At 29.9% G+C, this 72,089-nt stretch overlaps 2 protein-coding genes across 4 annotated transcripts; one reads left to right on the top strand and one right to left on the bottom strand.

Annotated features, from left to right (window-relative positions):
- The first annotated feature begins 37,631 nt into the window (after positions 1-37,631).
- On the top strand, positions 37,632-44,864 carry LOC129321415 (cell division control protein 48 homolog B-like). The gene is made up of 12 exons (XM_054967175.1): positions 37,632-38,158; positions 38,335-38,379; positions 38,892-38,947; positions 39,050-39,199; positions 40,035-40,139; positions 40,546-40,645; positions 40,804-41,088; positions 41,164-41,333; positions 42,075-42,203; positions 42,800-42,887; positions 43,102-43,179; positions 44,263-44,864. The coding sequence occupies exons 1-12, from the start codon at positions 38,015-38,017 to the stop codon at positions 44,725-44,727; spliced, it is 1,815 nt and encodes a 604-aa protein (XP_054823150.1). The 5' UTR covers positions 37,632-38,014; the 3' UTR covers positions 44,728-44,864.
- Positions 44,865-50,362: 5,498 nt separating this feature from the next.
- On the bottom strand, positions 50,363-57,649 carry LOC129322245 (uncharacterized). 3 transcript variants are annotated; one of them, XM_054968424.1, is made up of 5 exons: positions 55,242-55,848; positions 54,432-54,658; positions 53,278-54,091; positions 52,201-52,859; positions 50,363-52,128 (listed from the first exon to the last, which is right to left on the bottom strand). In XM_054968424.1, exons 1-5 carry the CDS (start codon positions 55,276-55,278, stop codon positions 50,620-50,622), a joined length of 3,246 nt encoding a protein of 1,081 aa, XP_054824399.1. In that variant the 5' UTR covers positions 55,279-55,848; the 3' UTR covers positions 50,363-50,619. The 3 variants fall into 3 exon arrangements, with proteins under 3 accessions (XP_054824399.1, XP_054824398.1, XP_054824397.1); XM_054968423.1 differs by lacking the exon at positions 55,242-55,848 and adding an exon at positions 57,226-57,649 and having other exon boundaries at positions 50,363-52,859; XM_054968422.1 differs by having other exon boundaries at positions 50,363-52,859; positions 55,242-55,845.
- Between the last annotated feature and the right edge of the window lie 14,440 nt (positions 57,650-72,089).

Below are 72,089 nucleotides of genomic sequence, written 5' to 3'. Positions count from 1 at the left end.
CATTGAATTTGATAAAGGAAATGGTTTTCCCCCTTATATGGATGTGGTGGTACTAGGAAGATGTATGTTTGGTAGACACTTTATGCTTTATTAAGATCTAGAGGTAAAATAGTTTTCAATATAGCATCAAGCAGTATAGCTTCTCTAATACTCCTAAGAGGACATACGACTCACTCAAATGTTCTATTCCTCTTTCTGTAATTGAAGACACTATATGTAGCATGAAACAAGGGAGTAACTTGGCTAAATTATTGGTTCATAAGTCATTAATTAGATGGGATAAGGCTCCAATGGCACACAAGTTTTGTATTGAAGCTATTGACAAATGCTTAAAGGATATTCTAAATTTAAGCAACCTACTAGCTAGTGATCCTCCTTTTGAAGGAAAAGTTGCTGTGTTTGGTAGAGATTTCAAGCAAATCTGGCCTTCCTGTTATTTTAAGTAGTCAAGAGAAGATATTATTTTTGCAAACATTAACTCATTATTCTAGAACAGTTGTCAACTTCTTATACTAACAATAAAGATGAGACTTCTAGCAACAAATAAGCATTTACTAGTACTCTTATGGATTTTTCTTATTGGATTATGTCAATTGGTAGTGGGACTATTGTTGAAGCTAATGAAGGATTTATGAATATTAAAATCCTAACTAATTTGTTGCGTGATGGTTCAGATAATCCAAGAAAGTCCATTATTGATTCAACTTTCCTGAATTTTCTTACTAATATCTATAATTCTTCATATTTTAAAGATAAGCTATATTAGCTCCTATATTGATTCTGGTTGAAAAAGTAAACAGCTACATGTTGTCCCTATTCCTTGAAGAGAAAATTGTATGCTTCCAATATGATAGTGTTATTAAAGATGATGGAGATGTAAATTTAATCAATGACTTGCACTATATAGATTTTGTAAATTAAATTACAATGGCAAGCCTCTTGAATTATGAAATAAGCTTAAAGTGGGTGTCCCAATTATTTTAATGTGAATCAAAATATTGATCAATTTATGGGGTTATGTAATGGTGGACGTCTTATAGTTACATGAGCTGAAAAACATGTTATTAAAGCCCAAGAAATATCTAAATCAATTACAAGGACAAAAGTATGTATACCACGTATTGCTATATATCCATCTGATTCAAAGTTGTCATTTACTATAAAAAGGAGATAGTTTTCCACTATGTTGGCATTTGCAATGCCCATTAATAAGAGCTAGGACTAGATTCCTATTTCATATTAGTTTTTACATATCTCATCCTATTTTTACTAATGACCAATTATATGTTGTTTCTCATGTTCGAAGCATGGAGAGTCTAAAAATATTAGTTCTTGATGAGAATGATCACTCTAGAGACATAACTTTTAATGTCATTTATAGAAAATGTCTTGGATAATTTGATCTAAATAATTATGAATTTTTGTTAGTCTACTTATCATCGCATCTGTTTACATAATATACATTTAGTTTTTATCATTTGCTTTACTGTAATATGTATATTTAATATTAATGATTATAATAACACAACCTCATTACAATAAGATGATATATATGGATAAAGTGTCTGTTACAAATTATTTTTTTGGATCTATTTATAAAACTGTAATATAAAACATGTGCATGGTACAGATACTTTACGAGTTTTAATTTAAATTGCATATGGGGTATACATACACATAAAATAAGAACTTGTAAGTGCGCAGATGATGCCATGTATGTTGCACTTGTAAAGACGAGTGGTGGGCATATTTAATTTGCAGCAAGCTTATTATTTTCATAAACCACGTATACAGTCAAATCGTTTTTATTTGTTGTTGATCAATAAGATATTGCTAAATAGATGTTCATGCAATTTTTTATATTCAAATTAAAATTTAGACTTATTTGAACTCATCTGAATATTATTACTTATTAAAATTTTAATGTTAATATTATTTGTACTTTTTTATTGCTCATAAGTATCTTTCTATTAAAGGTAATCATATTAAATATATAGTCAAACACTAAATATAAGTACCATTATAGTGGGGATTATATTATTTGTATATTAATTGTGCTCTAACCCAACATAGTGATTTATAGGCTTTGAAATATCACTACAAAAAAAAATGAATTAGCGACAAAATTTAATGACGAAATAAATTTTCTTCATTAATCCGTTGCTAAATTAACAATAGAATTTAGTGGTGGAATGTTCCATCATTAAAATTCTGTCATTATCCAGTCACGAATCTGTTAGAAATAATTTAATGATGGAATCCACTGACGGAATATTCCATTGCTAATGTTTAGGATATCTTATTTGAATTTAGTGACAAAAAATTTTGTCACAAAGCTTTTTGTCATAATTCTATCACAAATTATTTTAATTTAATTTTTTATTTATAATATATATTTATATATAATTTATTTAATATTTTATTATTATGCTATAATTAAATAATTTAAATAATTTATTATTTTAAATTATAATAATAATAATAATTTAAATTGAGTACTTATTTATTATTATTTAAAAATAAAATAGCATAAAAGATATTAATAAAGGAAATTTTAAAAATTTAAAATATTATATATTATATAGATACAAATTATAATATAATGTATAATGATAATGAAATATTTTCAATTTAATATTAAATTTATTATCAAAAATAATTTTTAATACAAAATATAATATAAATATTTATTGTACATAAACTAATTTTACCATATTAATAAATAAATATAATGTTAAGCAAATAAGTAAATTCAATAATATATTTATTAATATATGTTCGTGTGTGTGGGGTTAAATATTATGTATTTAATTTATCAATTAAAACTAAATATTTCTTTTAGCTCAACTGGCAATAAAGTGGATGCAAAAACATTAGAAGGTGTGAGGCTGTGAGTTCAAATTTGGCCAAAACACAATTGAAGATAATAATATTTGACATGACAATGATAAATGAGGTGGCAATGAAGTGCTGTCGCTAATCAACTTTTTTTTTGGTAGTGTATATCTAAGAAAACTGGAAGAAGTCACTCCTTCCATTGGAAAATATATAGGGATGTGCAAAAAAAATGGTAACAGAATATAAATAAAAGTAATAGTTTTAAATTTTTTTTATATTAAGTTTATTGACTTTCTGTTATAACTTTCCTTTTTTATAATTTACTTTTTTCAAGAAACAAAAGACAATAAATTAAATACACCCTTTCGTCTTCAAACAAAATGTACAAGTAAATAATTAAAATTCAAAATTCAAGGACCAACAGGGTTAGGACTAATGAAGGGATTAGTCTCTTACAATATGATGAATTAAAGTTTGAATTTCCATCAAGATGGATGCCCATATTTAATACTCGACCATGCCTGCCTCAAATATGATTGCTTCCAATGGGAGGATACCTTTAACCAAGTCAAAAAAATAAAAATTCAAGGTAATGCTTCTCCATCATAGACTACACATATCATAACTTTCTTATTAGAATAAGCTAAGCTTATTAGGCTCTAGTAAACCTAGAGAATGTAATGTAAATAGCATCATCTTTCTGTGTATCAATAAAAAATGAAACCTCACAAGAAACTTGTTGGTCCTTCTTTGTGAGATTTGCTGAGAAGTTAATTCACAGGCATACTACCTAGAAAGTAGAAATTCCATATTGAATTGATGGAGCTGCTTGTCTTACTATTTGCTGGAAAGTGAGTGATGATGAACTGCTTGAAAAAATGCTTCGCCTAAGTCCAAAAGAAGAAGAAGGTGAATCAAACAAGCCTTTTTTATGATCCAAAAATAGAAGGTGATAATGTTGCTGATGCTAATCTACCAAATTAAGGATCATGAACTGAAGGAACGAGGAGGGATAAAGGGCTTGTTTAGTTTTGTTTTCATTTTTTGTTTTTAAAAACTATTTGTAAATCAATTTTTAATTTTTTTTTTCAAAACAAAACAAAAGAAAAAAGAAAATACGTTTGATTATACAATTTTAGAATTAAAAAGTTAGTAGTAGTCGCTTAGGGGCAATAATAATGATGACTTATGATAGTGGTTGATAATAACTCAAAATAATTTATAATAGTCAAATATAGAGTATGTTTTGAAAATAAAAAGAACAAAAACACTCTCTAAGATGTTTTTAAAAAAATGAGAATAATTTTGGAAATATTAAATTCAAAACACTTACCCAATTATAGATTTTTATTTTTAAAAATAGATTTTGAAAACATAAATTAAACAAGCCCCGAAGTTTCAAGTACTCTATGTTTCTCTGAGTGTTGGTTGAACTAAAACCAACCAAGCAAGTGAATTAAGTAGAACTGAGTGGCATGGTTGACATGGACTCTAATTTAGTAGTTTGTAGTTTGTACAAAGGTATATCAATGTGTGTTTCCAACCATGGGGCATAATTAGCAACATTACTAGACTACCCAATACCAGTAATTTCAGATGGACTTATATACCAAATAAATTGAAGTTCATTTCTGTGGATCTAATACTAAAGTAATCTGTACTAGAAACACCAAAAGCACGTGCTATAATGGACAAATGTTAATTCAATTAATAAGGATTTGGTGCATAACTTATAAGGTCATAAAATCAAATTTCATTGCCAATATAAAAGCTTTATTGATGAGCAATCTATAAATACATCTACAAGCGCTTACTGTCACTAATCTTAAAGGCATGTCATGGCCTTATTGAGGCCTAGGGACCCAACTCACTTAAACTTTTCATTATAAAAAAAAATAGGTACACTAGTACAAACTCTTAAAGTTGCATTGCAAACTTTCCATTGATCTGCAATTGAGCTTCATGAATCTTCAATAATGCAACATTAGACACCCCAAATGTTATAGTGTTTGAAGTGCCAAAATGCTGAAGTACCTCAAGAACTAAATAAAGTTGGACGAAATATGAATATATGAATATATAACAAAACGTTATTATCATTGATTGAGAAAATTATATAGACATTTTTAATTTATGATTTAAATTATGACTACAAGTATATATAGCTTATCCGAACAAAAAAGTAAGATTATATATGAGATGAAGATTACACACACACATATTTGTGAGCAATAAGTTAAGAATAGGAAGAGCAGGTCCTTTTTTTAAGTCAATCTTTTAAGCAAATCTAAAATAGAATATGAAGAAGAATAGAGTAGAAAAAGATGAAGAGCATTAGGAAAGAAAGGAAAAACATAGGGGGGAAAAGGAGCATGGGGAAATAAGGAAAAGTCTAGTTTGTTTAATGCAAAGGTTCTTCGTAAGGTTTATAGATAATGCAAGGCAATAGTTCTCTTAACCAAAAAGGATTGTAACACCCCAAAATTTAATCTAAGAGTTAAATTAAGATAGCTAGAGGCTAATTAAAGTAATTAGATGGCAATTTGAGTCGATAAGATCCTATTTAGGGTTTAGAATAGAGTTTAAAAAGCATTGGACCATCTTGGGCTTAAATCATTAAACTTAAGTAAGGCTTCTTGTATTGGGCCATCTATTGTAGGAAACATGATGGGATTTTAAATCCTAAGTCAATTATTTAAAAAACATAAATATAAAGAGATTTGAGAGAGAGGCTGAGAGAAGGAGAAAGGCTCTGCTAGAGTTGTATATTGGATGCTTTTGGGAGTGGTTTGAAGCTTCTAAATCATCAAGTGAGCCTCTTTTTCTTCTTCTACCCCTCCACACATCTCTTTTCTAGTTGTTATGTTAGAGGAGTTAATGCTTAAAGCTAGGGGTATTATTCGAACACTTTAATGACTTCAATGAAGTCTAATGACAGTTATTTAGGTTTCTTACCTCTAGTTTGAGTTGTTGGTAATATTAAATGCCATTAATGAGGGGTTTAAGATTAATACTAATGCTAAGTAATTGAGTTTAAGCTAATAAGGTTACTTGGCAATGTTTATTAAGCTTAATGGAAGTTAAATAATATAATAGAAGTAAGTTTTGGGGTTAGTTTTACTTAATCATGCTTTACAAGGGATTAAGGCCAAAATTGTGATTAAGGATAATTAATGACAATTAATCATTAATGCTAATTATTGGTCATTAATTGTAGAGTGTTTATTTTCAAGGCTTGCATTAGTGGGAAGCTCTTTTAGAAATTCAAATTATACTTTTAAGATGGTAGCCCAAAAGTGGAGGTAACCAAGAATTTAATCTTAATATATAATTGTGTTTACAAATTGTGATTTTATATATATGTCTTGATGGCATGATATATGTGATAGAAGCATAAGTATGAGTAATTTGCCTTGATGGATTGAAATCTTAAGTTGTAAGACTTGTCATATTGTGTTGAAATTATTGTTGGTGGGATTATGAGTGATATGATTATATGAAAATAGGTTGATGAGTTTGAATTGAATATGAGTTGAATGTGTGATCATTGATATATTGATGGACCCCATGGCACGGATGACATGGCATTAATAGCAACAAAGCTTGAGTATGGTAATCATGAGCATGGTGACATAGAAGTTGCCCAAGGCAAGGAGCAAGGAGCCCACCAATACTTCCAATCCAATGTGCCTAAAGACCCATTACAATATATTGGAGGTCTAATGACAAGAGCCCAAATTAAAGTCATGAAGTAATCCTTATTCAGTCTTATGCAAGAAGTTTAAGAGTTTGGAGAGCATTGGGGCACTCCTCTCAAGCCTAAAGGAGAGCATCTATACGTGTATAATGTACTTAATTTCCAAATTCATGAAGAGTCAAGCCCAAGAGATGCAAATCTTAGCCCAATGTAAGGAAGACTATAAGTTGATCCTCTTGCAAGCAAGGAGGCAAGAAACCCTAGTGAAGAAGTCAAGGGTAGTGTGATTTTAAATCCTTTATGATCCCTTGATTGTCTCCTAAATTATTTTCTATTTTAATTGTCCTTTGATTTGACTCCCTTTCTTAAGGAGCAAGATTAGTCTTAGTTTTTTATTTTAAGTTTAGTCAAAGATTAGAATGAATTATATTATTCATTTTTAAGTTTTGTAATCCCATAATTTTAAGATCACATCTCCTAAATTATGTGGCTGAATATTTATTATTATTTTATATTATTTCTTCTTTTTAGTATTAGGAAATTAGGGTTTTAATTTTAGGAAATAGTCTTCTCTATGAGCCTATATAAATTAGCATGCTCCCTCTTTTAAAGGAAACAAAGGTTGAATGAAATTATTTATTTTAGATTTTATAACTCTTGTGAGCCTTAGTGCTTTGTGGTGGCATCCCGTATGAGAAACAGATGTGATCAAGAGCATGATCAACTCTTATGGTGTCTTCGAAGGTTGAGATTCCTAGAGGCAGGTGCTCTAAAGGATCTTATCCTTGATCATTATCCCGTTGTTTATTTCCTTTCTTTCTTTATTTTTCATTTTCTTTATTTTTCATCATAAATTTCATCCCTTTCTCTTTGTTCTTGTGTTTTTATTGTGTTTTAGGGTTCTGTCCCTAAACTAGCACAATTATGCTTCTGCATCCCCTATCATATATGCAAGTTCATAGTGTTGTTAAGTAGAATTGGTTATGATTATCTTTATGCCATTACATATGTACATTGAACTTGTATGATCATACGAGAGATAGCAAGAGGGTAATATTGGAAATCCACATGGTACAGCCTCCACTGAGTTTGCACAGTGGTTGGTATAATTATTAAATACATGTTCTTAATATTGTTATTAACCTATGGGTATGACATGGGTTGGGCAGGATGATGAATATCACTAATTCCTATAGGGGAAAATATAGGTCGTGTAACCTCCTCCTATATTCACTTAATACAGGAGAAGATTAACTAAATCACCACGTTAAACACATCAACTAGCAATCAAAGAATTTGTTTGAAAAGCTTTGGCTAAAGACTTGTTTTGCAAAATCACTAAAGTTATACCATGTCAGAGCATCACATAGCGGAAGATATTTATATGCATTTACACTACTAATTGCATGCATCCAAAATCACAATATCAAGTTGGAAAATAAGCCATGTGCCACGGTGTGTAGTATATGTGCCATGGCATATGGCACAGAGCCACACGCCCCACTCTATGCCATACACCGTAGCATGTGACATCATGCGCCACAGCGTGCCTGTCTAAAATTCTACTGTCATTTTGATAGCAAAATGATGAACTGCTAACATGTGCCATTTTCACATATGACATCTCATCAGAGTGATTCAAGCGCCCACACAAAACTTATCTTATAAGCTAGCTAATGAGACAGTTTAGACACGATCTAATGATCTAATTAAAATTTGGACACCTAAATGCAAAAAATTACTTTTTATGAAAATTTCATGCACCCAAGCACTCAAATTGATCCATTTCTCTTATTAGACCACCTAAGGCCTTGAATCAAGTTCAAAAGGATTTATTACACCTGATTGACCATATTATATCACAAACATAAATATATATCAAAATTTGACCCCTTAACAGTCAATTTTCACATTTTATAAACTTTTACAATTTGCCAACACTTAGCACAACTTGGCCCACTTGGTCTTTTTTTCAACATAATCACATATAGTCACATTCATAACATATGTATTACTCAATCTTAGCCTTAAATTATTCATTTCATCATAATTTCTCATATAGGCTTAAGATTCACCAACATTTACCACAATTTCAATATAAATATACTCAAATCATAGCCCCTAATTTATTTAATCACAAATATATATAATCGAGCTAAGATTCCATAAAATCACTACTCAAATCATACATTCAACCCTATGATAACTCTTATACACACATTACCCAAATTCATAGTTCATTACATAATCTCAAAGACTTCCACGATAACGGCACCCTGATGCTGGTCCTATCTCTCTCCTTTTGGCCTGATTATTACCTAGTCCTGTAAAAATGTAACCACAGAGTAAGATAAAAATCTCAGTAATGAAATAACTCACTTCTATTGACTATCACATGCAACTACATGAAATTAAAGCATAATATACCTTTTAATATAACATATCATATATTTCATATCAAATAACACTCATATCAAACATTTCATCACATTTACACTTGTTTCACCACTTTTCTCAACTTATACCACATATAGCAACATATTGCATCACATAGCATGATCACTACAGACTGAAACTCTAAATTACCCCGACATAAAACCATAGGCTTGCAACATCCTAAGTTTCCCAATTTATAAATGTCGGTGTTTTCAAGCGTAAATTGGTCAATTTAGATAAATTATTGATTAATGAGATTTATGGGAAACTAATATAGTTTTCAAATCATTAGACAGTCTTAGAAAAGGGCTAAGGTTATGTTTGAGTGGGCTATAGTATGGAAGGGAGTTTAAAATTTTTTGAGACTTTCTATGCCATGTACTGCAGCGGGCATATCTAGAGCCGAAAAAACAGGTTGGGCCCACGGGCTAGCCTGTTTAACCCACAAAATTTAACAGGTTGGGTTGAACAAATTAGCCCATTTTTTTAAACGAGCTAGCTAGCCCAACTAGTAAAACTAGCGGGTTAAACGGGCTGGCCCGCGGGCTAGCATATTTTTTAAAAAATATTTTTTTTATCTTTTAATAACACTATATCTTTTTATAAATCTATAATAATAACAATATTTCTCAAATATATAATTTATGATTCTCAAATATTTTATTTACATTTAAAATATAGTGTAAATCCTTTTTACAATTTGCAAATAAATTTTTTGTTATATTTTGTAAATTGATGATTTATTAGTTTTTATAACATATTTTGAATATATATAATTCATTAATCTCATAAGATCTATTGATTAAAATAATAAATATGAATTCATTGAAAAAAATAATATAGGTTTATATTCAAATTTTCTTTCTCAGTGAGAAAGATAGCACACTTAAACGAGAAGATAATTAATGGTAAAAATTTAGCAAAATGAATTTGCTTGGTTAAATTCTATATTTATTTTATTTATTTACAATTTCTTTAATTTTTAATTTTCTTTAAAATATAAAATAAATATATATATTTATATTATATAAATTTTAAATTATTAAAAAAATTTGATAATTTTTTTGCAGGCCAGCCTATGGGTTGGCTAACCTAGGTTAGGTTAGGTTTTCTAGCCCATTTTATTTAGCAGGCTGGCCCAACCTAACCCATAAAAATGCCAGCCTGTGTAAGCTAGCTCGCGGGCTGGCCCATAACCTACTTGCCTAGTGCTAGGCATGTCAATGGGCCACAATGTGCATGTAAAATTTACACTTATCAAATCACGAATCAGACTTAAACAAAAGAGAGAAAACAGGAACTCAAGAGTAGTGACGAAGAGAGACTTGTGGTTGCTAGGGTTTACTTCTAATGTGAAGGCCTTTCAAGTTTCATATATATTGGGTAAGCCTTTCTTTCTTCTCCCTCTCCCTCATTATGTGAAAATCTAGACATTTGGGGTAATGGGGGCCTTGATTTTAGTTCCTTTGAGTTTAGACCAAACCCATTGGTTTATTTAAGGTCTTGGGGAGTTAAATCAAACCTCTAATCCTAAGATTATGAGTTTTATGGTGATTAAGAATTTTTGGTAAGGGTTTGGACAAACCCTAGGTATAATTTAAAGATTTTGAGACAATGTGGGATATTGGTTAGTGATTTTGGTGTGTTGAGATATTTAATAGGATGGTTAGAGTGTTTGGGAATGGTTGATGTTGTTAGAAAAAAAATTTAGGTATCTTAGACACTTAGAACTTGGTAAATTTAGAGTTATCCAGAGTGATAATTGATGATTATCACTTGATTGTGCAGATTGAGCATTGCTTGAGCTATATCATGTGTATAGAACGTGTGGAGCTAACGTTAAGCCACAGTAACCCTTTTGTGTGTGACAAAGGGTTGAGGTAATGAAATGATTTACGCTATTTGATTATATTTCTTAACTATTTGTGAGTATATATGTTAAATTTATCACTTAAGATTTGATAACCTTACATATTGCAAAATATGATTTTGTGCATGAAAAATCTATTTGTAAATGATAAGGATGATGAAAGTTATATATGAATGGGTTGAGAAATTTAATGTGTGTGTGTATGTGTGTGAGATAGGACACCTTTGGCCGGGTGATCTTACCATTGAAGGTCAGCTCGAATCATTGTGAATGTGTACTTGGTCTAAGAGCCTATAGTTTTGATCAGGGTGATATGGAGGCTCGGATAGTAGAACGATCGTGCTATTAGTAAAAGATTTGTACTGATGAAAAGAGTATGTGGTGACATGCTAAAAGTCTATTTTGGAGTTTTATAGTTTTACTCTGTTATGGTTGTGCATGTTAATTAATAGCAGTGAATTATTCTATTATTGAGATATTCATCTCATCCCGTGGTTATATTTTATAGGTGAGGGCTCCGGTAGGGGCAAGGAAAAGGAAGGGGCATTTGAAGACTGACGAACATAGTTGTATAACTCTTCCCTTTCCTCTTTTTAGATATCATAATGAATATTGTCAATATATAATGCCAACTTAGAAACATGACATTGATGTGATTATCTCTTGATATGAATTTGTGATAAGGGTGTGTGTTTCTTGGTCCAAGATTGATGTTGTGGATTAAGTGTGTGTGCTTAGCCAAGTTACACTTATATGTGATATGTTTAAAATGATTGATGTACTAAAATGACTAAGTTGATATATGTGTTAGGTTTTATCCACTGCTTATATTATTGTGAATGGGGATTTTAATGGTCATTTTGAGTGTGAATGCTTAATTATGTGTCATGATTGAATTGTCATATTGTGTGTGGTGCAATTGAGGTAGTCAAAGTGTCTCTGAGACTAATGACATTTGGTATTGTGAGTTAGACTCTTTTGAAAGTGTTTTGAAATGGAAACAAACCATTTTGGATTCGAGTGTCTATCTCTTAAATGAATCACTATTTGAGTGTGAGACTGATGCCATTAGCTAGAGGGCTTGAGGAGCTTCGTGTGGATACTTAAACCACCTAAATCGAGTGTTGGATGGTGAAATAGTTCTCTCCGAAAGTTTGAAGAGCTCTTATGATAGCAATCTGCTATCATGACAGTAGGTGCACGCCGCAACGCATAGTAGTTATGTCACAGCAGGCGCGATTTATGCCACGGCAGACAGGCAAGAATTTTTACAAAAAGGCCTGTTTTAGCTTATTTTGAAGTGATTTGATTTTCATGCTTCTATAATTGTTCTTAATTAATTTTTAATTATGGTTTAAGCTCAAATAATATTTTAAAAAGGGTTTTCTTTGGATCCCAATATTTTAAAATAATTCTTTTAAACCCTTAAGTTGTGATAACTTTTTTATGAGATTTTATCTAATCCTAGTTATCGCAACAGCGTGTATAAGTGTTGTCCTGGTAATGTTGAGGCAGACATTACAGGCTCACCTTAGACTAATGTACACTCTCATTGGCCTTGAGCTCACCTTTAGTGATAGAATCACCCAGCCAAAGGTGTTCTATCTTACTTTCAGACTATGGTTTCCCCCAATACACATAATGAGTGTCATTAACTCCAACACCATATCACACAAACATTAAGGAGTCTTATATCTCTAACACCGTACCTCAACAGGCACTAAGATGATCTTTTCCAACACCGTACCTTAAAAGGCACTAAGTATAATTCTCCAATATCGCACCTCATTAGGCACTAAGGAGAATATGCCATATGGTCTTATCACCATCTTTCTACTTGGGTGAACTCTTACCCCTATGATCATGCTTTCCAAACCATTCCAGATTCCTTATCACCACTTTCCTCATACATGTTCATATACGTATTTTTTAGCAAACTATACAGATTTCATCATTCATTTAACCAAAAGTCCTTTTATGCAATAAAAATTCAATACCATAAAACATGCTCAATTCAAAACAATTTCATGCACTATATAACATACTCATACACAGTTACAATAAATAGTCAAATAAAGGAAATTATTCGGTTACTTTAACCCTCCCTTCTGTCACTAGAAATGTTACCTATGGATTTCAACTACCATAACAGTTTATCACAAGCTTTTTTTCTCAACTCACACTTTCAATATGTCAATTTAAACACATTTGACACATTTTAGTCATTTAGTTTGTTTTGCCTGAAAACACAAAGTTACTATTATGGCTATATTCATCTGTAAACTCTTTCATTTATTCATTCTAAATCTATTACTATTCAATTACTACTTTACATCATCTCAATCAATCTTATTTCACTCAAACTAAATTCTTACCCCTTTCTCTCTCTAACCTAAGGCAAAATTGAGCCTACGAGTTCAAAGCTCTATCGTTTAGCTTTAAACCAGTCACAAAACTTTAATTTAACTCCTGAGAACCCTTTTATTACTATTGGATAAGAATCAAACCCCTTAAACTTCACCGATTCAATTTTTCTATAACTAATTTTCAGAGAAATTTGTGTAAAATGGAAGGTAAGGGTTATACATAGCTTACCTATTAAGTTATTGATAACAAGCACCTTTAACTAACCTGAAATGGCTTGCCCTAACAATTCAGCCCTTCTTCTCTCCTCCCTCTCATGTGTTCTTAATTTCTTTCTTTTGAAATTTCTAAAATTTCACAATTTAAAGAGCCATTTTCTAGTCCATACACTGCAGTGCATGTAACACAAGTCGCAATGTGTGACACAGTGAGAAAATTTCTCACCACAAACACTTGCTTCGACCCATAACACAATCCTCTCACCTACATTTATTCATTTAACATTTCAAAGAGTCAAATTATTAAGTAATCATTCAAGTCTCTAATCCTACACTAATTACCACTTTACCCTCAGTTAACAACTAATCACGGGATTAAAAATTTAGAATGTTACATATCATGCAATTATGACACCCTATAATTCACGAAGGAGGAATCTATGGTCCAAGAGTGAGGGTAGAAATCTTTAGCCAAGTCATCCCTTACAATTGAAGAGCTAGGCTAGCCTAGTCACATGAGTTAGACCTATATGAATAATAACCTATAGATTTAGTCAAATAATATAAAGATAGGAATAAGATGGTTGCATTTAATCATGCAAATTATCTCTTAATAATGCATTATTGTTAGTATGAGAATTTCTATGTGTAAAATTATGTATGCTTTACTTGTTGTACATGCCAAAATTTAATCTATTTTAATTAAATTACTTAGTTATTGAGATTGTATAATCTCATTCCTATTTGTTAATACTTTTTTAGTAGACAATAAGGCTAAAGGGAAAGGGGAAGTTGGAGAAGTGAGGAACTAGAACTTGTTATTATAAAGTCTCTAGTTTTATTATTGTGTAATTGAATACAAGTTTTGCCAATAATAGGGATTATTATTATTATTATTATTATTATTATTATTATTATTATTATTATTATTATTATTATTATTGTCATTTGCATATAGTCCTTATTGTTTGACTTAGGCATTTTGAATGTGTAACATTCTGAATTTCAATCCGAGGAATTAGTTGCTAATCAGGGATAAATTAGTAATTAGTGGATTGATTGTGGTTTGGGCGTTGACTTGATGTTTTGTATTGTTTGGATGTTATACTGATAGGATTGAAGGGTAGAACGAAAATCGGAGACATAATGCGTGAGCAAGAATGAGATTGAACTTACTGTGCCACGCACCGCGACGAAAGTTGCATGCACGATGATGTATCGTCCAGAGATTACTTAAAGCTGACATGATCAGCTGATGAAATTAGAAGGAGAGGTGTTGGGAAACATAGCTGAAGAGGAGAAGAGGTTCCCATCTATTAGGACAGGCCATATCTGGAGGTTTGGAGTTTGCTTCGATTAATAACTTGCTGGGTAAGTATCGTGCAATCCTAAACTTCAATTCTACCCTATTTTGTTGAATTTCATTAGTTGAGACATTGAATAATGAGGTTTTAAGGTGTTGAAATCTAAAAGAAAGGCATAAAACAGGCTATCGAATACAAAACTAAGATTTTATGACTAGTATGGAGTTGAACGGTTAAGTTTTGAGGATTTAGGCTCAAAATAGCTAAAAAGTTAGGTTAAATGGAAAAATTATGGTTGAATAATGTGTTAGGAGGTTGTTATGGTTGTTTGAGTAGCTTATAAGGCTAATGACTATAAATAATGGATAAGTGAATTTAAAAGGATTCAATTAAACTTTTTTTATGTGTTAAGGGATTCGGTTTAGCTAAATCAATGCTTATGTGAAGTGTTGAGAATTGATTAAAGGGCATTATGTTGTGTAAATTGAGGTGAATAAAGCACGATAAGGCCAGGAAAGGAAATGAGGAAAGAGTAGCTTTATTTAGTAATGGTATGACTACCATTGAATGAAATGAATGTGTAAATTTGTTTATAAAGTTTGAGTTGCCAACTAGGATACATAAATAGATGTGTATATGAATTATGTTGTGAATCTTGTTTGTATATATATATATATGATATTGCATCTCACCGTCGGTGCCCTAGTGAGAGGGTATGTGGGTAGGCTAAGATGTTAGACAAGTAAGCGATATCCTGATACATTTTAGTGGTGTCTGAGTGAATCATGTACTCACTACGATGGGCTTCCTCTAGGATTATCTTCCTTATCTTCTCATCACTGGCACACAAATCCAATCTTTGTAGGTAACATAACTATCATTATTGAATTTAAACTCTATGGTTCTCCTCTCTCTAACATCCTTAAGAATTCCTAGCAAATATTTGTCCTCAAATTGAGCACCTCTTAGTTCTCTCCAAAACTTGTTAGTCAACACTGTACAATGCACATTGCACAAAGTTATCTGAGGTGCTTTCCTCTAAGTGTGCAAGAAAGTCTCTAGCAATTTATGCTCTTGAATCATCATGTAAGTAACATGCATCGTGTTCTGGCTTAACACATTAGCCACCATATTGGCTTTCTTGGATGGTACTTGACCTCAAAATTATAGTCTTTAAGGAATTTCATCCGTCTGCACTACCTCATATTTAGCTCCTTCTGATCCACTAAGTACTTTAAACTCTTATGATCACTGAATACTTTAAACACTGAACCATACAAGTAATTTTGCCAAATCTTCAAAGCAAAAACCATCGCTCCTAGCTCTAAATCATGCGTCGAGTAGTTTTCCTAATGTGGTTTCAACTGTCTCGAGGCATAAGCCACAATCTACTCATCTTGCATTAAAACACACCCTAAGCCTTTTAACGAGGCATTCATATAAACCACATACAGTAGGTGAGGGTCAGGAATGATAAGCACTGGAGTAGACATTAGCTTCTTTTTCAACTCTTGAAACATCATTTCACACTTATCGATCCATATATACGGTTGATCCTTTTGAGTTAACTTAGTCAGTGAGGATGCAATCTATAAAAACCCTTGAATGATGCACCAATAATACCTAACTGAACCTAAAAAACTTTTGATTTTTGTCACTGATGTAGGTGATTCCTATTTTAGCACATCATCTACTTTATGCGAATCTACTACAATCCCATTTGCTAACATAACAAGGCCAAGAAATCTTACTTCTCTTAGCCAAAACTCACATTTGTTGAGCTTGGTGTACAACTTATTATCCTTTAGAAACTACAGGATAGTATAGAGATGCTTCGCATGCTCCTCTTCATCTCTCAAGTAGATCAAAATGTTGTTGATGAACACTACCACAAACTTGTCAAGGTAGGAACGAAATATTTTATTATATAGTCCATAAACATCGTTAGAGCATTAGCCAAACTAAATGGCATCACAAGAACTCAGAATGGCCATATCTAGTGTGAAAAGTAGTCTTCGGCACATCTTCAACTCTAACTCACAACTGATGATAGCTTGATCACAAATCAATCTTAAAAAATAAAGTAGCTCTAACCAATTGATCTAAAAGATCATCAATCCTGGGCAATGGATACTTGTTCTTCATAGTTACTTTGTTTAGTTGTCTATAGTCAATACATAGTCTCATACTACTATCATTCTTCTTCACAAACAATTCCGGTGATTCCTATGGAGACACACTATGTCTTATGAAACCCTTCTCTTCAAGTTGTTTCCTCAATTCTACCAGTTCAAATGGAGACATCCTATAAGGAGCATTTGATATGGGTTGTGTTCTAGGCACAAGTCAATTGAAAATTCTAGCTCTCTCTCAAGCAATAATCCTAACACTTCTTCCTAAAAGACTTTAGGGAACTTGTAAAACCTCCAATTTTTAAATACATAATTAGCACATACTTAACCTTAACGTAAAGCTACCATGATATTTATAATTAATTTAATAATAAAAGATGTCATGGCATAAAAGGATCAACCTTGCCTATTTGAAAATTCATAAGGTTAAGTAAGGAAACCTTGTATAGATGACATCTTATAAATCATTTAATCTTAAAACTAAGTATAGAATGTCCATTAACCATTATAAATCAAAGTAAAAAAATACTTGAAAGCATGGAAAACATTTAGAGTTGAAAACAAATCAAAACAAGGTCAAAAGGGTCATTTTTGCTTAACAAAGGCACTTAGCTGCGGCCGACACTTTGAAAGAAGATTTGGCTACAACTAAATAATCTCAGCCACTCCTTTAGCCACAGCCAACAATCCATATGTAACGGCCAAAGATATGATAGCACCTGTCATAATAGCTACCAACCACTAACTTTTGACGCGCATAACTTTTGATTAGATCTCCAATTGAGGTGATTCAAGCACTCACATGTCAACAATTTCATAATCTAGCTAACAGTTTTAGTTTCATGTCAATCCAATATTAGATGAAGAATTTAGACACTCGAGACCACAATTTTACATTTTTGCCTTTAAACCATCAACCAAGTGTCCAAATCTCAAACCATAAGCCATTAGCCCATACAAAAGCTTGAGCCATACCTAATAAATCCTAATACACTTGTCCAAATAGTCATAAGCATCAAACAATTTCTAATACAAGAATTGACCACCCAACTTCCATGAAGCACATATCAAGAGGGCGAAAATGCAATTATTTGCATTCAAGCTAAACAATCACCCAAAATATGTAAAACTCATTTAACTAGTCAAAATATACTTGTTCAAACTATCTTGGTACACTACCATAATCAGATTAGGGTTTGGACCCTATTATGGCCAAGACAATCAAAAAATGACTAAATTTTAATGTTTAAAGTTACAAATGCAAGTTGACTTCAAATAAACACAAGTCAATATGAAAGACCCCTAGTTGGCAAATATTATATTCAAATTACACATAAAAGAAAAAACTAGATATATTACAATTGATTACTCAGTTTCTAGCATCATAAGCCTCCCTTTTGCCCTTAGCTTAATTGTCGCCTGTAAACATTAAACTATGGAAGTAAGATAAACATCTCAGTAACCAAGTAATTTAATCAAGCATATTAAAGTGTGGCAATCACAACAATTAAGCATTTAAAATCACATAAGACAAACCAATATTATTTACAATGCATCTTTATAATATGGTTTGCATAATCAAATGCAGTTACCTTATACCACTCCTTATATCATCTGACTGAATCATGGGTTATTATCTTATATAGGTCTAGCTCATATGACTGGACTAGCCCCGCTCTTCAATTGCGAAGGGTCACCCGACCAAAGGCTCTCACACTCACTCTCAAATTATGGATTCCCCCTACTCTAATTTTAAGGTGTCATAAGTGCTTGATCCATACCGTCCAATCCAAGACAGGTGATACTGAGCATTATGCCTAACCCATGCCACACCTGTAGGTTTTCGGCAATACTAAGCATATATAGTAATCAAGTGTGCTAACCACTGTGCGCAAACTCAGTAAAGGCTACACCATATGAATTTTCTATCATAATCCCTCTACTATGCTAAGGTAAACTCCCATCCATTATGATCATGCAAGTTTAATCAACATATGCAAATCTAAACTCTTGCATATCATAGTAATTCATCATCCTCATAATTGTCTAGAACTTGCATGCCTATCACTGTCCACACTACATCATAGTTTATAATAGATCATCATATAATCAACTTATAACCAATCCAGGGCCACAATTCATATTTCAAATACCACATAACATCTATATAAACATAATCAACAAGCGTTTCATCATAAATATGTATGTTTTTCACAACTCTTCGAATATTATCAGTTACAATCACTCATCATGCTAACATATTCATCTTATAGGCAATCTAGGCTTAACACCTCATGTTACAGTATCATATAGCATCTATATAAATATAATCACCAAACACTTCATCATAATGAGTCATGTTTCATATTTGGGTAATAGTTTGAAATTAACATATTCTTCCATAAGCTCATTTCAAGTCATCCATAATAATACTTAAAGTGTAAATGCAAACATAATGATATACTATACTTAAATTCTTGGTTACATCAACTCTTGGTTTACTAACCAAGAGTACCCGTGAATATTAAATGGAGCCTCCAATAAGCTTAATAGTATTAATAATAGTCAATCCACAATCAAACACATCAATAGTCATTAATAACTAATTATCTTTAATTAACTCTAATCAAAGCCTAAACCTAAAAATCTCATTATGATCATCTACCCACAATCAAATCCATTTTTAGGTTCCATTTGTTCACTTAGACTCTCATTAGTCTAACCAACATCACTAATAACTCATAACCTGCCTAGCTCAACTAATTAACTCTAGGGTTTACTTTAAACCCCACTTTAAAATCTTAAAACATCAATAGAATCATAACCTAAAGGTTAGACACTTAACTCTTATTAATCCTATTGAAGTCAGAATTTTAGACAAACTCACAACTCATTTTTAGATTCTAAAGAACTACCTAAAAACCATGATGAATATGCACAAAAGAGGAAGAGAAGAGGTTGTAGGAACTTATCCAAGTAATTAGAAGCTCCAAATAGACTTAATTGGATGCCCACAACAAACCATAATAGAGCTCTCCTCGTTCACCTTCAGACTCCTACTTAACTTTCTAATTTTCTGAGCTGAAATGCAGGTCTAGAGGCTAAAAAATCAAGTTTTGGCTATGACAAATAAACCTTTAGCTACAACCAAAGATCAAAATTTTAGATTCAAAACACTGTCCATCTAATTAGGCCCAAATATGGCCTAATACCTTTTAGGGTCTAATTCTGAGCCCTAATTAGGGTCTGATAAACCCATTAGTCTTCTGTATATTATCTTTTAATCTAAGTTAACTCTCAATTATTTAATGTATCCTTAATTAACCCATTAACCTTAAATTAAATTTTCTAGGATGTTACAAAACTCATTTACCACCCCTATCCTCTTAATTCCTCCATTATAGGCAGCATGAACAGAAAAAAAACACCATGTAAGCCTGACAAACCTATTGAACACACTTTTCTACTTGTATCACACATGAGAATCTTGACTGACTAGGTTTTACTATTAGTACAGTGTATGCAAGTAAAGGCATCATCCTCCTTACACAATATAGTCTCACATTGCTTGCTAACTAATCCATACCCATTACTACATCAATCCCAACTATGGGCAAATAGATCAAATCAATCGTAATTGACTTATTTTCAAACTTTAGATCAATACCCAAATAGGCACGATCAGTCTTAATAGAAACACTCACCGACGTAGACACATTAATTACATAAGGTAAAGCATGAGCAAAAAATTTCAACCTTAACACATAATCATTAAAAATGTGGGAATAGGTAACACTAAAGTCAAACAAAGCATCAATATCATAACCATACAAATAGATCTTACCTCTAATCAGATTTAGAGACACACTGGCTTCCTCTTAAGACAACACAAACACCCTCTTAAGAATAATGGATCTTAGCTATGTGGTACCCACTCTGCCCTCTTCATAATATTTAGTTATATGTCCCATCTTGCCATACTTAAAGGAAGTCTAGCACTTTCCCATGTGATATCTCTTATACTTGGTGCATTGTAGGGTCTTGATTGTGCTGAGAGTTGGTATAAGCATAATCAAAGTCTATTGAGATGGTTGTAAACCTCCAACACTATTCTTAGGTCCACTGCTCCTTTAGAATGATCCTCAAAATTGAGATCCCTTCTAAAACTTCTTTTTCTTCTTCCTAAAGCTCTCAAAACTACCGAAACTAAAATTAGATCTCTTGCTCAACCTACTAGTAGGGCCAAGAAACTATGAAAATATGCCCTGACTATCTCTTCTCTTTTTTGTCTCTGCCTCTCTACCCCTTCTTGTTGCTATTCTCAACTTGTTGCACATTTTACCATACGAGGTGATCTAAACAATGCTAACTGTTGGCTATATTTCAGTCTAATCTTCTCAAGTAGTCTCTCTGCCTTCTACTTTGAATCATCATTTTCCATAAGATAAGTGAAGTACTTGGATAATTGGTTAAACTTCGCTATGAAAGCCTTTTCGTCTAAGTTCCCTTACTTGAACTCATGAAACTCAGCCTTCTTTTCTACTCTAAAGGCCACCAGGAAGTAGAAATCGAAGAATCATACCTTGAACTCATCCCAAGTCCACTTAACTCCACCTATTGGTCTCAACTTCCACTAATGCTTGGCCTCTATCACAAATAACATTGAAGTTAAGGTCACCTTTTATTCCTTGAGTGCAACATGACCTTAAATATACTCTCAATTTGTTCAATTCACTCTTCAGCTTGACCTCTTTCATTATCCCATTAAAGGTAGGTGGATGAAATTATGAGAAGCTCTTTTAAGCTCAGTCCATGAAATTTTGTGAACTACTACTACTCAGCTCCAGATTGCTTGGGTGTACTCACTTTATATGCTTCTTATTCTACCCCTCTCCTTTTGTCTCTTTTCCTCTTCTTCTCTCTGGTTTCATAAGTTGACTCATGTATTTAGAGTTAAAATTATATATCATCCGCCATGACACATGCTGTGTATGTCGTGGCAAGTGGCACAATGAGAGATTTCTCACTATATCTCACATGCTTCATACCAAAATGTCATTATTCCACCCAATCCTAGTCTTTCAACATCCTAAAAATCAAAATGTCAATTCACCATTCAAAAATCTGACTATTCATTTAACCCACTAATTTACTAATTTACCATTAATTAGCAATTAGTTTCTAAATTAAAATTCAAGATGTTGATCTAAGAGGGTCTCACCTCCATGCTGTGAAAAGGATTTTCAAGTAATACATGTTAAAAGAGAATTGAGAATGGTAAATTCTAAAAAATTGTAATGTATTTCTAATTATTACTTTTATGTTAAATGTTATATTCTAATATGTTATGCACTATTAACATAAGCACTAAAGTGGCTTTATAATGTTTTTGAAAGTTCTCACCTTGTTCTTAAGTGTTTTAGATTCATCTAAGGTGAAGTTTGGAGAAATAACTAATTCAAGTATGAATCAAAAGTGATCCAAGTGTGCAGTAGTGTGTTAGAAAGATTGGTGCAAGAGTTGAGATGATTCAAGCATGTACAAGAAGGAGCTCAAGCACAAATGGGCATATGGAAAATTGGGGAGTCTTTAGAAGCTGATTCAAGCAAGTGGTATAGGTAAAATACGTTTAATTCACACTTAACTAGAGATTTTCCTTTGAAGTGGTAAATCCAATTCACATAGAGATTAGATCAAGTATAAGCATGAATGGAATCACAGAGACAACCTTGAGAAGCTTGACCAATTCAAGAGTATGTCATGAGAGAGTCAAGCATTAATGGGATGATGGTGTGCAACCTAACACTGTTGGAAATTGTACCCTAGGGCCAATCATTATACTATGCACATTATTATTTAATGAATTTCTCTTTTGTTCAATATGATAATTGTATTCTTAGACAAACTATAGTGATTTTCCTAAATGTTCCTGATCTGTCATCTTTAAGGGATTATAGATAAAATAAGACTAGTATGACTTTGATTAGTTATAGAAATACAAATTATAGTCATAGGTACTAAAAAGAGTATATGTTACTGGACCGACTTGCTATGAGAAAGCTGCATGGTACAAGTCATAAGCTTATCTCATATGTAACTATATCACTAAGTCCTTTGACCTGAGATCATCATGGATTCCTACATGATGACCACTGAACTTTGACTAAGTCAAAAGTTACCTTTGATGGGTGATCATAAAGGCTATGATTAATTTAGTGATATTTATGCAAAGAAATATGAGTGGTCAAGATGAAATTTGTCCCACACATTAAGTGAGAGATATTACTAGGCCCCTCGATGAGTAAGACTAACAAAATGTATGGCCATACTATGATGGAAAGGGTTTTTCCATTGCTACTGCCAGTCTACTCAGAGATCGAGAAAGTAACTGTCAAGTAAAGGAGAATGATAATTCCATGTCTCATAGTTGTTCAAAATATTACGTGACAAAAGGGATGTGATATGATTGTATGATGGTAACATCAGATCATCGATCTCTATGTGAATTGGGTAGTTGCAATGTCTTGCTAGAGGCCACTTGTGACTTGTGGGCTAATAGCATAATTAGCCTACTGCCAATTTTATATAGGTCTACAGGGTCACACACAAAAATAGCCCAACTCGAGCTATAATGTCCAAGTTCATTGAATTTGAAATATGTCTAGATTCAATGAATGTAATTTAGGGTGAATGAATTATATATATATATATATATATATATATTTGAATATTTATTTGATAAATATTTATATATATTTATATAAAATTCAAAATATAATTATATATATATTCATGTGTGTGTGTATCTAATAAATATATATATATATGATATATGTATATGATATATAAAATTAAATATAATAAAGAACTTCAATCATTTTTAGGATTAGCAAATCAAGCCAGAAATTATATTCCAAACTTATCAAAATTAACAACAAAAGTAAGTAAATTAGCTAGAGAAAAGGCAATATGGATATGGGATAAAGAAAAAGAAAAATTAGTGAACCAAATAAAAAATTTATGTCAAAATTTACCCAAGTTAACTATCCCAGTAAATAATAATGTAATATGGATAATATACGCAGATGCTTGTAAAAATTATTAGGAAGCAGCTTTATATCACACTAATGAAAAAGAAGAAGAAGAATTAGCTATATTTTTTTTTAAGATCTCTTCTTCCTATAGTATCTACTTTATTTAATACATTTATTGGACCTCTTCTTATATCATCTATTATTTCTTCTCCTTCTGAATTTATTTGATAAGTATTATAATAATCATCTATTATTGTATCTGATAATAATTTTAGTAATTTCCTATAAAATAAATCTAAATAAAATATTTCTTCTTTTAAGTCTCCTAAATTATATGCTAGTGAAAAATTTAATGATTCTTAGACCAAATATCATTCTAATTGGAAAGAGTAATACATAGCCAATTGTTTCTGTTATGGTATCAAAGCAAATGGTCAAAATAATATTAAGAGAAAGATAATATGAACTTCTTAATCCCTAAAGATTATTGTTGTTTCACTCAGTAACCTGTTTTCTTGCTTTCCTTATCTATTTACTTGCTTTCTTTATCTGTTGCTTTGAATTGTTTGAATATTTTGATAGTCAATTAGTTTGGCTAATAATATTACAACTGGGCGATTAGTTGTTCAAATAATAAGTCAAATAATGTTAACAACTTTCTTTCAAAGATTATATTCCTATCATTATTTATATGATAATTTACAAATTGATAAAACTAGATTACAACAATTAATTGCTGAATCAATTAGATTTGAAACAATAGAATTTCTTAATAAAACAAAAGTAGATAGAAATTATATAGAGTATTGTTATTGTCTATATTTAAGCATTGCAATTATATGAGCATTAGAAAATTTTCCATAATGAATATCATAAAAAAAAATTGAACCAAAAATGTATGAAGTAGAATAAATAAAATTCCAGAAAGTTCTTATATACCAGTAAAAATTTATCATGTATCTTAGTACCCTTCTCATTAGGAGGAGAAGGAGACAGTATAAGTAATCAAGCAAATTGAACAAATATGTTTTTAATAAAACAATTAAGTTGTTATATAAATGAAAATATAAAGGATCTAGAATATTTATTTAATGAAAAGAGATAATAAACATGTTACCAGAAAAAGTACAAATAATGTTTGAAAAAGAAAATCCTAGAGAAAAAATAAAAAGACTTAAAAAATATGCTAAACCTTTAGAGCAAAAAGTATATGAAATAAAGAAAGAATGCAATGAAAAATTAGATGAAATAAAATATGATACAAAAAGACTAAGAACTGAACAAAGTATGCTAAGTCATAATATTTATAGAATAATGGAATATTTAGGAATAAACCCTCACAGTAAAGTAGAAGAAGAATGGTCAGAAATAAATATGATGAGAATAGTTGAAGAAGAACATGTGACTGAAGCAAAAATAAGAAAACAAGATATGAATGAAAATATAAAATAAACTACAATAGAAGAAGAAAAAATAAGAAAAGATCAAGAAATAATAAATAATAATATATGGTTTATACATGCACAAATAGAAAAATTAGAATTACAAATATTTGATTGAGAAAATGGAAATAATTATGTAAATAAGAAGGATAAAGAAATAAAACAAAGATTAGAGGAAGAAATAGAAAGAGAATTAAAAGGAGAAAATAAATTAAGTGAAATAGATGAAGAAGAATGGGAGAGTGCAAATAGAGCTACAGAAATTATGTTAGGAAATTATAATTATAAACCTAGAAAGAAAAATAAACAAAAATCACAACAAAATATAAGGAGTGTAAATATGGCAAAAGCAATAGATGAAATAGAAAGTCAACCTAAAGAACTAGAAATAGAGTTACAAAAATTATTGAAAAATGAAGAAATAAAGAAAAGGACAAATTAGAAAAAATAAAACAAGAATACAAACATTTAATAAATAATAATTATGATGAAACCTTTATATAAATGCAAAATTCACAATTAGTAAATTACGAACAACCTTATGGAGTGCCTCAAGATTTTAGACCACCAAATTTAGATAATCCATCTTATAATAATAGAAATGTAGAATTAAGTAGAATATCAGAAGAACCAAGAGATGAAAGAATGATGAAACCAGATGGAAGAGAAACTTATTATGAAATAGATTTTATAAAATCAAATAAAACAAATTGTAATAATATACCTTTTCAAACTACATTTAATACACCAAAAAAAAATAAATTTATACCAACACCATTAGCACGATATAAAAAAAATAAATATTTAACTTAGGAATATAGTTAGACTTAGACCGCAATTTGGATAATAGTAAGATAATAGAGGAATGGGATAAATCAACATTAATAGCATTAATAGAAAAAAAATGTAGATACACAAACTGCAACTATGTTAATAGAACCAACATTTATAAGAAATGTACAAAAATGATGGAAAAATAAAACTCACAAATTTAGAGAAAATTTTAGAAAACCTGATAAAAGTTATATAAATAGAAGAGAATATTATGCAATGATTATAGAAAAATATCAAAAATCTTTAATAAATAAATTTGTAGGAAGAGCATTAGATATTAATGAAGTAAGTCATCACAAAGAAGCTATAAAAATATTACATGAAATAGAACTATATTCTTTAGAACCAGAATATTTAAATGCTTTTATATGCTAATACAAAAAATACTATTATCAAGCAAGATTAGGAGACTTAAAAGAAGAAAGATTTTATTTATATTAATTTTATAAGAAATTACCAAAATTATTATCAAATACAATAACAGATGATTATTATAATACTTATCAAATAAATTCAGAAGAAGAAGAAATAATAGATGATATAAGAAGAGGTCCAATAAATTGATTAAATAAAGTAGATACTATGAAAAGAAGAGAATTATTCTTAAAAAAATATATAGCTGATAAATGTAGAACTGCATAGAGAAATATGAAATATCATAAGACTAATAAAACTATATTCAGATGTGAAAAAGTAATGAAAAGACATAAATGGGGATGTAAACCAGAAAAATATGAAAGAAAAAGGAAGAAAAGAAAATTAAAAATAAAATTTAAAAAATATCCAAAAGAAAAGTATTATAGAAAATATAAAAAATAAAAACCAAGAAAATTCTTTAAAAGAAAAGGAAAAGGAAGAATAAATTATAATAAAAAACCTAAGAAATGTAAGTGTTATAATTGCGGAGAATTAGGTTATATATCACCAAATTGTCCAAGCAAAAAAGATAAAAAAAATTATAAAAATAATGGAAGAAGTATATAAAAAAATTTAGAACCTATAGGATATGATGAAGAATTATCTGAAATAAAAAATAAATTAAATAATTCAGACACAGAAATTTATAAACTAAAAATAATTAGTGAAATTGAAAATGAAAGTAGTGAATCTGAAGAAAAAGAAATAAGTTATATATATACGATGAATAGATTAGAAGAGGAACCTGAGAGTAGTAATCAAAATGAATATGATGAATATGAAGAAGTTGTAAGTGCAGAAGAAGGAATAGTTCAAAAAAGAATGATTTTTAATCAAAAAAAATATGAGAAAATAAGAGATTCAAAATTAAATTTAAAACTTGAAGAATTAAAAAATGAAAGTTTTTTGAACAAAGTAGGAAAACTTGTGAAGTCTAAGAAACAAAAAAAATATGCATGTGTAATATTAGAAAAGAAACACCCTATAGAATCAATATTAACAAAAGGAGTGTTAAGAATACTATTAATAAGTAAAACCTTAATAGATGCTGAAATTAATAAATTACCATTTAAAGATGAAGTAACATAAATGTATATTGCTAGAGCACAATTATTAATAAAAGCTTATTTTCAAGAAGGAAAAAACTTACCAATAATTGATGAAAGAATAATAAGTAGTATAGAAGACAGTATTTTAGGAATATTCACTGAAAACTTAATATATCAAAAATTAAAATTTACAGTAAATACTAACTTTTATATTTCAAGAGCTAATGAAAATATGAATAAAACTTTGTTAATATATCATAAACTAGAAGGAATAAAATTATTACCAGGATCAAGAACAATAAGTATAACTGCTATGATAGGACTAGTATTTACAAATGAACATAAGATATATATAAGAAACAAAGGAAAATTAACAATTGACAAACACTTTATGCCTGTATTATAAGAAATTGAATTAGATCTAATAAGAATAACAATACTTGAACAATTAAGATTAGAATTAGATAATACTATAGGATATTATGAGAATGAAAACAATTCAAGAAGATTAATAACTAATGATAATATAGGACAAAGAGCATTAAGAATTAGTACACCAACATTGAATATTAATATGAACCAACCTACTAGAAGTTTTAGTTTTGAACCAAGACCCAGTACAAGTAGAGGATTATCTAGACAAGAAAGATTATTGTCAAGATCAAGAAGTGAAAACCCAATAAGTTCAAACTTAGAATCATTAAAACCTAAAACACCAATAGAAAATGATAATTATATATTAATAGAAGTAAAACAAGAAGTAAATTAGATAGAAGTAATGGCCTTAGTAGATCCAAGAAAAGAAAAAAGTACAATACAACTAAATTTGACAAATAATAATTAAGAAGTAACAAATGAAGGAAATAGAACAATTTCATCTATAAGAATAAATAATAGAGATGTTATAACTGTAAAATTTTAGATAATAGATAATAATAATGATCAATGTAAATAATTTTAGGTAATGACTTCTTTGAACAAGTAAAACTGTGGAGAATACAAAAAGAAAGAATTATATAGTAATTCAAAAAATAAAATTGATATGACAAAATTATATTACATATTGATAAAATTTAATTATCAAAAATATAGATCTAGAAAATATCATGCTTTAGTAGATACATGAGCAAATATTTCAGTAGCAAAAGTAAATGTATTACCAGATGAATTGGAAAAAGAAAAATAAAATATTAAGAATGTAAGGAGTAGGATAAGAAATTAATTGTATTGAATTAGAAGCAAGAGACATTATGATACAAATAAGAGAATATGAATTAAAAATAAGAAAATTAAATCAATATAATGATAATTCATGTCATGTAATATTAGGAATAGATTCTCTGATACCATAACTGAAACAACTGGCTATGTATTGCTACAGGTTTAACCAACACTGATCCGGGTCATAGCAGAATATGAAAGGTTCTTAGTCCTCTTTCATATTAAAATTAACAAACCGACAGTCTCTTAAGCCTGGCTATAGACCTTTGAAGAACCACTTCCTTTAGACCAGCACAGCACAGCCTTCCTTTGTTTCCTACTGGGGGCGTGGCCATAGCAATATATAACTAATAATTTCCCTTACAAGATCATTGTGGAAATCCAAAACTTTTTAATTAAGCATTAGATAATAATCCCCCCTTAACCCCTAAAAAAAATTACTCAGCCATACCTGTTAATATTCAATACTTACAAAGAAGAAAATAATTAAAACAAATACTTTTTATTGATAGTAAGAGGGCAAGGTTACAAGGATGGAGGCAGAGAACTCAAGTGCTCAAGAAAGCTCTAAGGTTCTCTCTGAAGTGTGTTGCCTCAAGGATTACATGGCTTTATATAAGTTGGCATTCCAACCCTAGTTACATAACCTTAGTTAATTTAACCTTAATAATTACAAGAAAACAAACTACTTTTGAAAAAGTAAGAAGATAATATAGACTTAGACTTCTTAGGCTTTTTCACAAAATAGAAAGTTAAAGGAATTATTACAAGAGACAATATAGGTTTAGGCTTCTTTTTAGCTCTGTAGACTTTTTGACTTTTTCTTCCATCACTTTTTATGTCTTCTTCCATCTTCTTCAGTCTCCTTCCATCTTTTTCTTTACTTGTCGGCAGGCTATTCTAGAATATTCATATTGATAGAAGGGTCTTCATAGTCTTTGTCAGCTTCTCTTTTCTTATCACAATATTTACATTTATGGATATCATACTCTAACAATACTTGACATCTTTTCTTCTTTGTCCCTTCATCATTATCTATTAAATCATTTCTTAATCTTTGGCCCCAATTAATTTCTGCTATTTTTTCCTACTGAGAAAATACATGTTATAGGACCAATAAAATATGCCCACTGTTCTTCTTCTGCCATAGTTGTCCTGTTGAGTTCCTGGAAAATTATATGTACTTTTTGTGCTCTGATAGTGGAGATTTTATATGAGGTCTTCGTCATTCATAATCTCTTCTTTTTCTTCTTGATCATACTCAAATGGTTTTCTTGTCCCAAACTTAATCAGATTAATTAGAGGATAGAATTTGTCAAGAGTTATTTCAATTGTTATTGAGTAACACCTAATAAAGACTCGATATTGGGTTACTATTCTAAAATAATGTTTGGCAACTTCTTTGATGGACTCTGGAAGTTTTGATATTTCAGACATGTCATTAGAAGGATATATTGAGTAGATAAGGCCATAGCTATAAAGAGTTTTTACAATATTAAGGTTAGTGTTTTGATAAATAATGACTTTATTGAAGGAATAATAAGAAATATATTTAATGTTACTGGTATTAGGGAGAGCAAAATGGTTGGTCTTATTAATCAGGAGTTTAAAATAATCATATTGATCAAGAGTTTTAAAGGATGGTAAAGTTACTGGGCTTGGACTTCTTCTCCTATAAGAGGTAGAAGTAGATGCACTATTTTAAGGTGTTCTTGTCACTATTTAGGCTTTAGACTTTTAGGCTTCTTTTACTATTTCAGTGAAAGGAACTGTTGGGCCCGATTTAGTTGGACTATGAGGCTGGAATAATGACTCAGTAGTTTGAGTCGATGACTCAATTACTTGTTTTACTTATCTTTTAGGAGATTGGGATAATAGTTCCTTAGATTTCTCTAAGGCCTCCACTCTACTTGTCAAAATATTCACCTCATTTTTTAGATGAGCTACTATCTCAGATAATGATTGCATACTGTTATTTAGTTGTCTAACAAGAAGGTTCATATTCATCTTCGTAATATTTACCTTCATAATTACTTGGTCTAGTGGGGTCATTATTGGTCCTGTAGGTGAACCACCACCACTACTACTTGTCATCATATTGGTCTCTTTTCTATTTAGCTCCATCTAGACAAATAATCAGCAACAAGATTATTTTTTCATTTGATATATTCAATTTCATAATCATAATAAGACATATCTGATTGCCACTTAATTAACATATTATGACATAATTGAGTTGTTTTTATTCCTTTATTCAACCAATGCTTTACTTGAGTATTATCAGTTCTCATAATAAATCTAGTATTAATAATAAATAATTTAAACTTTTGTACAGCTTTTATTATTGTTAAAAACTCTTTCCAATTAGAATGATATTTAGTTTGAGAATCATTAAATTTTTCACTAGCATATCTGGTTATTACTTCTTTTTCTTTTCATTAAGGTGATATAAAGCTACTCCCCAATAATTTTCACTAGCATCTGTGTATATTATTCATATTACATTATTATTTACTGGGATAGTTAACTTGGGTAAATTTTGATACAAAGTTTTTATTTGGTTCACTAATTTTTCTTTTTCTTTATCCCATATCCATATTGCCTTTTCTCTAGCTATTTTACTTACTTTTCCTGTTAATTTTGATAAGTTTAGAATATAATTTTTGGCCTGATTTACTAATCCTAAAAATGATTGAAGTTCTTTTTTATTTTTAATTTCATCAAATTTCAATATTTTCTTAATAATATGTTTCTGTAATTCTATTCCATTATTGATTATATATTGGCCTAAAAATCCTATTCTTTCTTTTCTTAATTCAACTTTCTTAGGTGATATATTTAATCATTTTTCTTCTATAAGATCTATAAATTTCCCTAAGTGTTTTTCATGTTCTTGTTTATCTTTTAAGAATATTAAAATATTATCTATATATATTACAGCAAAATCTTTTACTGATAATAATAATTTTGTCACATACTCCTGAAATATACTAGGACTATTATGAAATCCCATAGGTAATACATTTCATTCATAAATTCCTTCAGATGTACTAAAAGCAGTATATTTTTTACTTTCTTCTTCTAATTTTATTTGAAAAATCCTGATTTACAATCAAATTTACTAAATATATTTTTCCTCTTATTAAATTAAACAAAAAATCTATTTTTGGTATTGGATATCTATTTCTTATTGCTAATTAATTTAGTTTTTTATAATTTATAACTAATCTTAATTTTTTTTTCTTCACTATGTTTTATTACGATCATAGCAAGTGATGAATATTCAGATCTATTTTTTCTTATTAAGTCATATTGTTTCATTTTATTGATATGCATTATGAATTCTTTTTAACATTCTCTGTCCATGGATAGGGTTTACAATTTATTTTTTTATTATAATCTTTTAATTCTATTTTTGTTAATAGTTTAGATTTTTCCCAATACACTAAAGGGTTATCACTATAATTTTCTAATAATCTTTGTTTAATTGATTTCATTTCTTTTGCAATATTTAGCATTTTTATTGAATTTATAACTTTATTATTATACAAAGGTTTTTTATTTGGTAGGAATTGTACTTTTTACTCTTCTATTTTCTTTTGAAATTTTTCATCTCTTCTACTATAAGGTTCAGTCACTCTTACTCCCCATGCTTGGTGTTTACAAGGTGTTGTTAGTATTATTGCTTTTTCAAACATATGTAAAGGATAATATTGTTCAATAAAATCTATTCCTAATATTACATCACATGAATTATCATTATATTGATCTAATTTTCTTCTTTTAATTCATATTCTCCTATTTATATCCTAATGTCTCTTGCTTCTAATTAATACAATTAATTTCTTGTCCTACTCCTTGCATTTTTAATATTTTATTTTTCTTTTTTTATAATTCATCTGGTAATACATTTGCTTTTGCTACTGAAATAGTTGCTCTATATCTACTAAAGCATGATATTTTCTAGATCTATATTTTTTATAATTAAAATTTATCAATATGTAATATAATTTTGTCATATCAATTTTATTTTTTGAATTACTATTATTTGATGATTAATATTTATCATAATTCTTTTTTTTTATATTCTCCATGGTTTTACTTGTTCAAAGAAGTCATTACTTAAATTATTTTACATTGATCATTATTATTATCTATTATCCAAATTTTACAGTTATAACATCTCTATTATTTATTCTTATTGATGAAATTGCTCTATTTGCTTCATTTGTTACTTCTAAATTATTATTTGTCAAATTTAGTTGTATTGTACTTTTTTATTTTCTTGAATCTACTAAGGCCATTACTTCTATCCAATTTGCTTCTTGTTTTACTTCTATTAATATATAATTATCATTTTCTATTAGTGTTTCAAGTCTTAATGATTCTAAGTTTGAACTTATTAGGTTTTCACTTCTTGATCTTAACAATAATCTTTATTGTCTAGATAATCCTCTACTTGTACTGGGTCTTGGGTTCAAAACTAAAACTTCTTCTAGTAAGTTGGTTTATATTAATATTTAATGTTGGTGTATTAATTCTTAATGCTCTTTGTCCTATATTATCATTAGTTATTAATCTTCTTGAATTGTTTTCATTCTTATAATATCCTATAGTATTATCTAATTCTAATCTTAATTGTTCAAGTATTGTTATTCTTATTAGATCTAATTCAATTTCTTGTAAACAGGCATAAAGTGTTTGTCAACTGTTAATTTTCCTTTGTTTCTTTTATATATCTTATATTTATTTGTAAATACTAGTCCTATCATAACAGTTATACTTATTGTTCTTGATCCTACTAATAAGTTTATTTCTCCTAGTTTATGATATATTAATAAAGTTTTATTCATATTTTCATCAGCTCTTGAAATACAAAAATTAGTATTTACTGTAAATTTTAATTTTTAATATATTAAGTTTTCAGTTAATATTCCTAAAATACTATCTTCTACACTACTTATTATTCTTCCATCAATTATTAATAATTCTATTAGTGAATTTCTTCCTTCTTGAAAATAAGCTTTTATTAATAATTGTACTCCAGCAATATATATTTATGTTACTTCATCTTTAAATAATAATTTATTAATTTCAGTATCTATTAAGGCCTTACTTATTAATGGTATTCTTAACATTCCTTCTATTAAACCTAAAGTCTAGAAATCATCATACAGTTTTGATTTGGGAAAAAACATTAAAACCCTAGCTTAAAAATTAGCTTAAATGGAAGAGAAATAGTGTTATAACTTACCTTAGGTGATTACTAGTCCAAAAATGCCCCAAAACCACTAAAAATCACTACCCTAACAAAACCCTCTAATGCCATTTTGAATCTCCCTCTCTTCCTCTTTGATTTCTGCTACTTTCGACCTCTTAAAATACATTTATGTAGCTTCGTCTACATGCAGTCATAAGCCTTGTAATTCTATCTACAAGTAGATGAAGTTTAAATTGAAACTCTATATTTTAGAGGTTCATCCACACTCGAACGGAGCATGTGAAACTTCATCCATAGGTGGATGAAGCACATACTCTCTTATTTCTTTCACTTTGGGCCTAAGTGGCTCGACAAGCTTCCAAGCTCAATCCTAAGGCCATAACTGACAATACTTAAATTCAATAATCAATTATAACTGTCCCCAAACTAATAAACTCTCATCTTATTCATAATCACTCATAATCACTCATAATTATTTTCTTAAATTTGAGATTTAAAATTCAGGATATTACATAAAAGCCACCTTACATCTTTTTTATGATGCCAAAGGGGGAGAGAAAGAGAGAGTTCAAGCTTTATTTGTATCAAATAAATGTTATATTTTTTTATGTACAATGCTTGAATGAGTGTATAATGCTAACACCTCTTGCATTTCATTTTTCATTAATGAAATAAGTATTATTCAATATAATTGTGCTTTCATTGCTGTTATTTTATTTTTACTTTAATCATTTTAGTTTATGCACTTATTAACTCCTATCTCTAATTAAAGGGGAGTAAATTATTTTGAATAGATATTAGGTTTTGTCATTGTCAAAAAGGAAAAGAATGTTAAATCATGTGTTTTGATTATTACAAAATCAAGAGAAAGGAGTTTGTTACTTGTACTGATCAATCTTATATTTATTAAGTGATAAAACCTCTAAAAATATAAAGAAGAAAAGACTTAGACTTTATATGTTTAATTATTTGATTCTTCTCTTAGATTATGTTGTGAAAATTATTGAAAGCAAAATAACAATTTGAATGGTAAGAATGCATCTATTAGAACATGTTATAGGCTCATAAAGTCTTAAATCCTCATTATCAAACACTTAAAATGCATCTATGCCTAATTGTTTGATCCATGCTTGTTCTGGTATGAACCCACACATGAATCAACCTCTCCTCATGCATTATACAACTTAGTGGATTCAATTCAAGCTTGTAATAATACTGAAACCCTTTTGAATTAGACTTCAAAAGCTTTGCTCAACACTATAGGTCAATCCACACTTGTCCTAAAGTAGACTCAAGCGTGTTTAAGCCCTTAGTGAACGCAAGGGTTTTGAGCTTGCTTAGATCATGCTTGACTAAGGATTTAGTCTGTATTTGAATAAGCCATTACACTTAAACTTGCTTTTGTGACCTAATTCTTGCTTGATTTAGATGTTGTCCACGCTTGAATTATTCCATAATGTTAGCTTGAAGTGTGCTTTAGAGTAATCCAACCATGACACCCTTGTGATCCACCCTTAAATGGATTCCAACAATTATTTTCTTTCAAACCTGACTTAGAAAGCCTTAAGTTTGAACAAGCCAATTCAAGCTAGTTTGAGAAGTGATTGAAGTGTGTTTTGACTTATAGAGAGGTCAGTTCGAATCCACACTTGATTTAGTTTGAACCCACATGTGTTTGAGTTCACAGTGAAAGCAAAGGGCTTCTAGTCTTTAAAACATGCTCAAATCCTTATAGCCTTCAGAACTAGCTAAAAGTGATTTATGCTTAAAGCCAATCCATGCTTTTGTCCCTTCTAAACACACATGAATCGTACTTTGACAAGCATCTCATGCAATTCGCAAAAAAAAGTGCTTTTTCTAGTAAACTTCATTTTTACGTCTTGAAAAGCTATAATCTTTACCCTAAGCATTCTTAATGTCTTTTTTAGTGCCAAACTATAAATAGAACCTCATTTGAGTTTGTAGGTAATCATCAATCATGTATTGAATGCCATATCATTAAATTGTTACCTAGTTGCATTCATTTCAGTGATGAACTTGTTCTCATTTATTTTAAAAGCATTAAATATATTATCTAGTCTTGAGAGAGTTTTTCTTGAGTGTTCCTAAATTATTCCTATAATCTCTTTGAGAAAGAAATCATTAGAATAAACGCCTTTATCTTATTCTTAAGAGAATTAAGGGTAGTGTTCCTTTGCCTTCATACATAAAGGAGATTTCTCCGTGAAGGTGAAAATTGTAAAGAAGAGAATTTCTTGTTATCAAGAGAGTCTATTTTCTTATGCAAGATACTCACTAGTGTAATGAGAGTTTTGTAAGTGATTCACAAGTACTCGGATCAAACTTGTGGTTTGTACTATGGTAGCAAGCACTCATTTAAACTTGTAGATTTAGTGAAAAAATTTTAGAGGTGTTCTAAGGACTAAACATAGGCCAAGTGATTGTGCTAAATCAGGATAAATTGATTTACGTAGTATCTTTATCCCTACTCTCTTTATATTCAGCTCTTTATATTATTGTAATCTCTTGATTTTTTATTTTAGAAACTCTCATCTATTTATTCCTTGAACTGTGTTTTGATAAATTGGTCATCCTCTATGCTTATTCAATTTTCAAGAAGTTTAAAACTTTTCTATAAGTGATTTTCAAGCACTTTGCAACAAAAGCATTTGAGATTTACATAAACTCATTTTTTAAACTTATAACTACACCTTCATCTTAGTAAAACTTATTTTGAAAAGTTTTATTTAGTTGAAAATTTGTTAAATACCCAATTCACCCTCCTTGGGTGTAGTTGTCTAATCTTACACCAATGATAGTCACATATACAAAAAAACAAGCGCAACCACATAGAAGAAAGGAAGGTTTAGTGAGAAATACTTACAAGGGAGAGGCATTGAGATGAGAGAGCGGCTATTGAGGTTGACTAAGCATGTCAATGGCTAAGCTTCATTGGAGCCAATGAGAGAACCTAGTAGCAAAGAAAAACAAAAGAGGAGGATGTGAGCTCGATAGAGGTAGTAAAGAGAATAGATTAGTGAGAGGAAGGAGGCTAAGATTTCCTTCAAATGAAAGGATAAAGATCTACTTCATTAAGCTCCTTAAGGAAGAACCATATCTTAACTATGTTTGTTAGGAGGGAAGGGGAGGAGAAAAGAAGGATTCAATAGAGTGGAGGGGAGTGGGAGGAATCTCTCCAAATCTTCCAATTTAGAGGGGAAGTTTGAGAGAGAGTTTTTTAAAATTAAAGTGACATATCTAAACATATAAGTCATTCTTATTCATTAAGTCAGAACATGTAAGCCGTTATTGTTCATTGAGCTAACACATTTCCTTTAAACAATAAAATGAGTGAGAAGCCGATGTGAGCCATTTTTCCTTATGTGGCTTCGTCTATTTTGTTATATAAGATATATTTATTTGGCCAAAAAATATATATTTTACTGTATAATATTAATATTTAATATAATATATTACTAATCCAACGGCAACATGTGTCATAACTGGGCGGGGCTGGTTTGCGGGTTGCGAGTTAGGTCCCACAATCCGCCGGCCCGATTCATTGCCCCTTCTTCCCCTCCCTCTCTGTCCCTCTCATCGTGCCCCTCCCTTCCCAAAGTTCATTCGAACTTGGCAGCACCCACCACCGCTCTTGGCGGCTCCACTCCACACTCCATTGTCCCTTGGTGGCTTTCTCATTGATGAGCACGTAAATATCAAATTCTCTTGCTCCACCTTCCCCTCTTCTCGCCCTCTCCCTTTTGATTGCTCTGTTTGATGGTTTGCTGTAACGAGTATCATTCGGTGACAAAACAAACCAATATAAACGAGTCGAATAATCATTCAAAATCTTTAAATTTGGGAAGGAATAATCCTGAGGAACTACCATCTTGTCCGCTGAAATTCATACCCATTTGTCTCTGTTATCTGTGTTCAAATGGAAAGCCATAATAGCAGTATTGAATGCCGGTGGAGAGCTGAAGAAGTCATTGGTGGGAACGCGAAAGCTCTTCAAGCTCTCAGGGAACTCATCATATTCCCGCTTCTCTACTCTCACCAAGCTAAGAAGCTCGGTGTCAAAGTAAGACTTCCTTTTCTGTCTCCATCCCTTTTTTCCCTTTCCCATGATTGGTTCAACCAATGAACACACACACAATATATATTTGCTTAAGAATTCCAGGATTATGTTTGTGAATTCATCCCCTTCTAAACCACTGTGATGTTTTTGGCTGATTTGTTTTCTGGGTTTGCCTTCAGTGGCCGCAAGGTTTGCTTCTGTATGGTCCTCCAGGCACTGGAAAGGTAATTTCTTCAAATATCCATTCAAATTAACTGTTTGCACAAATATACTCTCCTAAAATGGTGAGGTTTTTTTTTTTTTTGTGAATTCAGATCTTGAATTGCACGTATAATCTGTGTTGATACTGAGCAATCTGTTTTTAAATCTCTAATTAATTGTTTCATGTACAAATATTTTGTATATCTCACATGACAAGCTTATTCCACAGAAAGTTCTAGTTCAAGTCGCAAGATACGTTGTTATGTCTGGTTTGGTTTTTGATCAGTATGGTTTTAGAGCCTGCTCAGTGGAAGGTTGCTTTTAGTTGAAAGTGTTTGGTTAGGCTTTTAAATCATGTTCGTTACGCTTATGATTTATGATATCTATCAACGGCAATGAATAACTAAAATTGATAATATCACTGGATGATTATGTGATATATTGTTTTCTTTTCTGTACTTTGCTTTGAAAATGTAACTTTCTTTTGCTAAATCAATTTCATATTTATTGTATTTATGCCTGATTGCTATTCCAGACAAGTCTAGTACGGGCAGTTGTTCAGGAATGTGGAGCACATTTGACAGTTATCAGGTACTTTTTTTTTTTTTAAATATCTATTCCTGTGGATCTTGTGTTCCCGAACACCAGTCTGAGTAAGTGGCCTGTCATTGTTTTGTTTAATTTATCTTGCAGTCCTCATTCTGTCCATAAAGCACATGCTGGGGAAAGTGAGAGAATTCTTCGCGAGGCCTTTTCAGAGGCATCATCTCATTCAAATTGTGGCAAGCCATCGGTTATCTTTATAGATGAAATAGATGTACTCTGTCCTCACCGTAATTCCAGGTAGTGGACAATTGGTGACTGTCCACCTTTATATATTTATATATTTATATTTTAATTTTTCTAAGCATTTGCTTCATTTGTGTCATGATGTGTTTGGCTAAGACTGAATGACATGTGAATAAATTGTCACAATTTTATAGTAGTAGAGAACATGTCATAGCAATGGTAGAGCTCCCCAACCTATACTGAACTTATAATGATTGATAGCACTCCGTCAAATTAACAGAGAAACAAGAAATAGGCTAATTTCTTTGTTGATGCATTCTATAGGAAAGATGACTTCTAAAAGAATGGTTTAAGATACTGTTTAACTGATACAAATTACAGCTTTTGTAGTTCATTGTTTAGGCTTTGTCTGGTTGATAGTGTTTTTGTTAGTTGATAAATTAAACTTTTTAGACTTGGTTACAAGTTATGGTCTTGAAAACTTGTGAATGGATCATGTTTGATGACACCATGACAATTTATGATGGCCTTAATTATGGATAAAGAAATCAATTAGCAACTATTGTTGCAGAATAAAGTATTTCTAACTCAATTTCGTTTTTTTCTTCCACACTACACTCAACTTTTCTATTTCTATTCTATTTGCTTGTCTAAATAGATGATCTAGTGAAATTTTTAGTTCTGAAAGAGTTTTAATTCATTAGTCAAAGCATTTGTTATACAATCTTTAATGGAGGAAGCTACATGGCTCTAGCTGATTTTATTGAATTCAGGAAAAAACATATTTATGCCGTATTCTCTAGAGTAATTTATTTATGCCAATCTTTAATGGAGCATGCTCACTAATTTCATTTTGTGCTTGATTATTACTCGTATTCACTACATGCAGAAGGGAGCAAGATGTTCGAATTGCTTCCCAACTCTTTACATTGATGGATTCGAATAAGCCATCCTCAGCTATGCCAAGAGTTGTTGTGGTTGCATCAACTAACAGGTTTTATATTTAGTTCTAAAAGTTTAATATATACATTAAAAGATTGGGGTTGAATATGTCTTGGTCCTCACCATCTAAAATGATTCATTTGTGTCTGCTGGCTGGGACAGAAATGTTTTTATTTGGCATGCCTTGATGGGTAACCTAGAATTGTGAGCTGTTATATAATATTCTGTTACACTAGAGATGCTTTCTTCTTTGAAGTATTGCTAGAACCTTAAAATTTTCTGTTTGGTGCTTTCCTAATTATATGAAACCTGGGGTTTTTTGCGTAGAATTCAGGTGTCTTTTACAACCGCTCTAGATTTTTCCCCCAAAACTGCTCTAGATTATTTACTGCTGCTTTATTTGTTGTTTTTTCAGTTTTTTCTGCATTAAATTTCAGTAATTGCATTTTTGCATACAGAGTGAATGCAATTGACCCTGCCCTTAGAAGGTATGGACGTTTTGATGCCGAAATTGAAGTTACTGCCCCAAATGAAGAGGAGCGCTTTCAAATTCTCAAGGTTTTCTCTATGGAAATGTTGATGGAATTCTACTGTTAATTACTTGGTGACAAAAGTTATCCTTGAGTTTTTCTACCATATGGCTGTTTTATAGAATTCTTGATTTATGAAGTTTGACCAAATGAGTTGATTTAATATGTTTAACCACTGATTTTCAGCTTTATACAAAGAAGATTCCCTTGGATCCTGGTGTTGACTTAAAAATGATTGCTGCATCTTGCAATGGATATGTTGGGGCTGATTTGGAGGCTTTGTGCCGTGAGGCTACTATATTAGCAGCTAAAAGGTTCAAAAGTGAAAATGAAAATGCTAGTAATTTAAACATAATGATGGAAGATTGGAACAATGCCAGAGCTATGGTTGGTCCCAGCATTACAAGAGGTGTTACAGTGGAAATTCCTAAAGTGACTTGGGAGGATATTGGGGGATTAAAAGAATTGAAGGTATGTAAATACATTTGATTAATATCACTCTGATGACAACAGAAATTAATCGTATATGTTTGTATCCTTGCACAGAAAAAGCTCCAGCAAGCTGTTGAATGGCCTATCAAGCATTCAGAAGCATTTTCAAGATTAGGCATTTCTCCTGTACGTGGGATTCTTTTGCATGGGCCTCCAGGATGTTCCAAAACAACGCTTGCAAAAGCTGTTGCAAATGCTGCCCAAGCTTCTTTCTTTTCCTTGAGGTTTAAATGATTTTCATTTTTTTAGTAAGGTTTATCTTTGCCTCACGTGAGTGTCTTTATATGATTTAGACTTGACCTTACGCTGTATGGAGCAAACCAATAGATGCTACTAGGTGTGACATTTATTCACATATAAGAGTCTTTCAGGTCCAGGAATTGAAAACTATTTCTTTGAAGTCTCATAAAACAATTTTATTTTTTCTGTAGTATGGAGTGACTTGCTCACTGCCACCTTGGAAGCTCTACTGTATCAACTGTTTGCCCTTTTTCATCTTTCTACTCCTTCTGTCAACAATATACACTTTTGATACCTTTTTTAAATCTACCTCGTTGGTCCTTGAAAAGACACTCCTTAAAAGTATTAATCCTGACCTGAACTCATGATTTAATTGATAACACTAAACTTGTACAGGACCAAACTGACGAATTTTTAAAACATTAGAACTAACTAAATGACAATAAACTTCTGGATCAGGTCTTTAATGATTTATTTTTAAAACATTAGGCACAAATTAATGACAATAAACTTTCAAGGACTAAATTGATAGTAGTGGTATCTTTTGAGGATCCTTATGGTAGTTAAATCTACATTTTTAATATCAATGATCCCACACTTTGATTGTTTTCATGCTTTTGATGTATATCATCATATTTGTTTTTACAACACTTTTTTTAATGAAATCCCCATGAAAATTGATTTATTAGAGAAAAAATATTTTAAAATAATAAATGATGGATTAGTGGTGCAGAAATGTATTCGATGTATGTTGGAGAGGGGGAAGCATTGCTCCGTAACACATTTCAGAGAGCACGCCTGGCAGCACCAAGCATAATATTTTTCGATGAGGCTGATGTGGTAGCTGCCAAGCGGTGAGTGAGTTGTTAATATATTTAAAGATTTTTATGCACATGCAATCTTTGCTACACATAATTATGATGTACTTTGGGAATTTCATTGTTGCATAAATTCTTTTGACATAAAATATTGAGAAGTGAAATAGTCAGGGAGACCAATGCAAAGGGTTAATTAGATGGTGACTATGTTAGAGGACAATCTCTGTTTTCAGTAGTTCCTATACAATCCATTCAACTATAAAAATCATTGTTTGCTTTTATCATTATTGCATGACATGTCCATGTAGAGTCAGAATGACACACATGACAAATAGATGGATATGCATTGTGAAAATGCTCTCAAAGTTTCCAGTAGACTTTTTCTTCTACGAATGTTTAGTCAGTGTTCTGGTGAAACATTCCGGGCAATAAAAAAAGTAGAAAAGAAAACCAGCTACAAAAAAGCTAATGGGTACTGAAATTAAGTTCCATTTTGACTTCAATTGATTCTTTTTTGGTGCTTTCACATTGGAGCAGAGTTTCTTCATTATTCTATTTGCTATGCCATAGAAATAATTAAATCTTTTGAGTTTCAAATTAGTGAGATAAGGCTTGTTATTGTCTCTTCACAGGGGTGATTTTTCAAGCAATAGCAGTACAGTTGGAGAAAGGCTTTTGTCGACTCTTCTGACTGAGATGGATGGTTTAGAGGAAGCTACTGTAAGTTTTCTGTGTGTACTGGTTCTTAGGACTTTTTATACTTCCCTTGCCCTTCAGTTGTGTCTTACAAAGTCCAGTATCATAAGAATAAAGCACACATTAAACATAGTAAGTTATAATTTACTTTCAATCAAGTCCATATATTATTTGAGAGAATTAAGGCGTCTCCTGTTTCTTCATTATATATAGTAAGATCCATATTTTTTTCTCTCAGGGAATTCTTGTTTTGGCGGCTACGAATCGCCCTTATGCAATAGATGCTGCCCTTATGCGCCCTGGACGTTTTGATCTGGTGAGAGCTAACATATGCCACCAGACTTTATATTTCCTTTTAAAAAGGAGAACTTTATTCCAATACAGAAGTTTGCACGTAACTAAGATTTATGAATGTGCGGACATATGTTCACAAGAGTGACTATAGTCATATTAAAATTAAATTATGAATTTGTGAGTGCTGAGTGCACATTTTTGCACGGGTGGACATGCATGGTTGTAAAATTCTCTTTGGCTCTTTGCATCTTTGCATGGATGCTACAGCTCGAAATAACCTTCAGCTCCTCTGTGTTTTTGGGATTGTCAAGAAATGGGCATGTTTGATTACCTGTTTTCAGAACAGTTTTTTGTTCAGGAAAACAAAAAAAAAATGAAAAAACTTATTTAAAAATGTGTTTTTCTATCATCTGTTCTGAAAAACAAAAAAGAAGTTAAAGTTGTTCTAAAAAAACTAAATTATTTTTTGTTTTGCAAAACTAGAGAAAAGACAGAAAATATCATGCTTAATAAAATAAATTATTCTTTCACCCTTTATTTCACCCAATTTAGATATATTTTTCAAAATAATGACTCAAACAGGTTTTTTTTTAATTTTTTTTTCAAAATTTGTTCTAAAATACTATTCTTCAGAATTGCTTTAAGAACAAGCCTTTATGATTGAAGAACTCTTGCATTGAAAGTAACTTTCTTCATTGTGGTGTACAATATAATCCATACAGGTGGTTAATTTATAGCTATGATTGTGCTGACTTGTTTTGTGTTTTACAAGAATGATTTTCTGATGATACTTCACTTTTTGCTTCATAAAAATATCCCTTCTGTTGGTTGCAAAACTAACCGGTCTTAAATCACACACAAAGATGTGCTGAATGAATGAGTTCCTTTCCTTTCACTTAACATTCTGAAGAGACTAATAAAAAGGTTGAGAAGCCGATCAAAATGAGACTCCTAAAGAATTATGAGTTTATTATTTCTATCTCGCAACATCATCTTTCATAGTTCCTTGTTTTAGATAATACTTGCTTTTTGATATTATAAACAAATGAAAAAAAAGGCATTCAAATATTCTATCTCACTCTTGTTTATCTTTGTTGAATGATAGGTGCTGTATGTTCCCCCACCTGATTCAGAAGCTCGATATGAAATACTGTGTGTCCATACACGTGGCATGAAACTAGGGAGTGATGTCAATCTCAGAAGACTAGCAGATGATACCGAGTTTTTCACAGGCGCTGAACTTGAGGGTTTATGCAAGGAAGCTGGAATTGTTGCTCTGAGAGAAAATATCTCTGCTACTGCCGTGTGTGATCGCCATTTCCAGGTGGTGAGGAATTCTGTAAATCCAGCATTAACAAAAGAAGAAATTGATTCTTACTCATCTTTCATGAAGACCTCATCATCAGCATTTTCTAGGCATTTCAAATCAAGTTCAAAACTTGATAATAAGAGAAGTAATATCTTAGGTTCCATGGCTAAACTAGGTATTGTCGGCTGTCTGCTACTTGCTGCTACTAAATACTTTTTCATGCATGAAGAACAATCTGTATATGAAGTAGCTATCACCTGAAGAATCTTGTCCCATTTTGTCTCTAGTCTTAACATTGACTCGGTTTAACAAGACAACATTGATTTGTGCAGTTGTCTCTTGGTTTTTCTTAAAAATTAGATATGGGCTCTGCTTTCTGCAGATTTATCTGATGCACATTCCTAATTAGTTCTCCAATTCGATTTTGTTGAATGGAATTTTTTTATTTGGGAATATTTGTGTGTTCTGGCTCTGTTCTTGACAATGATTGCCATTCAGAGTTGGACCAATGATCCTGCTATTAGTGTCTGTTATTATATTTCTTTTTTTTTTTTAAAAGGAGTTTTGATGTAATTGTTTCCCTAATGGACAATGTTAGGTTTTGAATCAATGCTTGGTTCTGTAAATTTGAAGTTTGATGATACCTGCTCCTAAGCAGAGCATAGTCAATAACAGGTGAGGCCATAGTTACCTTGGTGAAATTTTAACTGAATTTTTTAACAAATTCAAATGAATGTGTTGATAAGTTAGTAAATTTTAAAATTAATGTAAACTATAGAAGGATCAAAACGATATTTTCTATTTCTTTTTTTTTCCCCTTTCGGGTGAATAAAGAGATTATTATGACAATTATTTTCAATTAGTTATTTGTTTAATTTTCACCAAACCAAGAGAAAATTTATGTGATTTTTATATAAAGGGGACTATTAAAATTTTGATTAAAACTGATATATTCATAAATGAAAACGAGATCAGATAAACGGGTTTACAAATATTATCAATTATATTCTTTAAGTAATGAATGTATTTGAAAAGGAAATTTGTTTTTGTTTAGTTTAATACTCCTGCTTGAATATTAATTTATTAACATTACTCTTAATACCATTAGTTCAAAAAGTTAATCATGATCACTAAATTATTCTATAAGAATGCTAACCAAATTTTGAAAACTTGAATATTAATACAATTTTCGTATTCATCCTCATTAGAATTTTAAATTTTTTGGTATGTAAGAAAATAAGAAAATAGTTTCATTTCTAAAAATAAAAATTGTTCAAGTCGGTTTTGATAAAATAAATATGTTGATATGCGTAAAAAAATTAGTAATAAAAGTATTATTAACCCATATGGGGTTCATGATCATATACGCAAATAACACAGTCAATTCAATCTTGTCATCCTTCAAACTTAATCAATAATAACTCATAATATTGAGCCTCATTGTCACATATAGATTATAAAACAATATGTTTTCCAACAAAAAACAAACAAAACAAAACACCTTAAATAATCATATAAAATTTTCACTAATTCCCAACGTTGGAAGGAGCTTGGGCCCTCGTATGGAGTTGGGATTCCCTCCGTTTGTTGTACCCCCCATGAAGAACGGCGGATATGAGCGGTTCAAATTTAAAATATTTATTCTTTATATTTATTAAAAAATTAAAAAAAATAATAAACATGTTTCATTACTAATTTGGACAGTCTCAATTTAATATGGGTTGTTCAAATTTAATATTAAAATTTTTTCATCTATATTAGATCTGAATTGTTTAGACTCGTGATTAGATTTAATAGAAAATTTAATTTTTATAAATTTATTATTTGGATATACTTTGAATAATGCATATTTAATATCAAAAGTGTAAATATTTTTAATATTAAATTTGAAACATTCATAATAAATCTAGATTGTCCAAATTATTTTATCAGAATTAATAAAAATATATTTTTTATTTAAATAAATACAAAATTAAAATTAAAATTAAAATATCTAATTTGGACCCTAGACAATTCAGTTTTAATAGGAGGTAGTAGGGGAAAGTGGGAGGAGAGAAACAAGTCCCTGATATAGCCTCGACTTATCTTTTATGGTGGAAGGTTTACTGTGTTCTCTTTTCTTTTTTCTTTTTTTTTTTTTGAACCTTTTTATGGGTGAAAATGCTATTGTTTTGTATGTTTATGTTACACAAACAAATTGAAAAAATAAAGGAAAAATCACTAAGTCCCTCATAAAGATTCTATTCTAATTACTATAAAATTCTACGGAATACAAAAGCTACTCTCAAATCCTAAATCTATTATTTATAAATATATTTTATATATAATTATTAAACTATCCTTATTAAATATAAAAAAAAAACTAAACAAATCAACCACCGGTGGTCATCGGACCTCTACTCGCTTGCCAGCTGAAGGAAGTCCAATTGGCTGCCATCACCGGTCGTCAGGGCACAGGTGAATGGGTGAAGCATTTTTTTAAAAAGTAAAAATAGAACAAGGATATTTTAGTAATTACACAAAAAATTTACAAATAAAGGATTTAGGACTTGTTAATAATTTATGTATTTCATGAGACTTTGTAGTAATTAGAATCCCTATGAGGAACTTTAATTTATAGTGATTTTCCCCAAAAAAATGAAAGAAATAAAAGTAAAGAAATACTCCCTTCTTTTAAAAATGTAAAGCATTTTTTAAAGAATTGAAAGTTCAAAAATATAAAGCATTTTTAATCTTTTAAGGTTTAATTATTATTTTTTTTAAAAAAAATGTCCCTATTGATAATGACTTTATATTTATTGTAGGGTGTTTAATAGAGGTAAATATAAAAAATTAGGATTAATTAAAAAGTAGGTAACTACTTTATTAAGAAGTGAGATTTGGTTAAAAATACTTTACATTTTTAAATGGAATGAATAACAAATGTTCAGCTGTTTGGTTTTTATTTCTATTCTTTTTAACAAAAATGTTTTAAAATATAGTTTTAAGAATTGCTTTTCAAAATAAACAAAATAAAAATATATTTGGTTATATTAATTTTTAATCAGTTTTAGAATTAAACAATAGGATGATAGTGGTGGCAGTAATTTATGATAGAAATTAGTCAACCCAACTATATTTTTTAGTAATCAAATGTAGTCTGTTTTGAAAAGAAGAAAAATAAAATGAAAACAATTTTAATATATTTTCATTTAAAAAAAAATAAAAAATTAAAAAGTTTTAAAAATAATTAAATCCAAAATATTTATTTAAAGGAATTTTTTAATTTTAAAAACAAAAAACAGTTTTTTAAAATCATGCCTGTTGTTTCTCGATGAGGTATTGATTATAAATTGACATTTTATTGGCCCAAAAGGAAAAGGTTCAAAACAATGGTAGGTCTAATGGTGTTAGGCGAAGCATAACAGAACCACATGGATAATAGTTTAGGGCCCGTAAAACTCGCATTGGCCCAAATTGCAATGAGAAATAGATAATAGCTTAGGTCCCATAAAACTCACATTGGCCAAAAGTGCAATAAGATATAATTATATTTATAAAAGCTAAAATATTACAATAACTATTTTTAAAATAAATGAGCAAATTACCCTCTGAACTTCAGGTTTAAGAATATCACAGATCTTAAACTTATTTATTGTGTAAATTATTCTCTCAATTTTTAAAAACAATGCAATATGGCTCTTAATGTTTACATCATTTTTTTTTGTTCATTTTTTAAATTTTTGAGGTCTTTTTTTATTATTTTTTAGTTAATTAACAATCAAAATTAGTTTTTGTTAACAACAGGAGCCAGCTTGTACCATTTTGAAAAGTCGAGAGAATAATTTATACAATAAATAAGTTCATAGTCTATGGTGCTAATAAATCTAAAATTTAAGGAGTAATTTGTTCATTTACCACTATTTTTGTAATGTAACAAGTATTACATTGTATTTTTAATACAGCATTAAGGATAATTTTTGCGCTTAAACTTTACTCGAAAGATCACTAGACACCTTAAATTTAACTGTAGGTTAATTATATCCCTCAACATTAAAAATTCATTCCCTCATCACACTATCATTTTCTTGCCATCTCTTCACTATTAGTAGGTCCTACATTATATTTTTTAATATTTTTTATTATAAAATATTTGAGTTGAGTGAGGCCACTAACCTTTTGGGTAAAAGTTGAGGGAAAAAAATAACTCTTAACCTAATGATAAAAAATATCAAAAATGGCAGAACTCATTGATGACAAATGGAGATTAGGCATTTTTAATGTCAAAGTGATAATAGAAAGAATCTTTGATGTTGATGGATAGAATTAACTCATAATTGAATTTAGAGTGTTCAGTAACCTTTTGGATAAAGTTGAAGAATAAAAACGACTCTTAACCTTTTATTATAAATATATGAAGTTTTTATATTACTTTGTATGGTTATATTTATAATAAAAATTTCATATTATTTTAACCCTAACGAAATGCGTGTATCCTTTTATTATATGAATGCATGCATGCCCTCTAAAATTATGAATATGAAATTATAAAATAAGCATATACAATTTTTATGAAGATGATGGAGAAGTTATAGTTATTGTCTTTTTATTACTATAGTTTTTTATTTTAATTTTCACTTTTATTACTAAGGATGGTTATTTTCTCTTTCTTTAAGCATATATTTAAAATATATTAATTTATTCATGATTAATTTAACCATAGTTCAATTATTGACTCGACATATTCAATAGCAAAATGATAGTTTTATCTTTTTTAGTACCATCATCCAATATCTAACATAATCATATTAGATTTGAGCATTATCAAATTTAATTGAAATATAAACATTTGATTTTACTTAAGAAAAGTTGAATTTCTTTCATCAATCCAATTACTGTTGATTAACTATTTTGCTGCATCAATCAAATTTTATTCCTAACACGTTTAAAGTCATTCAAATTCTTCATCATTTATGCGTATAAAAACACGCATCTTTATAAATGTTAGTTTTACCAAGCCTTGACAATTATCTAGACTCGAATTCTACTTAAAAGTGTAAAACATATACAAAATATATTCTTTTTAGAAAAAAGCAATTATATTAACATAATAAAATGAAAATACAAATTCAAAAGTTCAAAACTAAACAGTAAAAGCCAAGGCAAAAAAAGTAAGTTCATAATTTGTGCAACTAGAGCCACACTTTTTGGAAAATCACATCTGAAAACAACTGGAACATCTGTCTTATGTCTTGACAAATTGCACTTTGACTCAAAAGGAGAGAATAAATTTCCTTTGTTGGGATTTAGCACCAAATCTCCGAGCTGGATAGAGGAATCCCAATGATTTCACTGCAAGCTATAGATCCAAATACTACAAAGACAGACCGTCAAAAAAATGTCTGACGCTATTAGATCAAATCTTTAAAGGATGAGTTGCTAAAATTATACACTGTTCAAGGAGATGTTTGCTGAACTGCATGGCTTCATTTTCTTGAACTTACAAATGTGAATTTTCTGGTATGGCAATTGATGCAATGACATTCAAAACTTTGTTATTTACAAGCTCTATATTCTGTATGTGATGCCTTATAAGATTTAATTTGTTTGTATGTTTTCAATTACAAATAGATCTAATAAAAAGTATATCAATATTATTGTCAAAACTATTTTACATATTTTACTTTAATAAAATAATCATATATTTTTATGTAATTTGAATATTTTTCAAGAATAATGTTTATATGAAAATAATTTATTTACCCTCAACTTGAATCAAACTGTATCCTCTTCAATGGAAGGCAAGTCACACGCCTAGCTGCATGCAGAACAAAGAAATTCACCTCCTCAGACATTCTTACCCCCCCCCCCCCACACCTAAAAACAAAAACAAAAACAAAAAAAAGAGGACCCTAAGTTGAAGAACATGACTATATATTTCAAGTTCTTTAAAGAGATAACCTGAAAGAAATCATGCAACATTATTTAAAAATAATACAAGTTGATAGACGACTGACAATCAAGCATACACCCAAATACGGGCTGAAGAAATTTACAAGAGAAATCCCCGTGGCTGAGATACAGGAACATGTGTTCCATCAAATATTTGAAATGAACTTGCTTAAACCTCTATAAATCCTCATCTATAAACTCACGAGCCTGTCATAAAGGTGATTAGGTTAAAGGGATTGGTGCAGGATTGCCAGCTGGACACCTCTGTCTCCGGGGTCGCCTTGTTGTCTTGCCCCAGCCTGTGAGGCTTCTATCCTCCAATCCCACTTCAATGTTACTAAGCTGATGCACCAATGGAGCACAAGTTTCATTGGCTGCCACAGGCGGCGGCGGCGGTGGTGGCGGCGGCGGCGGCGGAGGGGGAGATGGGTTGACTGTCAATCGCCGCCTTCCCCTACCACAACCATTCCTCGAAGAGCTTCTCCGAGTCAATCCAGACCATGAGTGACCTGTTGCTCTCATGAGCCCTCCAAAAGTCTGAAGATCCTCTGTTACTTCATGCCTTGATAATGACGAAAGGCCTGGAAGGATATCCCTTTGGAAATCCCTCCGCTGCCTCCCTCTCCTTGCCGGGCCCCTTCGGGTTCGGGTAGCTAACACGGTTGTTCCAGTATCTTCCAAAATGATGTTTTCTGGAATGAGAGGCTTAGGCATGTAATCTGCTTCTTTGGTCTCCGTCAGTTTCAATGTCATGGTCTCGAAGTAATCCATTTCTTCTGAGGAAGATTGTTCATTATTCTCTGCTTCATTTTCTCCAGAAGAATTAAGCTTAGCCTCAACATCATGTATACATAAGGAAATTAGTTCCGCAAACCAGCTAAGAGGGTCCACCATTGGACTCTCTGAAGAGCTGGTGATCGCTTCGGCCCCATGATTGCAGGAATGAGATGATATGGCAACTATGGCCCCTGCTGCTTGCATTATAAGTTCATCCTCTGGTTGTTCAACTTTGTCTTGCGGGTCTTGTGTTGTTGACACAAGAGGAGTTTCAAGCAGTTTTTCTTCAGGAATGACATCCTCCTCTGTTTCAGGAGCAGCGGGGGCTTCCAGATCTATTTCCGGCACCATCCTTACATTGGTACTAGGAATAGTTGTCAAAGATGCTTCTTCCTCACTCATACTGAAGTTCAGATCAATTAGATTTCTACAGTTGGATTCTGTTGCAGCACATTCTTTCTCACCAGCAATGGTTTCTGCGTCATCATCCTCTTTCTCCAAATCAATAACATCACAAGGCGAGTTAATATCAAGGACCCTCTTTTTCCGATCATTTTCCACAGCTTCGATGTCAGATGTATTAGGAACTGGCACGGAGAGAGAAGTAGATGCAGAAGACTCCTTCTTAGAAGAAACATGTGGCATATCAAATATGGGAACACCAAGAATTTTCTCATTACTAGTTCTGTCACTGATCTCGGACCTCCTTTGCTCCATGATGCCATTGGAATATAAAAATGAAGGTACCTTGTGCATGAAGTTTCCATGAGGGCCCCTTCCAGTTTCATCTTTGTTAGATGTTGAAGCACCTTGAGTGAAACTTAGATCTCCACCAGTTAAAACTCTACCATCATTTTGCACCTCATTCTTACAAATTGGCTTTGGTCTAAGCCAAGGCAATACCGGATGATTCTCCTCACGCTTCAGTTCTCCATCCATGGCGGCAAGACCTGACTGCAATACCTGATTGTTAGATGAGTCACTTGAAAGCATCACATTCAAGTTTATATCTTTTCCAGACCTCACCTCGTTGCAATTTAAACCATTGCAGTATTTTGCAGAACCATGGATAAAGAGTTCAGGAGCTCCCTTAAAACTATTATTACGGTTGAGACAGTCATAACTAACTGAAGAGACATTCACAGATGGTTCCTTGGATCCTGTTGAAGATCCAGGGTAAAATCCATTCTGCACACGAGCCTCACATTGAAAACCAGGGCTATACTTGGAATCAACATTGCGTGACCAACTATCTGCCAAAATACCATTGGTCTGGCCTGACTGAGAACTCTTACTCAAAGCACCAGATGCATTTAGACATGGCAGCCTCTGAACAGACAAAATCTTCTGGCTTGAGCTACTATTAGACATTTCCCAAGAAGAAGCTGAATGAGACCAAGACTTTGCCACATTCGAAGAAGAAGCAACAGCAAATAGCCTAGATCTATGCGTAGATACAGCAGACTCTGGATGCTTATTAGTGGGGATTTCATGTATTCTCTCACTGGCTTCTAAATCATAAACTGTCTTATCCATCCATGTATCAACCTTTCTTCGATTACTTAGAAAATCAGGAGGAGGTTCATGGGCTTTGCTCAGTGCATCTCGCATTGTATGGGAAGACATAAGGGACTTCTCTTGTTTGAGAACTTGAGGAATGGGTTTGAGGTTGCTTTTAGCTTGCCCTGTAAACATTGCAAAATCAATCGTGGTGGTACAAATATATTCAATTATCAAAAGTTCATTGCTGCCAAATACAAAAGCGAATAGTGTACCCCAAAAAGACCAGATATGAAAGAAAATGTACCTCTCAATAATTTTCTAAATTTTTGTTTGTCCAAAATAATAAAATTTACCAGTATAAATATCCCTACTCTAGAAACTTGAATTTTGGTTACGTGGTTCTTTCAGGCTCTCAGCTACCCTTTAAAAGGTCAGGTAAAACTAACTTCAAATTATAACATGTTCCATTGAATTACTGATTTTGCAAAATTTTCAATTAAATGCAAAAGTTCAGCTGCAATACTCAGTAAAACTTTATTGGGTGGGAGAGGTTTGGATAAGAAAATCAAAATTTCAAGGCGATTTATGAAGTAATCTAACCTGCTTCTTCAAGCACTGATGGAATCCACAACTTTCCACTCCGATTGCTCTCTATGTAACCATTGTTACAAGGCCGAATGTCAGTTGCATGATGTCTGTTGAGTAATTCTTCTCTGGAAAGATCAATAAGACACGACTTCTGTTTGGAAGAAAAATCAGAACATCCAGTTGCCCCTTGACGCAGATTATGGCTCAGAGGCTGAAAATATGCAGATGCATTTGATTCTTCCACCTGAACAGGTTCATTTAAGTCAGCCAAACCGTTTATGGTCCTTAGTGACTGTTCACATTTTGAAGTACCTTCTGGGCCACCAGCCTTGCCACAAGGAAAATTCATGTCACCCTCACGTTTAAGTTTACAATCTCTATCAGTAAGATTTACTGTTGTACCACTTATTTTCTCATCACTGAACTTTTCACTTTCCTCAGTATCAATGTACTCATCAGCAGGAAGTTGGAGGTCAAACATTTTTCTCCTCGCTTTTGAGGGCCTGCAGTCCAGTACCTCAACATCTTTTGAACTGCTCCCATTTGGGGATGGAAGCATACCAGCTTGCTTACTGTTTCCTTTAACAGAACTCAAAGGAGAATGAAAGCCCTCAGCACCTGAAATAGATGGTTTAGCACCCACAGAAGTTACCATAGGAAAGCCAGTGACATGCCATTTTTGGCAATCTTCAGAAGTAATTTGTGATGCCAAGGGATCTGTTGAAAATGATGATTCAACAGGGATCTTGTTTCTGTGCAACTCTTTCCTCTTCACTTCATCCATCAAATCCCTTTGTATTCTGTATAGTCGATGAAGTTCACTGACCTGTTTAATGACACATAGTTTTAGCACATCAGGATGTCTTCCAATTATAGGCTAAACATAGAATTTAATCTGAATGATACATTCAATTCAACAATTTTATAAGAAAACCCTACATCCAACGAAGAGCAAATTGAGTCTTGCAACAAAATAGAGTTAAACGGTGTGATAGGCAAAATATTATAAGACAAGTAGCTCAGAAGAAGCATGACAAGTTAAAACTCGCATTCAAAATATAACAAAAGCTTGACTCCTTTATTTAATACAGTATGAGTAATCACAAAACACTCCAAGCATATCACTTAAGCTACATGCTAAGATGAAGATCTCAGGACCTTCTTACCTGACTTCTAAATTCGGCCTCATGCTCAAGCATAGTCTGCTTCACAACATCCTTATCATATGTTAAACATGCATCTGCAGTAGGACTTGACAGATAATTATTATAATACTGCCCATTAGACAGCATTTTATCCCCGTACAATAAGGGCCAACCACAACTGCTAGATTCTTCATTAAGATCCGTCATTGAGTGATATCCTGGCAGGTTATGCACTTTGGTTCCCATTCCTGAAATACAATTACAAGAAATTGAGTTTTTCACAAGCATTAACATATTTCCATCACCAAAAACACAATTACAAGTATATTTCTTCTTCTTGGCAAGCATTAACTGATGCATAGCTCCCCATCCCAAAGCAATAACATCCCAATTCAGGCAGTAATTTCTGGCACATATAGAAAGCATCTACTTTAACCACATTCTTATTGTTGCACCAGATAAAATACAACCTCTAAAAGTCAAATAATTCGATTTACAGATCCACATTTCAGTTTTTCTCAAATTTTACCTAATATTGCTTGAACAATTGGGAAAATTATCTGAGCATAAAAGTAAAGTGAAAAATTATATCTACGTTATCTTGTTTCAAGTTTATAATAAAAACTTCTATACTTTACTCCGTTTCTTTAGAACTGAATTCAGCATGAATAAAGAGCAATTTAAGTATATTGTCCCTAACTTCTTCCCATGCAACAAGTTTTTCCAGAGTCCATCTTACTAAAGAAATTACTGATACAAGCAAAACAATGAAAATTATATAGCTAAGGGAATAATATATAGAACAAGGAGATCAACAGAAAACTTTTTTACCCCTTCTTTCCTCCTTCACTTTCTCCCACTTAACCATTTCTCTCCATAATCCGAAAGAACAAAATGAGAAGAACAGTTATTTTAGAAAGAAAAAGAAAATCAAAAGATATAGCAACCAAATTTCAGCTCAGTCAACAGTTAATGTAACACATAATCTACAGATACAGCATTAATTTGCCAAGGTCGTGTTTAAAATTCCCTTCAAAACTAGACTACATATTTTCCTTTAAGGTATATAGATGCACTTTAACAGATTCAGGAATGGAACAGCATGCATTTAACATTCAACAGGGTATTATAAATTTCTGAGCCAGATGTATAAATAGGGAACAACCAGATGCAAGGTTTAGCCAATCCTTCCCCTTGACTTAGAAGCATCTAATAGTATTGACTGAGGCCAAAAGCATCAAATGAAATGCTGAATAACGTGGAGAACACTGGACTTGTGACACAAGGAAAATTCAAAGTGAAAATTTGATGAAAACCCGGCATATGTAACTTAAATTGTCCCATCAAACGCCAAAACTACATCAACTGAATTAGCAACAAAAATTCACAAGTACAATGTACAAAAGTAAAATGTTATACATGTGACTCTCATAATTGTATGAAGACATTTCCACAAAATTTAAAGTCATGAACGAATAGATCACTAAATTTACAAAAATACTTTGGACCATTATGAGATAACATATGAGAAATACACATTCTCTATGAAACTCTATTGTCCAATAACCTGCTAAAGAAGCAGCAAAATCATTTGTGACTTACACGAGGCTAAGAAAATCTTGCAAAATAGCCAAAAGGCGTGAGAAACTAGTCTTTGAGCAAAATCTAGCCCTCAAAAATGCTTTCAACATAATCCACTGTTTATGTGCTCGAGAACTTGGACAAGAATATCAGCAGTCACATCTAATAGTTCCATCGTCTATTACCAATAGATTTCAAGGAAAACAAGCATTTCTTGCATGCCAGTAATCTACCATACAGTGACAGTAATAACCACCACCTTAGAACCAAATTCAAATTCATGAAGAACAGGGAATATGAATTCATAGCCTTATGATAAACTCCTAAAGTAAAGCAGCAAACTGCCATAAAATACAAGTGATCCTTCAGAGTAGATGACTTTCTAAAATGGAAGAATCTTTCAAAAAGCAGTTATGCTCATCTTAATTTACCAATTAATTGCTTTTCATAGGCAATTTCCAAAATCCTCATAGAATTTAAAGCTGCTGAGTTTAAAAATTGTACTTCTAATTAGACATCAAAAGATCATCATTACAATGACCGATGTCCAAAGTAGTTATTAAACAGGCACCATAATTTTACCCTAACAACAGTGAACTACAAGGTCAAAAGAACGATGGGCCAATACAGCAACAACGAATTTCGCCTTCTATTCCTAGCTTCACATGTAAGTCCTTCTTCAGAGAAATTAAAGGAAAAGCATACCCGCATAAACACCGGGAAAGAAGGGGGATAGTATAGGAAGTTACTAACAGATGCAATCAATGTATAGCCATAAAGCAATCAAACAGACAAAAACCCCAGCTAAGATTGAAATACGCTGGAAAAGCCAAAAATATTGAAGTCCTATGAATCAATGTGGGGGAAAAATAAAAATAGAAGGTGTTCGGTTAGGATTAAAGAGTAATCAAATGAATGACAAAATTTAATGAAACAGATCCAATACAAGAATCATTTGAAGCAAAATAATAGCGGATATTCACAAATACAGGAAGCATTTCAAATAGACAAAATCAAACTATAAAAAATCCAAGAGCAAAATAAGAGAAACAGTTAAGCTCAGAAGCTCAGTGAAATTAAACCCCTAGCGATTACGAACTAAGAATTTCATCGCACTCCAAGAAGAAGAACTAGGTATGATAAAAATACTAAAACCAAATTTAGCAAAATCAAATCATCCGTCAATAATAAAAAAATAATAATTAAATTAATCAGAGAATTTATGTAAAATTACCTCAGACCCACATCCTCGTATCACCTTCCCTCAAGAATCCGTCAAGGATTCTGCCATTAACAAGACCACCACCAAATCAGAGAAAAATTGAGCCCAACACTCGCACTATCTGAAGCCAAAAAATAAAATAAAAATAAAAATAAAAAGCTAACGCCGATAATTAGCTAACGAATAACGAATAACGAAGTGATGGGTGTTTTTGGAACTCCATTGAATGAAGCTTAGATCCTCACAGGGTAGAAGAATAGAAGGAGATTTCGATCTACTGGGCCACTCCCCCCTCGCTCTCTCTCTACCTCCCCCTCTCTCTCTCCCTCTCCCTCCCACAAAAACAACGAAGAAGCAAGAGAGTTAAAGGATTTTAATTTTTCTTTTTTAGAGAGAGAGAGAGAGAGAAAGAAGAAATTATAAAGAGAGAGATCCCAGATAAGCAATCTTCACACAAACAAACGACCTTCTAAGAACAGTGACATGAAATTTGTCAACATCCGGTCTCTTTTATTCTCTGCTTTTTCTTCACTTCTCTCTCTTTTTATATTTTCCCTTGCCATCCCGTTTTTATAAATAAAAAAATTATTTTCTTTCCAGAAAAAAATTAGCATTTCTAGATTCTCTGCTTGCTTTTAGGCACAAATATCAGAATATCAAATATATTCTTAAATTATTAAATGTAACAGAAAATCTCATCAATAAATAATCCACAGTGAAATGGACAATAGTATCTTCTTTACCTGGTAACTTATTAACAATTATATCACCGTATTAAATACTATCAAATACATTAATATATTCTGAGTAATGATGTCTACTTAACATGATCTTATTTTTCCAATAAAAAAATTCGGACTCTTTATCACTTGAGTTACTCCAAATGTTGCCAATTTTACTGAACGTCATAGAATAGAAGTAAAGGGAATTTGAAAGAATTCAAAAAATAAATATTATGCGATCAAAACTATGGTTTTTTTTTTGGGGGGGGGAGTCATCCAAATACCTCCAATTTTTTTTAAATTCCATTTGGTTTCTAAAATTCTATTTTATAAAAGCTAATTTTTCTTGCATTTAATGAATTAATTTTAAAAAAATATTATTCAAATATCTCCATTCATTTACTCCTCATTTGTGAGCACTGAGGAATACCCTCTCTGATCTTATTTATAAGGTTGAGAAGGAAAAAAATTTTATTCCTATTTATAAGACATATCATTAAATTTTTATTATAAATTTTTTCTTTTACCTTTCATTAAATGTTAGAGAGAAAAAATATGTTATTGAAGTATATATATTTAATAGGGGTAAAGTTGAAAACTTATTAAATTTTAAGACAGAGTTAATGAGTTTTGAAATTTTTTTGATATTGATGAAATATATTAAAAGTGATTTATAAATAAGATCATAGAAATATATCTCATTAATGTGCTAACAGTATTTTAATGTCTTGAATCAAATAGAAAAAGTATTACTGCATGTATGGTTACCAAGGTCTCAAAATATAAATAATATGAAACATTTATGTTTTATATGCTAATTATAATTGATAATACAATAATAATCACAATATCAGAGAGAATAAAAAAATTGCAGAAAGGAGCATGGGTTGCTTCAACAGCAGGCACAACAAACTTGACAAATCTAAATATCTTTCTAAGCTACTAGTTGTTAAGACTCTAATAAGACTGGAATTAATTAATTAATTAACGTCATTTTAATTAATCGAGTGGTCTATTGGGTGAGATACAGCAGCAGAAAGGAGGTGGGGCCCAGGGGTCAAGGATAATGAAAAAACCCTCGAAGGTACAAAAGAATTACGAGAATGGTATTGTGTTCTTTTTTTTTTTTTTTAAATGCTTGGCATTCGTTTGTTTGTTTGTTACTCGGTGAAGAAGCAGGGGCACTTTTGGAAGGTGAGATTTGGAAGGCTTTACTGTGATTGGTGGATAATGGAAGGATCCTCTGTGCCCATTCTATTCTGCCAGTACTTACTACTGTACCTCTTTACTGCGCTATAAAAGCGAAGGGGGACACACAGATTTTAATCCCTTCCACGTGGCCGTCTCTTATTGGCCGCTCTCCTTCATACCTTCATTTTCAGTTGTCTTAGTGCTAAAAGCCGACAGGCCGAGGCAATAAGCCAATAGCTCAAGGATGAGTAATTCAATCATATAGTTGAGTTAAGAGTAATTCAATTATAATTAAAATAATATAATTTAATTAAAATATATAAAATATTTTTATATAATTTTAAAAAGGTAATATTTAAAAAAAAGATAGTAATGCACACATGTATAAACTACACACAATCCAACAAAACAAGTCACCATACATAAATATGACGTACTGTTGTTTTTTTTCTCGTTTTTAGATTAAAATGATGTTGTTTTAGGCTCAACAATAGATAAAAATATATTAAATCCGACCCTATTAACCCATCAAAAACACTTGATCAAACTGATTAGGAGATTAGTTCACTGGTCCATACTAATATGAGAATATGACCGACCAACCTGAATTGTGTTTTAATATAATACACCCTCCATTAAAAATATAAAATATTTTTTAATAAATTAAATGTTTAAAAATGTAAAATTTTTTATTTTTTAAAATGTAATCATTATTTTTTTTAAAGTGTTTATATTAATAATAATTTTATATTTATTATAAGATATTTAATGAGAGTTAATATGAAAAGATATATTAGTTAAAAAGTAATAATTATTTTATTAAAAAGTAAAATTTAATTAAAAATAGTTTATATTTAAAAAAAAGAATAATTATTAGGGTTGTACAACCAAGTAGATGGCTAGTACGTCTAACCCTACCCGAGCTTTTGAGGCTCTTCAAGTCGGGCAGTGTGATATGGTCAAGTCTCACCCTTATATATATATATATATATATTTGGATACTTTTGATAAAAATAACTATTTTATAACATATTTTTTAATATATTTCATGTAACATCTTGTTTTTATCATCTTAACGATAATATTTTCAAAATTTTAGAGTAATTTTTAATTATATATAATTTTAAAAATTATTACTTTTCATACTGATGTTAATTTTATATAAAAAAAGTATCTTAAAAGAAGGATAATTTTTTTTGTAATAAAGCAGTATTTTCCTTTATTTTTAAATATTTTTTAAAAAAATTCGAATTAGATCAAATCCAGTCAAACGCCTAGTTAGCTCAAAACGCACATCAGACCGAATATGATCACTTTGCTTGGTCCATTCTTCCCAATGCTTAATTCAACGTAATAAGTAATAACCAACGTTTTTTGGGGTAAGGAATAATAACAATATTTTTTCAATATATATTAAAATGTATAATAATCCGCATTTTTTTAAATCAAAAACAAAAAATATAATTTATTTTTCAAATTTGTGCAATATATAATAATAATATCTTTCAAAATCATACAATATATAAATAATTTATAGCATGTTATTTGAATATATTTAAAAAGGTACATTAAAAGTTACGATAATATTTATTAATTATAAGTCATAAATAATATGTCTTATTTTATAAATAAATATAGTGATTCATGGAGAAATATATTTAGTCAAATGTACTAATAACAATAAGCGTAAGAAATTATATATATTGTAAATTATATTATTTATAACTTATAAAAAGAACTAAATGAAAATCTGTGGAACACTTTGTCTTGATGAAGTTGTTGGAAAAGATGAAGTGCAAATATGGGATTAGGACCTACTACATTATGATTTTGAAATATTCAATCCAATGAATCGGAACGTATTAAATAAAAAAAAAAGATACTGAAAAATGCCCAACCAAGCAACAAAAATTTGATTAAAATACAAAATAAAAAATTATACAAATTTTCAATCAAGTTGTTATTATTTCTCTAAGTAAAAATTAATTAATTTTTTAAAATTTACTAAAAATATGAAATAGATAGCTAGTAAATAGTTTTTATTTTATTGCTCATATGTATCCTTTATTGGAGATAATCATATTCAAGTCATGATGGGGCACTAAATATGGTCACAGTTTTTAGTAAAAATTGCATATTAATTCATCATATCGTGAGAAATTAGCTCCTTTTATTAGACCCAACTCCCTTGATAGATAGTTAATGAATATTAAAAAAAACTATCAAAAGATGAATCCAAGATTTAATATAATAGGTAGTAAATTAGTAAATAAGATTTATTCTAATATAGTTTTCAATTAAAAGATATTTTTTAAAATATTTCATAATATAATTAACAGTTTGGACTAAAATGTATTTTTTAAAATAGGGATGAGGTTGTGACATTAAATAAAACTGACGGGCAATTAGGGTATTGACTCTGAAAAAAAAAAATTAAACTCAGCTTAGTCATTTAACTTTATCAAAAAAGTTATAGGATTTTTGTAAAGTTTAGATTACAAATAATTTTATGAGAATATATCAATAACTGTATCTGTGAATATTTTTTTTTCAAAAATTATTCTGTGATATTTGTGAGAAAATATTCAAAAAAATATTTCTTTAGAATAGGGGAACTCTTATTGGCTAGTGTACCAAACTTCATTATTATTGATTTTCGTATATAAATTTGTAAATAAGCAATTCCGTATAACTTCTTTTTGTTATTATTGTGGTAATTACAGTTTGTAAGTCACATTCAATAATTAATTTCTCTTACTCCATGCTCTTACCAAGCTTCATTTAGTAGGAAAATTATAAGCAGTTATTTTCCTAAGAATTCAAATGATACTTTGAAAATTAAAACTAAAAAATTTCTGAAGTAAATTTTAAAATAAATATTAATAAGATTTGTATGTATATAATATTTTTTGTGGACATGTATTTATACTAATTAGAATTCAAATTATTTAAGTAAGAAAATCCGAGATAAGTGAAAGCGTGTCTCAAAAATTATATTAGGTCAACTATAACTATACAAATTCAATTAAGAAACTAAAGTGGAAAAATAAAACAGAATATATCCCCAAGAAAAGAAAAAAAATGCGAAAAGACAAGTCAGGTAATTGATTGCCGAATGCGCCAAAATTTGCCGCCATTGTATTGGATTTCATTCACTTCATTGTTTTAAGGGCTATTATTTGCCCCTCTTGGGATCAACTGGAATATAATTTTTAACTTTCTCTAATATAGGTTAAAAAAATAATTTGAATAGAACCATTTTTATAAGAAAAACAAAAAAAAATATCGGTTTATTTAATTAGTAAATATTACTAGTATATTGATTTAAAATCATATGATGTAGTAATATCCCGTTTTGTGAATGATATATCTTGATCAATGAAAATTATACAACTTCATGCTTTTTATTACGAAAGAAGTAAAGGAGAAATCTAAAAATAAAAAATAATAAGAAAAAAAATCAGCTCCATTTGAACTAAAGTTTCAAACCTTGGTTCACAGGGGGAAAAAATCATGCTGCAAGAATTGTTTCTTTTCTTTTCTTTTTGGTGAATTTTTGCAAAACTTTTTGGTGAATTTGTAAGAATTGTTTCTAATAGAATATGAAAATATTTGAATGTAATTCAATATTATTAAATATAACTTAATTTATTTTAAAAAAATTCATGCTTTACATTACACTCCTTTTTTTTCAATTCTATTTCCTCCTCCAATTCAAGGCAACACAATTTTTAGTCTCACTTTGAGAATGCTTTGTCTTTTTGGGTTAAAATCATTTTTTCAAAAACCCAAATTAGTCCTACATTTAACTTTTCAAAATAAAAAAAAAGAAATAGAATTTTGAATTTCATAATGTGGAGAAAGGAAAATACAAGGAGGGAAAATAATGTAATATATGGGTAGGGGAAATTGATGAAGATAACATAATTAAGGCCGAAAGTGATAATAGAATGATTTAGCTTTGATGATTGTCTTGAAATAGGAATCTAAAACGATGTGAAACAGAAAAAGATGGGATCTAGTACTTGATTTCAACCGCAATCACCTCCCATTTTTGCCAAACTTGCTCACATTATGCCTGTCTGTGGTGCCCTCCACTGAATCATTGCCGTCTCATAAAAGTACCCTCTCTGATCTGCAGGTAAAACTCCATATAAAAAATATAATAAAATCTTACTAAAATATTTAAATGATAATTAAATATCTTGAAGTATTATAATTTTTTTTAAATTTTTGGATATCTTTCTGACATTGATAATTTTATATTAAATGATTAAATTATTTCTTATTTAAAATAAAAAAATAAAGAATTCACGTGGAAGTGTGATTTTTTTTTAATTATTGTAAGTAAAGAATAAAAATTGTAATCGCTTGAACAAAAGTTGTGATTGATTATTTTTAGAAATTAAACTTTAACAAAAAAAATTTTCACATAGAAAGTTGTGACTTATTGTTCAATTTTTTAATTTACATAATTAAAATTGTGATTGTTTAAATAAAAATTATGATTGAGACTGATTATTTTCAAAATTTATTTATCAATCATAAAATAAATTTCACGTGAAAGTTTGTGATTTCTTATTTAATTTTTACAATTCGCAAAATAAAATTTAATTTTTTAAACAAAAGTTTGATTGAAAAAATGGAGTCAGACTCATCATTTTTATTTTAAACAGGAGGCAATTTAGTTACTTAACTTAAAATTATTAATATCAAAATGGTACCTAAAAATTTCAAATGAATTATGGCATTTTGAGAACCTAATTATCATTTACATATTTTGATAAAATTTTATTGTTATTTTTTCCAAACTTCTATACAGTTTCTTGCTTTTTACAAGTAAAATACAACATGTATCCTAATATATTATTTATTTTTAAAGGTATTTCAATATTTCAAAATATAAGACATTTTGACAGTCTAAGCCTTTAGGCTTATCTACCAACACTCCATCCACAATAATATATAATTATAACTGCTATCCAAAATAGTTAAATGGGAAATGCAATAAAAATTCTAACTTGGCTAGCACACAATCAAAAGCAAAAAAAGGAGATTCAAGACATACTACTATGGCCTCAAGTCTCTGCCCACTTTCCATTTGCCGCACTCGATCCTTCGCCCTAAATTGTAAAAAGCCACGTAATGAGACTGAAGGGTTCCAATAACTACAAGATAATTTAAAATGCAGGCAAGCATGTTTTAGAGACAATTAAGTGGGACAAGAAAAGAAAGAATATTGAACAGTTAAATAATAAATAAAAAATAAGTCATATTATCTAAAACATACAAGTACAATCATATTGTCGTAGTATATATTATCTTTACATCTTTTTTATTTCTTTTAATTAAATTCATGGGTTGTCACAGTTAAACATGATCCATTCATGTGATTGGACTTCACCAAGCACACCAATAATAAGATGTCACTTGGTTAAAGGTACGGAGCTAAATATTGGTTGAACGGTTCCCTTCTCCTCCATGATCCAAAGAAGTGTCATATGTCCCATGGGCTAACTTCAATTTCAGCCAAAGGAAGGGCAAATATCAAGAATCCAAAGAGTATGGGTACAAAATAACAAATAAATCTCTAATGGAAATATTTTTAAACAGTATAATTTTAAAAAATTAGAGTAAGCCACATTATTCATAAATAATTCTAGTAAAAAGCATGTTTTATTTTTGGTCATATTCCACTATTAATGCAAAGATTCACCACATAATTGAGAGGGCAAAATCATGTTTGGACATTTCTTCGAAGTGATGTAATTTATAAGGAAATCCCCAAACATGCCTAACTACCCTTTTTTAAATTTTTACTAAATTCGTTATAAACGCCGCTTTCAAGATAGCAGATTTGATTTGGCAGGAAAAAAAAAAGGGAAAAAGGAAAAAAATGATTTAATACGTTTAAATTGTAAGACTTGCTAATTTTAGTGAATTTCAAATCAAACTTGTCAGAATTTTGTATCACTAAAAATACGATTAAATTATATCAATCTTACATTATACTTTTGACTTGTTTACGGGATTGATTAATATTTTTATTTTTATTTAATTTTGAATGTATATCAATTAAAATTCAGTACTTTTGACAAAAAAGTTGATTTAGCATAATATTTAAATTTTTTTAATTTTTTTAGCTCCTTGTAATTTATTTTAGTATTTTAGCCAACGCATAATTCTTTATGGGTATTTTTTTTTAAACTAGAAATACTAAAATTACACGCGGGTCAAATAGAAGGAATGTTGAAAAATAAAATAAAAACAAAATACTATTAAAATATAAACATCTAAAATTGTATTTTCCCTTCAATTTAGTTGGCATTTAATTTTAATAATTTAAAATGTATTAATATCAAGCAGGATTTTTTGGCCAACCTTATCATTTATCAAACAAGTTTTCAATATATATATTCGTCGTACTCAGTACATCACAAACAAGCTTTTCAATTAATGATAAATTAATATTAGTATAACGTTAAGTCGCTAACAATATTTTTCAATTAAAAAATAAATGAGAAAAAGGCTAAGTGGTGAGCCCATGTTATCTTCCAATTTAATAATGAATACATTGGTCGTTGAATTATCGCTTTCTCCAAACACACACTCTTAAAATAGACAAAAATACATCACCATCAATCACACAATTAATATAATTTTGTCAATATTTACACTAATATACATATAAACAACAATGTTCCAATTTTTTTAGTCAAAGTATTATTTTTTATTTTTTACATAAAGAAATTTTCATCTTGTCAAAAATTAATTTTAATTAATTTTAGAATAATTATTTATTTTGAAAGAGTGATATAGACTTAAAATAATTTTTAAAAATAACATAACAGAGCATAGTATATATACAAAGTACTAAAAATTTAATTATTATTTTTTTGTTTTTTCTAATGACAAGTTTAGGTAAATTAGAATCAACGAATGCCTTACAACTTATATATATATATATATATATATATATATATATTTGCATAGATACTTAGAAACTTACGCACTTATTATAAGATATAATTTGTAAGACTTATGCTAATTGTAGTTAGTGCTTCAAATCAAACTTCTCAAAGTTTTGTATCACAAAAAATATGATTAATTAAAATATTATATCAATCTTACATTACATACTTTTAACTTATTTAGTTTCGTGTTACTATTTAAATACGGTATTGATTAATCTAACATTTATTTTTATTTAATTTTGAATGTAGCTCAATTCAATGAATTGAACATAAAGGAATATTGAAGAATCGCATAACATGATTGACGCTTAGCCACGCAAGTTGGCGTGTTTGTATGGGGAAAAAAAATTAAGGAAAAGTTATATTGAAATCCCATACAAAAAAAATTAATTATTATATAATCAATTAACAATTGAATTTAAAGCCATTAAATATGTTGTCAATAGTTTTAGTTCAGTTATTAATAGATCTTATAGTAATTAATTTTTTTATGTGAGATTTATATATAATTTTCTTATTAATAAGTTAAAATAATATTCCAACACTTGCTAATTGTTTCTTAGATAGTTACCTTAAATTTGTTTTTATTTGTTGTTTTTCTTCGTCTGGGTTCTTACGTTTGAATATATGGATGTAGTTGTTGGACATGTTTTATAGGTCGCCACATTGAATTTGACAGATATTATGCACAATCGCACATTGTTTCGTTTTCAAGTTGCCTTCTGGATTTAATGCGTAATGCTATTATATTGGAATTTATTTTTTAAAAAAATTACTGATAGGTACTACTCTGTTTTTATTTATAAAAGAAATTATCAATTTTTATTTTTTTATATAAGTAAAATTACATATTTTAATAAATATTTATTACATATTTTCAAAATCATCCCTCATAATTTACATTAACAAAAAATAATTAATGCATGCTCATGTTAATTAATATAGGATATTTTAGTCTAATTTTTTTATTTTCAAACATAATTATTATGGTTAATCAATTTTTTTAAACTGTGTGATATAGTTTATATATATATATATATATATAGAAATAGAGGAAGTATCATCTTATTAGAGGTAGTTTTATTTGAAATACAGTTATGTACTAAATATTAGTAGCTTTCCCATTGGAGATTTATACCTTAATTTGCAATATTATAAGAGATTAGCCTCCTTCACTATAACAAAAGTGTAACTTTAATTATTTAACTTTGTATAAAATTTTATTTTGATCACTTAATTTTATAAAGTGAGTTTAGTCCTCTAACCTTAATACTATTAGTTTCATTAAAAAAAAACAAGAAGTGCAAAAATTTAACCTTTAAATGTTAATAACATGTTTTCAAATGTTGATATATTAAGCTTAAGTTTTTAAAATAATAATTATTCACACAAAAAATATCATTTGAGATTATAGTTGTTATGGTCATAGTTAGAGAATTGAAAAAGTATTTTATAAAATTAGAATCTAAACTAAAATCTTGAATAAAGTTAAAGAACTAAAGCTGAAGTTTTGCATAAAAATGTTATTAACTATTAATATTAAAACTATCTAAGACCAAACAGTATATATATATAGAAAAAATTTCAGTAAATGACCCTTGACTAGAGAAAATGAAAAAGAAGGCCCTCTCAATTTTTGAAATTTCACTAAAGGGCCTGTACAAATTTTCATTTGAATTTGTGGCAAAAATAACAATTACTCGCATTTAAATGAACAATATAAATGACTTGTTTGTTCTCATACTGTATGCTATTCGTTTACTTATGGAATATTATTTGTTTCCCTGCTTTACTTGTTCATAGTTCGACTTTTACTTAATTTCATTCTAAGGCCATAAGTAAGTGAAGTAAGGGAAACAAATAACATTCTATAAGTAAATGAATAACATACAGTATAGAAATGAACAAGTAGTCTTATCATGAAACCAACACTTATAATAAAGTTAAATGAAATTAGAGCTATAAACAAATGAAGTAAGGAAATGAACAACATTCCATAAGGAAAAAAATAACATATAATATGAAAAATGAACAAGTCATTTATATTGTTCATTTAAATGAGGACAATTTTATCATTTCGATGATAAAGTCAAATGAAAATCTGTACGAGTCTTTTAGTGAAATTTCAAAAATTCAGGGGTCATCTTTTTCATTTTCTCAAGTCAAGAGTCTCTTATTAAAATTTTTCTAATATAAATTCTTTTGATAATTGGAGGTTGGAGTAATCAATGATAGTTAAATCGAGTTAAAAGAACCCAATTCTTCTTAAATAAGATTGGGGGTTTGGATTTTATCAACCAAAAAAAAATTTATATTAGAGAATATATCTAAAATTATTGCTCATATTCAATCATTAGCATTGGGTACCAAATATTAATAGGTTCTCGATTCAATAGAGAGAGGGGGGGCGAGAGAGAGATCAGTTTATTTTGATATCTTCAATTTGAGTCTTAAGATATGCAGTCTTATTAAATATAAAAAACTATTAAAGGCATCCTTGAGATACCCCTGAGATTGTTGTTGGTAAAAACAGTCTTACACAATGAGAATTCGGATTAGATTGAGCAAATGATGGTAATACTATTAGGTTTATCAAAATATTGAGTAGTAGAATAAAAAAAATTGAATACTAGAAAATTGTATTAAAAGAGGGAAATCCATTTCTTCTCTTCTCTCATATTTATTTTTTTAATGGACAACACTATTATACTTAGCTTTATATATTTAATATACTTTTATTCATTCAAATCAAAACAAATGTATTTAAATGTATTAATAATACTAATAACAAGAGTTTGTTATGAAATAAATAATCTATAAAATATTTACACATCTTGATTTAAATAGAAATAAGTACTTTAAATATATGAGGCTAAGTATATAAATTTTTACATTTTTTATTATAAAAATCAAATTGTTACAAATCTATACCTCCTCATTAATATGCAATAGTGTTGACTGTTAAGTTGTTGTTGTTATTTTATGGGTTAATATGTAATTTAAACCATGAACTATAAGTTCAGCAGCAATTTTAATCTTAAACTCAAATTTAGTATGTTTTAAATCCTATGCAATTAATTTGGGAACAATTTTGACCCACTGTTAAATTAAACACAAATATCTATCACTTTTATAAAAATGAGACCTGATGTATAATTTCTCTCAAAAGTTACTTTTAAACCCTAAACCCTAACTTTAAAAAATCGCACATCAAGCTCCATTTTTAAAAAATAACATAAACAAAGATAAGGATAATCTTTCCAAAAAAAATTCAAAAAACAAGAAAGGAAAGCTTGACCGGATGCACAAAAAAAAAATAAAAAAGTTCTCTTTCAATTTGATTTGGAATGTATTTGAATATTTGTGAATATTTGAATATTTTAGATATATTAAGATATATTAAATTCAAATATATTAATATATAATAATATATTTAATATATTTAATATTTATTTCACTTTTTTAAATTTCATTTTTTATTTATATTTCTTTTTTCCTTTTATTTTTATAAAATTTATAAAAGAAATAAAATAATAAGATATTGAATTGAATTCTATTTTCAATTTTTATATTTAATAATTTAAAATAATTTAATAAATAATAATAAATTGAATAATATATTAATTACATTTAATATTAATAATTTATTGATTAATTTCTATTTTATTTTAATGATGAGGTGAAATTATCTCAAGTTTAATTGTGTTTGGTTCAAAATGTAGCAAATACAAGCTTGGGATTTAAATCACCCATAAACTTATAATTCAAGGTTCAAATTACAAATTAACTATTATTTTATTTTATTCAAAAAATAATTTGATAAAAACTAATAATGAACTTGATTACCAAAAATCAAATAATGAACCTTGTGAAGTTGAAAAGAAAAAAGCATTAAAAATTTGACTTTGAATTTAAATTCAAAGGGGAAAATTAAAAAAGCAAACAAATTCTTGTAAGTTGTGTGTGTGTATATATATGAAACCTAAAATTTGGTTAAGATTCAACTTGAGGAGATGTTGAAAAGTAAAAGAGAGAGTTAAAGTAAAGATAAGTTGTATTAAAAAAAGGGGTTGCGAGTCAATTAAGAAAAGGGGTCAGAATCAATCCAGATGGATAAAATTTTTTTTTTGAAAAAAGAAGGAAAGAAATTGAAGTAAAGAAGTAGAGTTGTGATTGTGAATCACTGATTTGTGGTCCCAATCATAGAGAGGTTGCTTTGCCGTTGTCATTTTCATGGAAAATGAGTGAAGCTTTCTTAAGTCCCCATGCAGTGGAAGATTGAGCTAACTAGATGTGTTGGGCCCCATCCCCTTAGGATTTCATTGACTTCACAATTCTTTTCCCTAATTTTTTTTTACTCTTTTTATTTATTTTTTTAATACAATGTCGTGAAAAAAATTGTACATGAAGATAAAAAATCAGGTCATATTAAATTGTACATCTTGAATATAGTTGATTAAAAATAAAAAAAAAATTGTCTTGAGATATCTATCATGTGAGCATATTAGTGCATTTATTAGATTTTTTAAAACAAATGAATTTTTTTTTCTTAGTAGTCAACAAATCTTGTGTATTTTTACCGAACTTTACTTTAACCGTGAGAAAATATAAATCTTGTTTAATTTATTCCCATCTATCCTCAATGTAAAAAGTAGTTAAGGGGCTTGATTTGATTCTAAATATGAAATCTAAATCTCATCCATCTCTTATATTTATTATTTTTCTCTACACTTATTCACACGCCATGTGTGCAATTAATATGAGAAATTTCTACTAATTTAATTAATTTTTTATTGATGTAAATTACTTATATAATTCTTATATTTAGTATTGAGGTAGTACCTCATAATGATTAAAGAAAGAAATTAAACGTAGGTTGAGTAATTAAATTTGTCAAAAAAAAATACAATACTTTACTCTATTCACCTATATTAAAAGTAGTTTGAATACATTTGGAGTATTTCTTCCTTCTATCTATCCCTCCTCCTATCATCCTCCCATCTCCATGCTTGGTTCTCAACTTCAATGATTAATATATCCTAAAAATAGGAAAATAATATGTGATAAAATTCTTTTTATATATTTAAACTGTTCAAGTTAAATTTTAACTGTTTAAAGTTTTTATTTATTATTATAATAATTTTATCTTATATTGAATTTCAATAATTGAAGTTGAGATTTGCAAGTGGGAAAAAAAGATGACAGAAACCAAGTCCAACAAATTTAACTGTAGTTTGGTATTTAACTTTGATATCTTTTGTCATGTACAATAGAGATTGGTTCATAATTTGACAAGATAGCATACATTTTTTTTTATTAAGATATTTTTAGACTGTTGATTAGGATTAAGTATGACATCTATGGTTATTTTTTTTTCTTCTTGTCATTGTTATTATTTCACTTTAAGTCTTAATTTTGTCTCTTATGGTATAAAAATGTAAGTTAACATGAACATTTCAATATTAAATATAAGAGCTGAATTGTTCCATCAATTAAATATTTTCGTAAATTGCGAAAAAGGTCATCGCGTGCTATTATAACATTTTTTTATATTTTATGTTCCATAAAAACATTTAACTAAATAATAATTTATTTGTTTAAAAAAATAAATAATAAAATAAAAATAACTTATATATATAACATATAAGTCTATTTACATTTAAAAATGAGATAAATCAAATCATCTGAGAACTATAAAATTTAAAATTAATAACAATCTAAATCTGAAAATGAAATTCAAAATATGAATTGGTGCTGCGACGTTTAAGCTGACGGTTACTGTTGATATAGTATGTTAAAAATTAGAATAAATTCTTACAATTTCATTTTCCTCATTTAGAATGTTTTTTAATCAATCTTCCATTTTTGCCCCCCCAAAAAAATACAATTGCCAGATAATTATTAGAATTTAAATTTAAAATATAAAAAAATGATGGGAACCATAAAAAGCACTTTAGATTACAATAATCAAACTTTTCCACAGTATTAA

This window comes from Prosopis cineraria, unplaced genomic scaffold (assembly GCF_029017545.1).
Source record: "Prosopis cineraria cultivar Desert tree isolate PC_DT_omini unplaced genomic scaffold, ASM2901754v1 PC10, whole genome shotgun sequence".
In the NCBI taxonomy this organism is placed as follows: domain Eukaryota; kingdom Viridiplantae; phylum Streptophyta; class Magnoliopsida; order Fabales; family Fabaceae; genus Prosopis; species Prosopis cineraria.
This window is presented reverse-complemented; position numbering and strand designations above follow the sequence as displayed.

What these genes read in the sequence shown, in the direction of transcription:
- LOC129321415 (XM_054967175.1), top strand. Translation starts at nt 38,015, where the DNA reads ATGGAAAGCCATAATAGCAGTATTGAATGCCGGTGGAGAGCTGAAGAA. An exon ending in GGGGATTAAAAGAATTGAAG is followed by an intron (nt 41,089 to 41,163) that starts GTATGTAAATAC and finishes ATCCTTGCACAG; the next exon opens with AAAAAGCTCCAGCAAGCTGT. An exon ending in GCCCTGGACGTTTTGATCTG is followed by an intron (nt 43,180 to 44,262) that starts GTGAGAGCTAAC and finishes GTTGAATGATAG; the next exon opens with GTGCTGTATGTTCCCCCACC.
- LOC129322245 (XM_054968422.1), bottom strand. Translation starts at nt 55,278, where the DNA reads ATGGTTAAGTGGGAGAAAGTGAAGGAGGAAAGAAGGG. An exon ending in AGGCCGAATTTAGAAGTCAG is followed by an intron (nt 54,092 to 54,431) that starts GTAAGAAGGTCC and finishes GTCATTAAACAG; the next exon opens with GTCAGTGAACTTCATCGACT. An exon ending in ATCAGTGCTTGAAGAAGCAG is followed by an intron (nt 52,860 to 53,277) that starts GTTAGATTACTT and finishes CAATGTTTACAG; the next exon opens with GGCAAGCTAAAAGCAACCTC.